Raw genomic sequence first — 50,713 nt, forward strand, 5'->3', positions numbered from 1 at the left:
GGATACCTTTGAGCATTTTTTGACGCCTACAGATACCCCCTCCAAAGTATTCCAGACTCAATCTTTTATGGAGGGGTTCTGGGATACTTTGGATAAGATAGGTCTTACTTACGATCCCTTCAATGCTTAGTTGAGTAGATCGTGTAGAGGAACCCGTAAATGGCTTCAATGCTTGATCTCTTCTGCTGTTAGTCTATTCAGTGCTTTGTAGAATAGCTAAGATTCATTCAGCATCGCGTTTATCGCTTGACTGTTATCGAGATCTTGAATTGAAGCTGGAATTTGTGTTTGTGAAATCAGTCTCTATAAGAACACAATAGCTTAACCTCGTATACCCATTTGGGGTAGCCAGGTTATTCTTAAGAATATTTTAAGTGATATTCTCCAGAAACTTCCCGTCGAATGTAGGAAAACAGTTTAGACTCATGTACCCATTGGAGTATTCAGGAAATAGTTTAACCTCATATACCCATTGGGAGGTAGCCACGTTATTCTTAAGAATATTTTGAGTGATATTCTCCAGAAACTTTCTGTTGATGGTAGGGAAACAGTTTAGACTCGTGTACCTATTGGAGTATTCGGGAAATAGTTTAACCTCATATACCCGTTGGGAGGTAATCAGGTTATTCTTAAGAATATTCTGAGTAATATTCTCCAGAAACTTCCTGTTGATGGTAGGGAAACAGTTTAGACTCGTGTACCTATTGGAGTATTATGGTCTCTTTTTTGTTGGTAGAGATGAACCCGATGATGGAGAGGAAGAATTTTATATTCTATCTCCTGGTCTCTTTTTTGTTGGTAGAGATGAACCCAGAATCGGAGAGGAAGAATTTTATATTCTATCTCCTGGTCTCTTGTTTGTTGGTAGAGATGAACCCAGAATCGGAGAGGAAGAATTTTATATTCTATCTCCTGGTCTCTTTTTTTGTTGGTAGAGATGAACCCGAAATCGGAGAGGAAGAATTTTATATTCTATCTCCTGGTCTCTTTTTTGTTGGTAGAGATGAACCCGAAATCGGAGAGGAAGAATTTTATATTCTATCTCCTGATGCAAAGGAAACTCAAAGTAGGATCTCCACTTAGAGAATCTGGACATGTTTGAATAATCCTAACTGTCATAAGGTTTGATTATTCAACTGAAAGTAGACCTCTCGTTCGTGAAATGAATCGAGAAGAGATTTTGGTTGTGGTCCTAACTGTAGTAAGGTTTGACCAAGTGGGAGTTTGAGACGATCCTCACTATTTAAAGGTTTGATCGCTCAATTTGTGGGCCTCTCGTTCATGGAACGAATCGAGAGAGGATTTTGGCTTTGGTCCTAACTGTTTAAAGGTTTGACCAAGATGGGAATTTAAGACGATCCTAACTGTTTAAAGGTTTGATCGTTCGATTTGTGGACCTCTCGTTCATGGAACGAATCGAGAGAGGATTTTGGCTTTGGTCCTAACTGTTTAAAGGTTTGACCAAGATGGGAATTTAAGACGATCCTAACTGTTTAAAGGTTTGATCGTTCGATTTGTGGACCTCTCGTTCATGGAACGAATCGAGAGAGGATTTTGGCTTTGGTCCTAACTGTTTAAAGGTTTGACCAAAATGGAAATTTTATGAGGGAAGATTGATCTAAAGAGGTGATCGAATCTCATCTCAGCAAAAGAGTATTCGGAAGTCATAGTAGGAGTTTAGTGTTTATCACTTTGTTCATAATGATCGGGGTTATCCCTAAGAATATTACATTTAACATTCTTCCGAGAACTTCCCGTTACATGAATTATCCACTGTTAGCTTTCTTTGCAAAACTGGGTGTAACGAGGAGTACGTTATCCTCAGTCGCATATTCGGGTTATCCTTGAGAATATAAGATTCTCCAGGAACTTCCCGTTATATAAATCATCCACCCCCAGCTTCCTTTGCGAAACCGAATTTAACATTGTACTTAGTTGGATAACCGAGAAGCAGTTTATACTCGTATACTCTTTGGAGTGAGGGGATACAGTTTATACTCGTGCACCCACTGGAGTTGTATGGTCGTCTTTACTCGACCTCTTTCGCCGTTATGACGCCGGAGTCAAATAATGCTTGGATCTTATTTTTGAGTCCAAAGCAAATATTGGTGGGATGAAGAACCCTTATGTGGTATGCACAGTAGTTTGGATCTGTAATCATCTTAGCACCCTCCTGATCTTTAATAAGCGGTAGCTCGATTTTGTCATTGGCGAGGAGGTATTCCAATATGGCTGGAGCTTCATCATCTTCGAAAGAATACTCTTTTTGGAACCTCGGATCGAAAGTCACGTTCTCAGTGATTGTAGATGTCGTCGGTCGGTTTCTCTCAGCTTTCTTTCTTTTAAGAAAGTGTTCGGCCTGTTCACCACGAAATTTTAACTCCTTCCAAGTTGTGGACGGCACGACCCCCAGGGCTTCCAGGACATCGATGGAAAGATTATTATGGCATGTTTGCAAGATGAACTCCTCTGTAATAGGATCTCTGCAATTCATTGCTTTGTTACGGAAACGTTTGACAAAATTGTCAACTGACTCTCCGTCTTTTTGCTTCTCATCCAAAAGGGTACCGATTGACACTTTGATGTCATCATCGAAGAAATTGCTGACGAACAAACTTTCCATGTCATCCCAGCAATTGATGCTCCCTGGCTTGAGCCGTCGATACCAATCGAAGGCGGGCCCACGAAGGGTGCCAACGAATGACCGGACCATTAAAGCCTCATTTCCAGAGATCATACCCAAATGAGACTTGAAATAAATCAAGTGCTGAGTAGGCGCGCTCTTCCCGTCAAACGGTGTGAAGTTAATCAGACTGAATTTTGATGGATACGGTATTGAATCCCATTCTCTTGGATAGGGAGCTCTTGCATCTTCTTGTCCTCGTCTATGTCTTCATTCGAAGGACGTTGAGGAGAATGAGTTAGACCACCCCCTGTGAGAGGTGCTATTGAACCACCCCCAATATCGTTATTGGGAGGATCCGTTAAACCACCCCCAGCGTTATTGCTATTGGGAGGTGTATTAGCCATAATAACTTTATCCACTTCTGGATCACTGTCATCCACAACTTTCTGAGTGTGACGGCTGGATTCAGTTCTTTGACTGGACTCAGGGGGTTGAGGCCGTTGAGCTAGCAATTCTCTCATTTGTTGGATAGCTAACTCCATTTCTGTCTTCACTTCAGCTCTAATTTCTTCACGTTGTTTGGCTAGAGCTTCTTGAAGTATTTGAGCGAACTGATCAGAGGTGATTGTGAGTACTTCTCTGGTCTGTCCCGTGCTAGACATTGTATCATCAGAAGCGATTGCAGAATAAGTGTCCGAGAATTCATCCTCCGAGGACATTCCTTCTTGCATTCTCTTGTAGTCTCTGCGTCTGATAGCTCCTAATTGGAGTCGAGACATCCTTTGAGCAATTCTTGGATTGACTTTTCCTTTCGGGGAAAAGTCGGGATTTGAGTCACTTGAATGCTGTTTAGACTTTCTTCTATCAGCCACGTTGATGGTGACTTCAGGGAATTCATCATTTTGGACAGCTGCTCTTCTTTTGCGGAAATGCATTCTGATAATGCTGCTTTAACGAGTCGCGCACAGGAACAACGAGAGTTTATCTCTCGAATAACTCTCTTTCAAAAATTATTCACAACCCCAACTTGATAATATGATTCATCGGTATGATTGCCAAAAAATCGTATCGTCTGTTGGCATGATCTCCCAGGTATGACGATATCATTTGGTGAATGCGTCTTCTTCTGGGGGTATAAAACCGTGTTGGCATTCTCAGGACAATTTATTTTTGTCTTTGAGCTATCCAAGGTTATATCGGGAGTCGCACGTCTAAAACCACCCCTTTGCGGGTATGGGGTCTTAACGGGTTCTGAATGCTGATTTTGCATAAGTCCAGACTTTGGAATCCAAACTTGGCGGAGTTTCGGTGGTTCTTTGGTCACCATTTCCTTCCTCCTTTCTCGTCTTTGTTGTGAGAGAGCACGGACATGAGCAGCGTTTGCACGATGTTTTTGTATGCGTTCTTTGAGGGTCGAACGAGTCCTTTTGACAATAGTCCATTCCTCCGTCGTGAGTTTAGCAGAGACATGAATGATTGGTTGTTCGAGCGCGGCGTTGGCATTGTCTCTGACGAGCTCTTTTCGTCAATGCCGGCGGGCTTTGATTCGATGACTCTTTAACTAGATAAGAGCCACTGTGAGCAGAGGTGTTGCGAGTGAAATTCTCAGCAACAATCAAGCGAGAATCTTCATTTTGTGCCTTCTTTGGCATGTAAGTCTTCCTCAATTGTGAGATCCTCTTGTACTTGCGAGATACTGAAGATCTTGAAGAGGATGATGAGAAATATTCCTCAAACTTGGTTTGGTCGAATTCGTATTCGACCATGGATTCAACTGGAATCATCTTGAAGAGGATGATGAGAGATATTCCTCAAACTTGGTTTGGTCGAATTCATATTCAACCATGGATTCAACTGGAATCTTGATCGGCTGCGACACGACGGTCTCGGCAGCGAGACCGTTGGCTCCCACTGTGGTCGCCAGCTTGTTTTCGCCAAAAGTTGGTTTTGTCATGGAATTCATTATATCTTCGGTCGATTACAATAAATTCAAAAGAAATAGCCTTTTTATAAGACACTTTTACACAACAAAAAGAAAATTACAACTCTTGAGAAAATAAACGCAGGATCGTTGTTTGGATCACTGCTTTCGTGGGATCTTTGCCTGTGCCGGGAGCGCTTTGACTCGTGGACCACCAAATCACAGATTCTGATTGAACCGTGAGGGGTTTATGATTCTGACTTCGTTTATCGAAGTGAGAAATTGAAACGATATCTTATCGATGTAAGATAGTCGTTCTTCTTGAAATCAAGTCAAAGCCTGATTATCAAGGATTGGCCGTAAGATCAGCACCTCTGCTCTCTCTCTGCTCTGGATTGCTCTGGATTGCTCTGAAGTACTCACAATGATCAGCCCCCTGGAAAAATGGCCTTAGGAGGGTATTTATAACCTCCAAGAACAGTTGGCAGAAAACAGGTTCGCGAGACAGCTTTTGCTGTCTCGACGGGCGAGACAGTGTTTGCTGTCTCGGCCCGCGAGACAGTAAACACTGTCTCGGCCCGCGAGACCTTTAATCCTTATGGATATTACATTTAAATTTTATTCTAATATATTGAAATAATTTAAAGGTAAAAATTTTAACCAAATTTTGATATTAAAAGAGATCAAATAGAGGAACTAATTTTCTATCCAATTAAAAGATGACATATGTCTAGCTAATCCTATCTTTCTAAGAATTCTCATTATTTTAAAACTATTCATATCCATTACGAAAAAATCCTATTCATAAAAAAAGTAGAAAATTTTAATAATCAATTTTTTGTTAATTCTAAACAAGCTCCAACTATCCACAATTATAAAAATCTAAAAATTTATCATTGTTCCTCCTTAATTATTTTAAAAAATAAATTTCAATGAACCTCTGAGAACTTTAAATTAAGCATTAAACTCCCAAAATATCAGCAGTTCTCATTAAATCATTAGTAAGTTAGATAATTTTGAAAAGCACCCATAATATTTTGAATTTCTGCTCTTAAGTTCAAAAATGGCTTTACCCTAAAATTTTACATTGACTAAAATTAACCCTCAATGATAGTATATGCCCCTAAAATCGATCTTATTTGCAAGTTAACCATAAATTGATAAACAGCCCAAAAAAAGGAAAAATTACAAATAGCTACTAAAAATTCTAAAATTACAAATAATACTTAGAAAATTTACAGAAAAACATATAGGCCCCTAAAAATTATAATTGTAGAAAACCTTGAAAATTTTAAAATTGAAAAAAAAACTCTTAAAGTTCTAAAATTATGAATGACACACAAAAATTCATAAATTACACAGAACTTATTAAAAATCCAAACAATGCAAACCAACCGCTTTAAAATTTTAAAATTATAAACTACCCTAAAAATCCAAAAAATCAAATAAACATATAAAAATATGAAAATTAGAAAAATTATCATAAAAGGTAAAATATTACAAATGACATCCTAAAAATTTTAAATTGCAAACAACCTCTTAAAAATAATAAATTGGCTCTTTAAGTTAGAAAACTACAAAGAAACCCTGAAAAGATTACAAAAAACTAAAAAATTATAAAAAAGGTATAAACAACCCTTATAAAAATCATACATCAGACACAAACCTCTCTAAATCTAAAAATTACAACCAACCTCTTGAAAATTCCAATAAGTACAAACAAATTAACCTTTGAAAAGATCTGAAAATCATAAACGATTATTATTTTGGGTTTTTTGCTAAAATTTGTTTGGCCTTAAGTGAAAAAACGTAGAACTTGTTAGGTTATTGGGGTGTACTTTGGTCATTTGACAACACATGAATTAATGATTTTAATTTTGAGGATTTTTATAATTGAGGGGGGTTTATCAATAATAGACTTAAACTTGAGGGGGTTTCCTCATATTAAAATAGTTGAGGAGGTTTATCTAAAATTAATCCAATATTTTTTAGATATAACATTATAAAATCTCATTAAGTATTGGTTATGAGAAACCCTTTTTAACTTTTAGATCTTATCAGAAAAGTCCCTCAATTTTGAGATTTTACCAGAAAATTATCCTAAGATTATCGCTTTTAGAGTGTTTCCCTGATAAAATCTCAAATCTAAAGGGTTTTTTGATAACCCCTAAAATTTAGTGGATTTTATGATATTCCTAAAGTTATGCGGGATTATTTGATTATCATCTAAAGTTAATGGGGTCATTTTGTTGATATTTAGCCTTTAAAATATTTTACTTTATTTGCATATATAGTTATCTGCACTAAACATGAGATATATCGTTTGCTCAATAATTGACTATATCAAATAGGAAAAATACAATATTTTACTATATGCAACCAACTTAGTGGAAAAGGGTTTTTTTTAATTTTTTATGACTAAAAAAGTAGTTTAAAAAGTAAAAACTTGGATATTTATACTTTTAAAATGTTCAATATGTATGATAAGTAAAATGAATTATGTATATAAAATTACTCAAAATAAGGGCTCCTAATTTGAAACTAAATTCTAATTTAATACGTTTCATTTTAAATATTTTACATCTACAATATTATACTTTATAGACACACACGAAAAGTGGTATAAATTAGTTTTAGACATATTTAAGTTCTTCTAATGTTTTGATCATTAGATGTTCAATATATATCATTTTAAAGTACTTAGGGTCTTCACCAACTGCGAGCCCTTGAGATTTTCAATAGGTATGTTGGTTAAAAATAATTATGTGATTAAAACTACTCAAATATGTGTTGCTTAAGTTTTTTAATATTTTATTATGAGATATTTAGTATATATCATTTCAAAAGATTTAAGGGCTTCACCACTTGTAATTATTTTGACAGACTTGAATAGAATAACTACATATTATCAGAGTAACACTAGCCATTAGATACTATAAAATAGAGATGAGTTATGATAGAATGTGTAACGGAGGCAATTGAGCTAAAAAGTTCAAAATTGTAAGAGTAATTGAATGAAATGGAGAAGGATCTTCAAATAAATAGGAATCTCATGCTCATTAAAATAATTAACATAATTTAAAGACATGAGCAAATCTTCTGTTATATGAAATAGTCAAAGTTAGCTATAAAGCAATTTTATGTCTCAAAAAATAACAAGTTACTCTACCAAGAAAAACATATATACTAGCATAAAAATATAATAAATAACTATTCCATAGCTTGCTTTGACAATCCAGAACATAAACATATAGAGTATGATAGTATTACCTTGAAAAAATTCTTATAGTTAAGATCCATGGTAATTAATATATGATATTTCCTTAGGAAATTATTAACCTCATGGGATATAACATTAAAGTGAAAATTAATTATTAAAATTATAAGGGTATAAAATACTGTGAATTCATGCATATTATAAGATGAAAACATAGGATTGCGATGAGAATGAAATTATTTGCATAAAAATAGTTTTTTATAAAAGGATATTGACATTCATGTATTATTTATTGTAAAATTTACTTAATGTGAATTGACCGTGTAATTTTGACTTTGGTTATGGTAATTTTAATACTTTTGATTAACAATACAGTATATAGACAATAAATTATTTTACGTTTTCACATGAAGTTAAAAGAAATATTTCACAACCGAGTTAAGTAAGAAAATAGAACAAAAAAAGATAATGATATTTAACCACGTGCAATGCACGCGCATCCAATCTATAGTGTGTGTGCGCGCGCGCGTGTGTGTCACAGACTACTCAGTTGAATTAATCAATAAATCACAAACAACTTAGTTGAATTTTGATCTGCATCATTTGAAACAGGAGAAAATGAAGTATGTTGATATGTTTTTTTGATATCGTCAATGATATCAATCTATTAGGTACTAATAAGTATTCTTTTACTTTTCGTTTAATTTTGATGCTTTTATTAATTATGTAATAGATCGCTTTTAGACTCTATGTTCTAACAATTGAAAATGGAGGAAAATTGCTCATTTTACGAAAAATGCAAGCAAGATTTGATCGATGAACTGTTCTTAATGAAATATTACTTCGTTGCTCTATAAAGATGATTCTTTTGTCAAATTATTGGTGGTGGCTAATTAACTAGAAAAATAGATTCGGATTATCTCTAATTAGATGGTATTTGAAGAGGATCCAATTACCCAAGCATGACCATTTATTCATGTTTTATGGGACATGATGATACCGCATACAATGTTCAAAATCACAAATGTAGTTTTCATAGCTTAACGAAATAGTGATTTTCAAGTCAATAAAGAAAGTTGTTCATTGATGCATCATATCCTTAGAAATATGAAACATCAATGGTTCAATTTAGTGTAATTGGACCCTCTCCAATTATCACTTAATAGGAGAGGATCTTTATCCGAAAAAATATAAGAAAGAACTGCCTATTTGTATTCTTTTTTTCATACTCTTATTGGAAAAGTCTAGCAATCTTTTTAACGCGATATTGTTTTTATATAATAGATAGATGCATCTCAGCTTTTAGTGCGTAAAAAAAATGTCTCCAAAATGAGAAACAAAATTTTAGATAGATAAATACGAGGCATATGTAGTGCGCAGAGATCTACAGGTAAACCTCTTCATCTGTACATTCAACGATATTTATCACCCTTAATTGTTTTAATGATAATTATCACCCATGAAGTCACATTACGAAAAGGATGATCCATGTATAACCCTCCTATATTTGTATGAATTGACGGGCGTTGATCAATCTTGAGAATGAGTAATTGTTATATTAGATATATATGGGGAATAGGGATCTTCTCCGTTACAAGCAAGTAATGGAGAGACCACTATTTTTTATCCCAATTATTAATTATCCACCAAGTGACATGATTCATTATGAATCAAGTGCTCACCACCCTTATGAATCAAACTCATTTCTAATTTGTACCCAAGAAAAATCATAACTATTCATTAATGAATCAATTATTGTGATATATAGTGATCCCTCTACTTTTTTGGACAATGAAGAAAAACTGGATGATAAGAGATTATATTTGCTTAACCTATTTTCTATGAGAGTGTTTGGGGCATCTTATTTTTTGGTCAAACTAACTTTTAAGCTAGCCTTTTTAATTATATCTGCTTGGTAAAATATAAAATAAGTTAGCTTATAAATCATATTTCAAAAAGCTGGTATATCTTAGTTTTTAAAAATCTAACTTATAAGCTCACCTAAATAAGCTAGGTTTAATCAAACAAATTACTATGCTATCCAAATAATTTTTTAATATCTTTATCATAAAAGTTACAAAGCCATTAAAAGCTCGCATAACTTGTAACTTTAAAAAATAAGTCTTCCTGAACACCCTCTACGTCCCAAGGGATGAGTAAAACATGATTTATGGGCATGACTTAAAAAACAGACAATTGCGAAGTTGTATCACTGACCTGGCCCTTTAAAGGCCCAGTGACTCAGATGTAATAGGCGGCGAATTGAGCCCAGTCTAGTCTAACACTTTTTTTAAGGTTATTTTGCTTTTTTTAAGATGCAATCAGTAATAGTATTTAGCGTTTTTTTCGGTGCGTATTTATTGAAAATTGATTCTATTTTTAAAAGGGTGCTTTTTAAAGCAATTTCCACTTTTTTTAGTTTATATATCGTATATGAAAATATTTTTTTAACAATGATCTTTAAGCACGGTTTTGTCCAATACCTTAACTGCTTTTAAAAGCAACTTTTGATATTTGACTTTTAAACTATTATTTTCAGTAGCTTATATATGTTGCTTCTATGAGCAACTTATTATAAGTTTTAGCAAAACCAATCGGACGCTTATAATATTCAACGTATTGTGAATCACAAATCACTGAACAATATTGCATTTTTACATCATGACTAGTTACAATAATATATGAATATCATGTTCCTTTGCATTCACAATTGTATTAAAAATATAAATAAAGAAAGAAAAAGGGTAAATTGCAAAAAAAAAAAAACAAATGCCCTATATTTTCACCAATCTTGAAAATAAGTGACCCCTATTTTCAAAAAGAGCAAATAAACGCCACGATGTTTTTATATCCTATAGATAACTACACTGAAGTTGTTAAACCCTACAATTAACTACCCTAAAAAAATTAAGATATTGCAAATTGATGCTCTTCTTTAATTAGCAGTTGAAATATTCTTATAACTAGTTCTTATGCACGTGCAATGCATGTGGTTAAATATCACAATATTTTTTTTATTTTCTTACTACAAAATAAGTCACACTCATTTTGAGTTAAAATCTATAAACATGGATTATTACATTTGTCATAAAATTTATTTAAACATTTTTTAAAATTTTATAAAATAGATGATTAATTTTAAAAAACTCTTGGGGTCATAAATAAACAAACAACAAGTTTGTAGTTGAAGCTAGGGGAACGTAGTACATTCTTAAGAATTATTAATATTTACTTAGTTTGTTTATAATGATATGATCTCATTATTAACTAACTACAAGGCCTACTATATTTTTTTGTTGGACCCATGTGAGTCCTCATTGCAATAAATGTTATATAATTTAAGTACAAAGAAAAAAGACAGGTTGATCAATGGTGTAGTTGCTGAGGGAAAACTCTAGCAGCTTAATTTGGTGTGTGGATATATTATAGATGGAGATGAAGAATGATGGTTTTAAAAATAGTGGGTGTGTGTGGGTAATTAAAGTGGTTTTGTTTGTGCGGTTTTCTTCATTCATTTTCAAGATATATATGGTCATGTGGATATATATACCTATAGCGTTGCTACTCTTTTTTGATTTTGTGGAAGAGTTTGGGTGTTAAAAAAATTAAATTATCTAATCCAGTTAAAGTAGGATCATATAAGTAAGCTCATACATAAAATTTATTTTAACCAACACCCATGTGTAAATATTATAATTGGCATTGAAATACGTGTGCGATTCTCTTTGATTTTTATACAAACAATAACTATTTAAATACTAATAGTATAATTAAAATTTATGATCTAAAAAAATATCAAATATACAATATACGTAATTGCTTTAAAATAATTTAATTTAATCTAATAAGAAGAAAATAGATGAAAATAATGTGAAAATTATTACAATTTCTATAATTTATAATTTTTAAACAATCTAATCTAATCTAATAAGTAGAAAACAATAAATACACATATCTGTTGAAAGAGATGAAAGTACCATGAAAATTATTACAATTTTAATCTAAAAAAAGATCAAACATACAATATAATTAATTACTTTAAAATAATTTAATCTAATCTAATAAGAAGAAAATAGATGAAAATGCTGTGAAAATTGTTAATATTTCTTGATATGAAAAAAATTAAATATACAATATAATTAATTACTTTAAAATAATCTAATATAATCTAATAAGAATAAAATAACAAAGACATATATCTGTAGAAGGAGAGAAAGTGCTATGGAAATTATTGTAATTTCTTGGCTTATATACATTAGTATGTGATATTGCATGTGAGAGGATAAAAATTGTAAATAGAGTTCTATTTAAATAATAAGAGTATACTTAAACTTTAAAAATAATTATGCAGTACCGTGAACTACTTGAATTCTAGTTGGTGAGAGATCGCTACGATGTGTCCTCATATCGTAGTCGTTTATTTTAATTTTCCTTTTTTATAATTTTGAGAACGATTTTATCTCTTTAATTTGTTTGGTGGATTTTGCAAATACTCCATCCACATTATGTATATTTGTAGGTCTGTGTTGTCCCTATGTTCGACCTCTGGGACGGACATTATTTGTCTCACTAATTTGTTTGGTTTTTTGCTTATACGCCATTCATCTTGTATATATTTGTATACTTGACATTAAATAATTTTATTCAGGTTTATATTTTAATTTAAACTATATCATTATCTTCATTCTATGTATATCCAATAAGAATTCATCAATTTATCAACTCACTCTTACTTAATGGATTGATATTTAAATTTTAATGGTATTTTTGTCTACCAAAAGATTTTTCCGAACTCATGCTTTTAAAGTGAAAATATGGTATACCCATGTGAATTATCGCATGATATTTTACTATAGTTTTATACCCTAAAAGTTCATTTAAATTACAATAAAACCACATGTCTCCTAGATAAGTATTTTCCTCTTTTAGATGGGGGAGGGGCATTTTGGTCTTTACAAAAAATCCTAATAGCAACAATGTTTTTTAACGGAGAAAATATTAGGATATTTATTTACTCGGTCTATTTTTAAAATAGAGATCACTTATTTATAAGGTTGATGAAGTTATAGGACATTTTTGTGCAATTTAGCAAAAAAGTACAAAAGAAAAACAATTCACTTGTCTACTTCGTTCTTGGTTTCAAGTAGCCACCAGGCCGGCCTCTACCATCAGCTGGTTGAAGGCCTCCCAAGCAAAATGGGCCATTTGGCCATTTAAATAATTTAGCCCACTAGATACTGCTCTCCATCAAAACGGCTAGCAAGAACGGATGAGAAAAATACGGGCTAACCAGAACAGCTTAAAAAAAAAAAAACAACAAATGACTAAAATACCGACTACAAAAAAGTTAGGGCAAAAAAAAAAAAAATACGGGCTAACAAGAACAGATGAGAAAAAGCACGAAACAACAACAGCATAAATTATACAGCTATATATGAATAAATGATCAGTTATGTGCTTGTTGGATTTACCTTCCCTGGATTCCATTCAGATTTTTTTTTGTTGAGTTATGTGTGTTTTATCAAATTATTAATGGATTCCGATCATCTTTACTATCAAAGAGTTGGGAAGCGACTGTTACTGTGTGACAACATTTATTTATTTAGTGGATAATTGTGATTTGAAGTATAAGATAGAAAATTAATACAATTTATACGATACGGTGAATATTACATTCAAAATATAAATCATAATCACCATTTATGTAAATCAATTATTATAATTAATGTAGCAATCTCTCAATTATCTTTGATCTATGTATACACTCATAGCCTCAAGTAATAATTTTGAATTATTAATTTTCAGATATCAGTTGAATGCGCTTATTAATTGTCCTACTAAGACGTGTATATTACATTTTCCGAATACATTAGTGTATTTTTTTTAAAAGCGATGGTCTGAGGTATCAATGTATCATCGCTTGCATCCAACGAGCTGTTGCCAATTGCAATTATGCTGAAATATAAAAATAAATTGAAATTATTTCATGTGTAAAAGAAATTTTTAAGCTGTATGCACGAATAATTTAATTAATACCCTTTGCTTATAAACAGGTTATAATTATAATCATGAATGTCTACTAAAAACGTAACAATCTAAAATAAGTTAAGATGCATTGAAGCTTACACCATATATCGTAGCGGTACAGTATATATTTTAATTTCCAAGTCTCAATTGATCAGATTTATAATTGCTGCGATTATTTTTCGACTCTATAGTGGATATTTGGAAGTATCATGTCACACAACATATACGTTGGCCAGCTGAAACTGTTTTTCAAGTATAAGGGGCTGTTTGTTTGTATGTTTTTATCATGTAAAAGAATGGAAAGTGAAAAAAAGTGGGTCCTAACGTCAGCTTTCATCACTTTACATTGTTTGTTTAAATTCTTTTTTACATGAAAGCTTACACCTTTTGATGAGGTGTCACCGAAAGCAAAATCACTAAAATTAGGAGTGATTTTGTTGGAAAGCTGACACAATGTAGTAAATGTGTCTAAAATAGTAATAAAAAAGTCAAAACCTTGTAGAAAGTGGTGAGGTGGATAATCACTTTCCATTTTGAGTCATAAATACTCTAGTTTACACTATACTATCCAAACAATGTAATACTATTATTTTAGGATTCACAAAGATTCCTAACCAAACAATGTAAACACTCGAATAGAAAGTGGTGAGGTAGATAACCACTTTCTATTTTGTGTCATAAATACTCTAGTTTCCTAAAGGCATCCAAACAGCCCCTAAAACATAGTGACTTTCATTGTAGAGGGGGGAAACAAAGTAAGATATAAAATTTTTGACTACAGTTGTAATCGGGATAAGTAATAATCTTCAATAGTACACGGTGAAAAATATTATTCTGAACGTCAGAAAAAAGGATACATCACAGCTACGAGTATTTAAATATACAAAAATACTGAAAATTCTAGACATAAGATTATTATAAATGATAAGGAGACCAAAGTTAATTTTGTTACCTGGCATTTTGTTGATAGGAGTTTTGAACTTTTGATCGTTGGCATAAAAAACAATAATGGGGTATAACTATAAGTTATATTTAACTTTTAGGAAGAGTATGAAATACTAGGATCTACAAAGACCACAACTAATTAAGAAGAGGAACCATTGAAGAGGACGTGACCTGTTTTCTTCATGGACAACTAGGCAGGCTCCTTTCCTTTACCTCCAAACTCATAAGATGGTGGGGTCCTCTTCGTCAATACAAATGTCCGCCGCCTGAGCCACATAAGTGACAGGTGGGGGCTACAGAGTTTATGAATTTTAATGCAATGCACCTCCATTAAAAAAAAGAGTAAATTGCACATAAATACCATACATTTCCCGCTCATTGCACTTAAATACTACAAATTATATTTTAGCGCAAAAAATACCAAATTTTTTTTTTTTAAAACTTTGTATGTTACAATCATCGATCACGCAAACACAGAAATTTTTATGAAAATATTTCTCTAGAATACTTAAATGCTAATTTTCAAGCTTCTTAACTAATACAATTAGTTAAATTTGCTATCATCTCAACCAATTTTTTTCAAACTTATCTTAATTCAACTTTAAGAGCGGGGATATTTCTAATAAAAAAATTAAAAACATTAATGGTTAGAAAGCTCTAAAATTTTTATGTAAGTATCATATAGAAACATTCAGGTAAAAAATTTCATGTTTGCATGATCGGTGATAGTAACGTGGAAATTTTAGAAACATTATGGGTTTTTTTTTGCACCAAAATACAACTTGTTGTGTTTATGCACAATAAGTGAGAAACTATATGGTATTTAAGTACAATCTGCCCTTAAAAAAAACTAATTCAATAGACTAATACAAATTATTACTCTTGATATTGTTGGTATACTCATGTTTATTGGGAGAGTCTTCCGTTGTTGGGTATCGAGTTGGGGTTGGAATCCACGAGACAGATAAAATAAGCAAAGAGTTTTCTTGTTATTGGGTATCTTTTTTAAATTACTACATAATTAAATATGAACATAATTACGTTTGAGAGGGTTTTAAATATAAGTTTTTCGTACGTATTTTTTACTTCCAAAGAAAGCAATTCGATTAGCTCTTGGCAAAATCTTCAATCGTATAGGCAATTGAAAGTGTATTGAACTATCGTTACACTTGTGATACATTTATGTCGATAATAATTCATACGAACCTTTTACTTTATATTTTGATCACAGGACCTACCTATAGGGCCATTAGATCATATACTTTTTTATTTTTTTGCTTATTTAGAGTATATTTATGTAATTGGCTATGTAAAGCTTGTTTGCCTCTCCAGAGAAAATTGGACCCTTATATAGTTTTATTGTATAATTTTCGTTACTATAATGATTTCACTTCTATCACAAATTAATTTTGGACATGGACCAGTTAACAATTTGATTAAAATAATATCAACCGAACGAGTCTAATAAAAGAAGAGATCACCAAGTGATCATCTGTTTGCCAAAAAAAGGAAATAACAAAAATAAAAAATAAATAAGCTCCATCTAAATAGCGGGTCGGGTTCCGCTACGGGTCAAATTTTACCACCTTCAAATTTAAACTTGGTGGCAAGAAAGTACATATTCAAAATGGGGAGTGATAATGGCATAGCTTCTCATCGATGAATAGAGAAAACTAGTGGATGGCCTTTTTCCAATTCCAACCCCTTCCTGCTGTTTTCCCCCCAAAAAATTTAACTCCAGCTTATATATTTATGCATATTTTTTTATTTCACTGATTAGTTACGTATAAGTTGGGGAGCTCGGTGGTATTAAGCCTAATTGCCTAAACAAGTTAAGTTTCAATAAAAATTTAGAATACTATTTAAAGATTTGATTAGTTGAATTTTTCCAAGTGTCTAGTGTACACGGTTTTGAGATTCTCGTTGCTAACGTCGGTGGAGAAGCGAGAAAACAAATAGTTTAAGAGCTTTTTGCTTCGGTGCTCCCAAATTAGCATTTTTAAATTGAAAAAAAATTAAAACTATATAAAAAACCGGAAGGGCATTTTTGTCCAACCTATTTACTTACTTTCCTAACATCTTCCAAAACTGTTCTCAGTTTACTCCATCTTCGTTTTCTCTCTTGCTGCATCAATTCTTCGCTGTCAGGGACACCACCACAACTCAACCCAACCCCTCTCCTCCATCTGCCTTCTTCCCCACCTTCCACTCTCTCTTCCGCTCTGGAGATCTGTCTGCCATATCCTTCCTCATCGAACTAGACCGATCCTCACCTCTCCTCTGTCGTCGCCTCCTACACCTTTTCCGACATGCTTGACTGAGGCCCACCAGAAGCAAGGATGCAGGAATAGATGTTGTAAATAAACCAGTGCACCGCAAAGGTTTTTAGCTGTGTCTCAACGAAGATCCAGAAAATGTATTTTAAGCCTGACAATTTGATTTCTAATTTTTTTCATTAGTTCGTCTTTTTGTATCCCTTGAGGTTAGTATGTATGTAAACAACCCCAGCTAGGGCTCAAGTTTCCCAAAAAATTTTCAATGGGCAATATACATGTGAACAAGTGAACAACCCTAGCTTCCCAAAACGTTTCCAGTGGGCAACTGTTGGAAAAATCGAATTTATTTTTGTTCTTTATCTCCTCATCTCTTATGGAAATTTTCTTAAGATGTTTGATCATCTTTTATAAGTCTTAACCTCATCTCAGCGCGAGCGCATGTCTCAAACCTTACAAAATAGTTGTATATAGAATATTGATTAGTTGGTAAATGAAGAAGGAAGAATGGTAGAAAAGGAAATGGAGACGCATGAATTAGTTGTATAGTTGTAACTAATCACAAATTCTATTTCTCTTCTTATTTATACTTTCTAAAATAACCTTTTTATCTAAGTGAAATTACTCTTTTGGGTGTGGAACTCGTCTCAACTATCATATCCCTCAAATTTAGGATGTGAGAGAGACTTTCAAGAAAACAAATTACATTTCCTATCATCGGAACTCCCAACTTATTTTTGGGAGCACCGAAGCGGTCAGCATAGTTTAATACTAATTTACATTTGGAACCTTGAAGAGTTGCCTTATAGTCTAAATAAATAAATAAATAAATAAATAATGTAGCATTGTTATATTATCGCAACAAATAGATAAAACTGACTGTTAAGAAAACAAAACATGCTAAGGGTCTGTTTGGTTGGGTGAAAAATATCAAGAAAGCAACGTTATAGAAAACCTATTTCTACAAACTTTTCTTTTTTTGTTAGTTTGTTCCACATTTTAAAACCAAGTGAAACCAAGAGAGAGACCCTTCTATTGGTTGATTTTTTACACCAATTTGAGAAAACTCAATTTCCGAATTAGTTGTATAGTTGTAACTAATCACAAATTCTATTTCTCTTCTTATTTATACTTTCTAAAATAACCTTTTTATCTAAGTGAAATTACTCTTTTGGGTGTGGAACTCGTCTCAACTATCATATCCCTCAAATTTAGGATGTGAGAGAGACTTTCAAGAAAACAAATTACATTTCCTATCATCGGAACTCCCAACTTATTTTTGGGAGCACCGAAGCGGTCAGCATAGTTTAATACTAATTTACATTTGGAACCTTGAAGAGTTGCCTTATAGTCTAAATAAATAAATAAATAAATAAATAATGTAGCATTGTTATATTATCGCAACAAATAGATAAAACTGACTGTTAAGAAAACAAAACATGCTAAGGGTCTGTTTGGTTGGGTGAAAAATATCAAGAAAGCAACGTTATAGAAAACCTATTTCTACAAACTTTTCTTTTTTTGTTAGTTTGTTCCACATTTTAAAACCAAGTGAAACCAAGAGAGAGACCCTTCTATTGGTTGATTTTTTACACCAATTTGAGAAAACTCAATTTCCAAAATTTTTTAAAGGAAATTGCTTAAGATCTTAATAGGCTGTTACTGGTTTCTTTTTTTTTTTTTTTGGAAATAAACCAAACATCCCCTAAAATGATGGATGCTCGGGTTCCGCATCGGATATTTAAAATTATGAACATTCTGCCTCTGATTCACCCATCACCAAATATAATGTAAAAAAAGATAGATAATAAAGTGATAAAGCTTATTAAACAAAGGGGGAAAATCCTATGCCATAAAAATGTCAAGCGTAGTAGATAGATTTGTAGAGAATTGATAAATAAATAGTATATTTTAAGTCAGCTTAGTAAGAAGAATATTCTCTATCTAGAGAAGGCAAAGGGAAACTATTGTTGCGATTCCAAAGTGTAGTATATTCAAAGGAAAGCTATGAATCAATTTTTTAAAGCTCTAAATTCAAATTAATAGAACTTTATATGAATGAACATAGCCATTGCATTTTCTATAGCTCTTCGTAATGTTTGAAGAATTTTAAGTTCAAAGGTAATGGTGAAATTGCAACTCGTGAAATAGAGATTTTTTTATTTCCATCATTTAATATGTTTAGCATATAAATAGACTAATAGTTAGTTTATTGTACTATTTCCATCTTAACAAAACTTACTAGTCCTCTTAAAGCCTAGCCTTAGCTATATGCTTGAATTATTTACATCATAATGTATTTAGCATTAAGCTCCTATTTGAATTATTTTTATCGTAAACACTTCTGAAATGAAATAAGGTTAGCATCTTTTACTATTGCTTATTCTTCAGATGTATAATCTTTCTCTTTTCTTGTTTGAAGCAGATGGTCTTATCAGTTTATTTTCAAATTTCAAAATGTGAATTTATAGAAACATTACAATGCAAGTTAAAGACAAGCCTTTTCGTTTTTAAAAACTTTTAAATCATAATAGCTTAATCTTAAACGTGGAACCTTTCAATTCACATCCTATACTTTTGAGTGAGGCATTTATCAATTTGCAAGGTGCATGCATAAACCGCTTAGCTCCAAAGTGCCAAATCATAGTTTCTAAGGTTGTAAGTGAAAATATCCGCTCCTTACCACGGAGGTCCGCGAACAAAACAGAGAGATCAACGTAATGTCCAACTCCATAATGCTTTTTCACCCAACCCACGATCATATTAAGTTGCCCCACATAAAGCTACTGCCGTTACCTTTGTTTTTTTTTTTTTTGGTTTTTATATTATTTTCGTCCAAAATAAAATTTAGAAAAATATTTAAACTTATCAGATATCTACAAGACTACAATTGAATGTTAAATTGCATTACAAATTGGACTTATAGTTGAATAACCATTGCTAAGTAAGTCATGTTAAAAATAAAAATAGTTTTATTGACTTTTATAATCCATTACTAAATGATGTCATTTTATATAAATGAAAATTTTCAAATCAATTGACAATCAAATACAACACTGCTGTAATTTACGTTATCTAAACGAGTAGTAATAACTAGACTATACTTGTCAAACTGGTCCTACACTATTACTCCAAACAATACTACTCCAAACAATGCGAGGTGTATGATAACTCAAGCCAATTTTAATAGCAATTCAAGTGGAAGGATCTTAAAATTTTGTGTCTAGTAGTGTAAGAGCAGTTTAGAGAGTGTAATTCAATAATAATCATCTCATCTAAATTGTGAATTATAGATCACGTACTATGTTAGACATTCAAATATTAAAAAAAAGGATCTATGAATATCAGTAAATTATTATTTGTTTGTAATAAAAATATATAAAATCTTTTATTAGCAAGAACACTACTTGTTTTCTAGACGTTTTTCTTCAAGTTATGATAGATACAATGTTTGATATTACCCATGCCTCATCTATACTCAATTCCTACAAGCTCAGATGTCATACCCGCCACACAAGTAGAAACACAATATTTGGTTGTTTCATACATTGTTGTAGATATGAGTATAGAGAGCTTTACTCGCATCACGTTAGAAAAAAAAATCAATACCTAATCTACCAATTATTTTGTTTCCTATTTTAGTGATTTAAAATTAAATCAAATAGAAGTAAGAAATATAATTCCCAATACTGGTTTGATAGATAATTCTTAATATTTTTTGAATATAGGCTTTTCTTGGGAGAGATGGGATATGAATACAGTATGGCATATATTTATCTATAACTCATGTTTTCTTACTGAAATACACTCAAAACTAATTGATATGCAAATAAAGAAGCAAAGCCATATAAAAAATAGATTCAAAGAACACGGCTCTCGTTATTTGGCATTGCGAAGGGACAGACGAAGGTTTTATTTGAAGAGTTCTCATTTTCTCCGCTGTCTTCTGTTCCTTACCAAACACGAAAACTACGCCGGGTGCCCCCAAACCCAAACCCGTTCCCATTCCCTTCTCAAAGTTTACATAAATACCCACAATTCAAATTATTTACAGAATCACCCACCTCTCCCTACTATTAACGTTTCTCTCTCTCTCTCTCTCCCCTTCCCTTCACGCACCGCCCTCTTCTCTCTCTCTCTCACCCTCACCCTCGGCTCTCCTTCCTCAATAAATCTCCGTCCCAGTTAGGGTTTCCAAATTGCCCCGACCTCTCTCTTCCCTCTCCTCAGTCAATTGCAATCTAGGGTTAGGGTTAGGGCTTCGGATTTCCCCCAATCCAATCGATGAGGAAATCCAAGCTCGAACCGCCTTCCCTCAGCAAGAACCGATCTTTCCAGATCCTTCTAACCCTAGCTTTCATCTACCTCTTCTTCCTCCTGTCCCAGTTCCCTTCCCTCCTCTCCCGCCCCTCCTCCTCCTCCTCCGCCGCCTCCACCTCCACCGCCGGCGATCCCCTCCGCAGCGAGCAGGAGACCGACTTCAAGTTCGCGCCAAAACGCCCCTCTCATCTCGTCCACACCTCAACGCAGTCTTCTTCTTCTTCTCCGTCCCCGAAATCATCCTCTTTTCCTACTCATCGTCGAGCTCCCTTCGTCTCCGGCCTGAGATTCGGAGATTACGGAGCTGACGCAATCAAGCACAACTTCTCCGAGATTCATCGAGTTGCGAAAGAGGCGTGGGACCTCGGGCGCAAGAACTTTAGGGAACTGAACAGTCTGCCTCCGTCAGCTGCCGATAAAGTGAAAGCCAAGGAGGAAGAGTCTTGCCCGTCTCATGTAACCCTGACGGGAGCTGAGTTTGCCGCCAAGGGGAAAGTTATGGTGATCCCCTGCGGGCTGACACTTGGGTCCCACATCACTCTGGTGGCGACGCCCTACCCTGCGCACCCGGAGTACGACCCGAAGATTGCGTTGAAGGAAGGGGATCAGGCGGTGATGGTGTCACAGTTTATGATGGAGTTGCAGGGGCTTAAGACTGTGGATGGGGAGGAGCCGCCGAAGATTTTGCATTTTAATCCGAGGCTGAAGGGGGATTGGAGTGGCCGGCCGGTGATTGAGCAGAACACTTGTTATCGGATGCAGTGGCACACGGCGCTCAGGTGTGAAGGGTGGAGGTCCAGAGCTGATGAGGAGACTGGTAAGATTCTGTCAAATTTATCTAAATGTTTGTTTTCTCTGTTTAATAGGGTGGTGCCTTCATATGAACTGCGACATTGATGAAAAATAGTTTTTTTTTACCCATGGGGACTTTGGGATTTTGATAATTAATTTCATTGTCTTCTGAAAAGGGTAATTTTGGTATAAATGCGTGGAGTTTTAGCTCAGTGGATTTTTGTAGTGTAGTCAATGTTTTTACTATGAAATAATGAGCTCAAAATCTGAATTTGTTATTGGTCTTAATAGTAGTATCCCTTTCTGTATTAAAAATGTATAATTTTCCTGAGAACTTTGGGTAGTGAGAGATTAATTTCATTTTTCTTTTGAGAAAGGGTATTCTTTGATATAAGTGCATGGAGTTTTGGTGATTTAGAATGTTTTGGTAAGGATCGGGAATGTTTTAAATAATGAGTTCAAAATCTGAATTTGTTAGTGGATCTTAATAGAAATTTCCGCTTTTAAGATGACCTAATTCTCCTATCAGACATTTCAATTCTGGTTGGCAGGTAGGAAGTCTTAATTTTAATGCTTGAGACGTTTTTACATATGATGTGCTTGTGAAAAAGACCGGTTTAACTAAATCCTCAATTTTGTAATGGTCTTATTTCATTTTATTGGAAATTACAATTTTCATGTATGATTTTGTGTTCTAATTCTGTGCTCCGTATGCTCTGATTTTTTTCCCGGGTGAATGAAGGATATAACCATCTGATTCTAGTGTAATTTAGGTCTATCCTTAATGTCTGTGCATCTGTTAAATAACATCAAAATTGATCTTTTTTTTTGTGTGGTTCAAATTGACTTTACAGTGGATGGGGAAGTAAAATGTGAAAAGTGGATCCGGGATGATGATAACCATTCAGAGGAATCTAAAACAACATGGTGGTTGAACAGATTAATTGGGCGAACAAAGAAGGTCTCTTTCGATTGGCCATATCCATTTGTTGAGGGTAAACTGTTTGTTCTCACATTGTATGCTGGTCTTGAAGGCTACCATGTCCATGTAGATGGGAGGCATGTGACATCTTTCCCTTACCGTACTGTAAGTGTCTTGATAGCATCTAATGCTACTTGTGGCTATTAGTTAAGCTATATAATTTCTAGCTCTCGTTACTTATGGAGCATGGCTTATACATGTTTTTATAGGGATTTGTTCTTGAGGATGCTACTGGTTTGTCATTGCATGGGGACTTAGAAGTCCACTCGATATTTGCTGTTTCATTACCCACGTCACATCCTACTTATGCCCCGCAAAAAAGTCTTGAAATGTTGACTGAGTGGCAAACCCCAGCACTTCCAGATGGACCTATTGAGCTTTTCATTGGCATCCTTTCAGCTGGTAACCATTTCGCAGAGAGAATGGCTGTGAGGAAATCATGGATGTCTACAATTAGGAAATCATCGAATATGGTGGCTCGCTTTTTTGTTGCTCTGGTAATTTTCTGATCTCTCATGCAGTATAATTGGGTATTATGTAAGTTGGTGTGGGGATTTCGACTAATAGTGATCTTTCACGACAGCATGGGAGAAAAGAAGTGAATGTGGAGTTAAAGAAAGAGGCAGAGTTTTTTGGTGACATTGTGATCGTGCCTTATATGGATAGCTATGACCTTGTTGTCTTGAAGACCCTCGCGATATTGGAATATGGCGTAAGTGAGATATTGATGAATGATCGCTTATATTTTCTTGTTTATTTATATCTTTGAGGAAGAGTTAAAATTTGAAAATAGTCAATCTATTTGCTTAGACTGGGTTGGAGTTTCAAAATAGTTGATTGAGTTCTGATTTCTGTTGTTTTTCTTTTCAACTTGTATTGATAATGCAGGTCCGTACTGTCTCAGCAAAGTATATAATGAAGTGTGATGATGACACATTTGTTAGGATTGATTCAGTGATGAAAGAAGTCAATAAAATTCCAAAGGGTGCAAGCTTATACGTGGGGAATATAAACTTTTACCACAAGCCTTTGCGCTCTGGGAAATGGGCTGTGACATATGAGGTATCTTTTGTTTTTATCAAATAGCTTGTTTATCTTTAGACTTGTATATCGGATCTATTGTTCCCTGTAGAATTTTTTTGACATCTGAAGAATTACATAGATATGCATGAATTGCAAATTGGCAAGCACTGGGATCTCATTTTAGTGCTGGTTCCATTTTTTTAGAATCTTCTAGGGCGTGTTATGATGTTAATGGACACAATGATATGAGCATGAAAATAAAAGAGAATTTTTTTAGTATGTCTACTGTGATCAACTTCTTAGGTGGTAAAAGATTCTCTTGAGGCAATCTTCTGCAATATTTTCTTTTACTGCTATCTCTTTTAAACAGCATAAGTTCTAACTGTTACCAACGGGATCCCCATAAGCGGAACATTTTTGCAGTTGCTTGGCTGTTGCAAGCATCTAATTTTCTATCGAAAGACAACTTTTGTGTAACAATGTTTGCATCTGCTTCGCTTTCTAGCATATCATCCCAGGGCAAGCAAGCTGCAATATCATAGGTCCTAACCCACTTGTTTTGAATAGCATGATCGCTTCCTGCAGAGGTTCTTGTAATGTTGTATAGGTGGCTGCGTCATTGTACCCACTGCCATTCAATTTTTCTAGTCCTTTATTCCTTGGTAGTTGGCAGAGACTTGGTAATGACAAAGGTTTTCGCTGGAAAAGATGTCTGTGATGCGGTCACTATATTTTCAATCATGCATATCAAGCCTCAGGATGCATTTAGGTGCTAACTATGTAATTGGGAGATGAACGTGTTCTACAATGAGTAAGTTAAAGAATTAAGAGCTTGGACCAAGCTGCAGGAGGCAAAGCTGTCAGCTACTGACCAACTGAAGACTCTTTTTAGTATTGTTTATCTAGGTTGAGGGCACAACTGGTGAACCATCAGAACTTAGGAACATGCAAAAATCAGTGCTTTATACGAACCATTCCTTTAGATAAATTATTGTCTTCTCTCTATCATTTAGATATACATACTGTATTTACTTCCAATTACTGACTGAATATCTGTTTTAACTTTTCATTTCAGGAATGGCCGGAAGAGGACTATCCACATTATGCAAATGGACCTGGATATGTTGTGTCAGCTGACATTGCCCATTTTATTGTGGCAGAATTCGAGAATCACACATTAAGAGTAAGTTTATTGAACTTGTATACCTTGCATTAACTATTCACACTCTGTCTTGCCTGAGAATTGCTGAAAAATTATGATTCATTTGTCATCCCTGGATAATCTCTGACGTCTACTCGTCCTCGACTTATAGCTTCCCATTAGGGATGCCCTTTACCTATTGTATATCTGCTTTTGCTAGTGGAACAGGCTTTACAATATCTTTATGATGCCTTTATGTCCACCACTTTCTTTGTGTACTCTGACATTTGTGATAGGAAAAAAAGAAAAGTAACTTACAAGTGTGCAAACATGATGCAGCTATTCAAGATGGAGGATGTGAGCATGGGCATGTGGGTCGAGCAATTCAACAACACAAGACCTGTTGAATACGTCCATAGCTTGAGATTTTGCCAGCACGGGTGCATAGAAGACTACCTTACTGCTCATTATCAGTCTCCAAGGCAAATGATATGCATGTGGGAGAAGTTACAGGAGGGAAAGCCTCAGTGCTGCAACGATAGATGACACCACACGGGCAATCAATCGAGAGTTTTATCAGAGAAGAATTTTGCTGTTCGCCTGACATTTGATGAGAGGAAAATGAGGCTGGCTCACCCAGATTCATTCATTGTTTATTTTCTTTTTTTCTTTTGTCTTTTGGTGAGAGGCTGGTGGGTTGAAGGGTACAGCTCTTATGAGGCTGTTTTTGTACATTTTAACAGGCGAAAAAAGAGAGAAGTAGTTTATGTTATGTATTGTAGGGTCTGTGAAGAGGACCATCAGATGATAGTATAGTTTTTTACCCCCCCTTGTTTTTTCCCTTGACTCCTGGTGACGAACATTTTAATTTACAACTTTGTAAATTTTCTGCTTAAATGGCATTCCATACTTGAGATCTTGCGGCTCTTTATTTGTCTTTCACCATACTCTTCATATTGACTCTTAAATGTTGATAAGAGAAATATGACATTGTGGAGTGTAAGAGCGAAATTCTTATTTTCTTTGTCTTGGTCACGAAACTTTAGGTGTTCTTATATAATTGCGTAACATATGAATCCTTGATTTTCTAAATGGAATGTTGAAGAAGTCCGCATCCCTTGTTCTGTCTTTGGATCCTAGTTGGTGGACCCGGGAATTCTTTGAAACCTTCAAATTCCTTCTGGTGGGCATCGGTCTCTTTCAAAGTGAAAGGATGATGGCTGGAAGTGGAAGCTCTCCCCCATATGCGAGGACCACAATTTTGAACTTCTCATGGGAACACCATGGGCCACAAATCAACTTTTTAACTTGGACAATTTTAGCCAGCATATTTTATGAAAATAATTTTTTCCCCCTTCTAATATTCAGTGTTTGGTTAAAAGAGTTCTCTCTAGGTAATTGAGACTCATAATACCTTAACAGAGCTTTCTTTTAAGAGAGAAAGTATCAAGTGGATTCAAATCCATGACATTAAGTGTGCACTAAAGAGATGTTAATTCATGAATCATTAGACTTTCGTACTTAGAGAAAATACCAAATGATCTCGAATACATGACATTAATTGTGCACCACACGGATGTCAATTTTTGGATTATCAGACTTCGAGATTCATGTACGGATCTAATGTCTAACATCTTTTTCGCGTACATTTAATGCATTGGACTAGATCCATTGTATACTTTCTTCTCGTGTCAGGTTCAATGATTGTCATCATTTTGATGCACATTTAATGTCATGATCCATAATCATTGAATAAATCATCTCATGAACGCAATCAAAATACATTTACTCTCATGACAATCAAAATAGATTTCCTCTCATGACCATCATGGAATATTTTGTACAGTTACTATGTATATTTCACTAGAGACTTTCTTATTGTAGAAATCTTATTATCTTTGTTGCATGCATCATTTATTATGACAAATTAGGATTAATTGTAATCCTAATTTGATACGACATTTTATAGCAGCAAAGATTACACAGTTGAGATGAACGGGTTTAGAATAGATCCTCTTCACTACTAAAAAAATGTAGTGGAGCGATCCTTAATCATAATTATTAATTATCTAGCGGATGATTATGAATTTTTCATTAAGTGCAAATTAAAAATGAGTACAATACACATGGATATAGTGAGTGTTAGATTTAAAATGTGTCACAATCACCTACTAAATAATCAACCGCTAGAAATAAAAATAGCAGTCTCTCCATTATTTTCTTGCGGTAGAGTGAAACCAAATTGCAGATGAATTGGATTATAGAGAGTATCATCCTCTCCGGATAACATGAACCATAACCAAACGGAATAATTATCAGCATAAAAATCTAAATATTTGTTTTTATCTTCCAGCATGTGCAGGGATTCTGTAAATGAGGAGATTCTGTTCCTTGTCCCCTTTTGGTTTGACATCCAAATTTTGCTCTGAGCCCACATGCTTTTTATTGGCCCTCAACCTACTTTTTGATTCCCTTTTAAGGAATTTTCCTTACAAAATATTTACTTTTTTTAGAAAGCTTACAAAATATTAATATTGTAATTTTACAAGTTATCCCGTGAGGACCCACTTGAAGCGTGCATCTGATTTCAAAACTATTCATCACTTTTCATATGATGTGTATGCAGTGTGCTCTATTTTATTGGATGTGATTGCCAAAGGACTCGCCATTTTGTAGCATGTGCCTGCAACAATTTTGTTTTTGCACTCTGTGCGAGTTCTCTAATTCCTCGAGAGAAATCCTCGATACCAACTATACATATCCATCAGTTCAGTTGTATCTATATTTCTAGTTGAGTAGGGAATATGTAATAAATTACATCTTTCTTTTCTGAATATAAAATATGTTTCTTCTGCCCTCTATGTGTACGGATTAAATTCCTCCTCTTTTGCAAATTGTATCATTCTTAAACTTCATCAAAATTCTCATGAGCTTATTGACTTGTTTCTATTTTCTGTAGATCACATGACATAGCCTAAATAGTAAAGAAGAGTCCCCAAGACCACCTTTAAAATAGGATTATTCTTTAGAGTTTATTTTTTTGTTAATTTATACGTAAACTATCTTTAAACGGTTTTTGTTGCAATCAACTACCCGGACTCACTTTTAAATGTTGTTGATTTTCTAAGAAATATATTTTGGAGTTATGCATAAAAATATTTTCTTTAATCAATCTAATTAGAATTAGTTCATACTTGAATATATTTTTATTCATAACTCTAAAATAAATTTCATAGAAATCTTTTCATTATAGTTATACAAAATTAAGTCAAACTTAGAAATTTATCTGAAATTCTGAAAGGAACATATTAACTGTTTATTTCAAACAATTATCAAGCCTCTTGATCAATATATTTTCGAAGAATATGTATGTCTATTTCAAACAATTATCAAGCCTCTTGATCAATATATTTTCAAACAATTATCAGACTTCGAGACTTTTGAGTATTGTGAGAGTGAGATATTGTGAGCAAGTTGAGAGCTTTGGTTGAGGGTTAGTTTGTGAGTTTTGTGAGATTGTAACCCTTTGTACTCTCTTTGATTTAGTGGAACCTCCTTATCCTTTCCCCGTGGACGTAGGCAATTTGCCGAACCATGTAAAATTGATTGTCTCGTTATTTGTGTGATTTGTAATAGCTTTTAGGTTCCCTCGACAGGTCAGTCCTAGAACTGATGAGAGGAAGAGCTGATATCTCACTTGGTTGAGATATTTTGCTTAAGGTTCTTGTTTCCTTTGTGAAACAGGATTTCCTATTGCGACCTGACTCTCTTGTTGTGCTGTCAAAGTGCTGCCAAAATTTCCGCTGCACGCAACAGTTTTATTTTTGGCAAAAACACCATGAAAACAAGTAAAACCCCATGGTATCAAAACAAAGCCTAACTAAATGTTAGAAATACACGTATAGCCACAAAGTTGATCATTTAGCTAAACATTAGAAATATTAAGGGTATGTGTATGAAGATTGAACACAAATTTTTATTTTCTACGAACACATCCTGCAACTCTTTCGGCAAAAACCTGGGAAGGTTTTGGAGCCTACCATATAAAGAGGATTTTTTTGGCATTCACCTGCAGCTGCCCATTGAGGGCATAACAAATTCTCATCAGCACATTCTCCATTGCCAACGCGGGTTGGACGTGTATAGGATCCAACGTGGATCCACTTTGTTGCGGACCATTTTTCGCCAACTATCACTGGGCAGCTTCCGTGCAAACTTAATGGATCTGTTGTCGCATTAATATGAAGACTAAAGAATAGTAACGCGTCGCCCTTGTCAGGTTTCACTAGAAAAACATTGATGGTAACAAGATCAGCTTCAGCAAACAAGACAGATATTCTAATCACAGCTCAGAAATACTAAGATCACGAGGAGTTTTAGGAAAGGCATCACATATATTTTCTTGATATTGTGTTATCTTTTATTTCTAAAATGGTAAAAGGGGGGCAATATGAGGTATCTACTTCGTTAAAAAAGAAGAAGAGAACGTAAAGGATCAAGAAAAAGAAGGCACTGCAGGCCCCAAGATGCTTGAGTCAATAATAGCTAAGGTTTGAGATTAAAAAAAAAACATGATATTGATCTTCCATGAAATTGGTGTTGTGTTTAATGGATGAGATAACACCAAGCCGACTGTGGTACATTGCTGGAGTTAGGATAGATTGCACCTGTAGTGTTATTATGAAGAAAGGATAATTGGAAAGGCAAAACGCAATCACTTTACCATAAATTATCAAGTTAAAAATCTTATGAAGGACATCAAGAACTACCCTAAGACAAAATCAAAGTAATGAGGACCTAATGTTGTAAAAGTAAAAAAAATGGATGTAGCAGTTATAATTCAAAATTCAGTTCCATCTGGTTTTGGGGCATCATTTTAAATGGAGATAAAACTTGGTATCTAATTTTCTACTGATTTTACCTGCATATCCCTTTTTTGCGCAGTCTGACCAAGATTCATTTTTCTGTTGCGTAAGTGCCCCCTGGACAATGAAGCTTATAAGCTAAATATAATCATAAATGCGTAGGCATCTGAAAAGGAAAATAGTGGAACATGGATAATGTTATATGAATTATACCTCTGCAATTGGAAAAACAGTCTCCCCACCCTTCTCAACATTTGATAGGTACATAAGTACTGTAGCGAATCGATGACCTCCACGTGCAATATTAACTTTGTCAACAAAATAATCGAAATGGGGCTCATACTTTTGACCAATCTCGTATCGTAGGACTTGGATGGCTTCACCATTTTCTAATTAATAAAAGAAATTTCAGAAAAAATTCCTTTGTTTTCCTTAGAGTGGGTAAATTTGAGACCTTGTGAAACACTAAAAGAAGGTTTCTAGTATCTACAAAAGAATTGACGGAGTTACCTTCTGGAAGAAAGGTCCAAGATGCAATTCTTTGCTCAATTCTTGTGACAATTTCATCCTTCAGGCAAGAAATATGCATTTTGTCAAATTTTTGGCGTTCACGTTTGACACTACACTATACTGGATATTGTAAGAAAACAACCGCTAATACTATAAAGGGACTGCATTAAGAGGGGACATGAACAATATCTTGAAAGATTTTACCTACACGTAAGACATAATATATCTACTGTAAAAACATCAATAGGTTGTAAAAATTGTTTCTTTTGCCTTTCTAGGACGTCAATTAAACCTTAAGATAAATAGGAAAAATAGTTATACCATGCTAAAAGAGACTCTTCACTAACTCAGATCTTTCCTGGGGTTTCTAAATGTCAAATTATTAAATTCATATAGGTTGTGAAAACTATTGATTATAGTTACTACTACTTATAAGAAAAATAGAACATAAGCCTGATAATCCAACTTTTACATGGCTTCAACAAGTGTTCTCTCCATTCACCGGATGGAATCTACTTCTAAACTAGCACATCATAAAATAGCTTTAGCTATGGCGCAGAGGCAGGGACCTTTAAGATGACGCCCAAATAATCCATGTTCAAATCCTACTAGCCTCAGACTACAGAGCTGATTTTAAAAATAAATAAATAAATACCGCGCTATGTGAGTCCATATATCGGGCTATGAAAAGGGTGCTCACCATAGGGAGACATACTAGCGTATAAAACAATAATCCTCAGTCTTCACCTAGCGGTATAAAATAAATTCCAGTATGTGAGTCCATGGTTAGGGCCATGAAAATGGGGGTCAGCCTGCAGCTGCAGGTGCATGTTAGAATATAAAACAATAATCCTCAGTCCTTCGGAGTTTTTGTGTACTCGCAGGACCGTTAAGAAGCTTCATACAGAATCTTGTCAATATCAATTATTAACCATGGTTCAATCGAGCAACAACAACAGCAACACACCAAAACCACCCCATAAACTAATTTCCAGATCGTATTACGAAACCAAAAAAAATCTCTTCCAGAGGATTTCTTATGTTCAAGTTTAGCGCCATAAGCAAATAAAAGTTCGAGAAAAATCCAGACTTAAGCATTCAATTCATCACCGTCAGTATCAGCAAAAGCCCATAAACAAACGATAACCAACACAGAGCGCTCGTCAATTACCTGATGTGTGCTAAGAAACATTCCAGAGCTCGTCCTGACCTCACCATCACACTCTTTCCAGATCACAGTCGATTTCTCTAGCTTATCTCTGGCCTAAATTCACCAATACAATCAAATGAGTCCTCAAAATAACAAATTTCATAAGAAACTTGATCCTAATTACCAGTGAAATGAGATGGTCACACTCTTCATGAGAGAGAAAGCCCTTGTACAGAAAAGCCCTGCAGCAGAAAATCAAAACCCATGAACCAAAAAAAGAAGGGAAATCAAGAGAGTGAGAAATGGCAGTAACCTTGGTCTCCATGAGAGTTGGGTGACTCGAGTTGGGTCGAAGGAGCGGACATGGGTGGTGAAGATGAAGCAGAAGAGGAAGGAGAGGGAGAGGGGAGAGATCAAACCCATTTTGATATCGATTTCGATTTCTTGAAGGAGAGAGAGGATTAAGCATTGCGGTTTTCCTTGTGAATCTTTGTAATAAATGCATAATAACAATGCGTGCTAGAGATCTTTCCTTGTTTTCTCTTCCAGAGGCGCCCACGGGAATCTGCTATTGGATTCTGAAGGAAATATACTGAAGATTTTGACTCTTTTGTTTCCTTTTCGAGCGTCGCGGCTTTGGAAATTTTTGTTTCTTTGTTTGTTCTGTGAGCTTGGGCCTATATTTGGGCTACAAGCCTGAAATGGTAATTTATATTGGATTTGTATTTGTTTGACAAAGTTGCGAACAGGCCCAAAGTATATTGAGGGATATTCATGACTCGCCGTCAGGTGTCCGTTGGAAAAAATAGTCAATTAAATGAATCCATTGAGAAGACCATACTAATTGTTTTTTAATCATTGTTTCGTACGGAATGGTCTAGAAATGAAGAGAAAAATGTTAGTTTGATATGGAATATTCTAAAGAAAAAAGAAAGAGAAAAAAAAAGAAAGCGAAAAATATTTTGTTAAATTACTATTTGCCCTCCAAAATATAGTAGAAATGAGAACACATTCTCCAATCATACATTTTTTTACTGCATCCACTAATATTTTTATATAGTACTATAGACTTTGCGTGCAAGTTGACAAGTGAAATATGGAAAAAAAAAGATCCCTCCGATTCTTAAACTTGTTCCATGCATACACAAAATTTGATAAAAAAATCCCTTGAACATCTTTTTCAATTGGGGCATGTTTTGTTCACTTGTACTAAAACGCGTGAAATGTACTGTAGCGTGGAAATGTTTCATCCAGCTAAGCCTGACAGCTATAGTAAAATTAGTCCAAAACACTTCATTTTGGTGAGAAATGGTCACATACTGCCACCTAGGTTTTTTCACTTCCATGTTAGCCTCTAAACTGCACAACCTAACAGAATAAGCACGTGACGGCTACACTGCATTTCGCGCAAAAACATCACAACCAAACAGACCCTTGGTATACCAAACAAATCCATCTGGTGAATCTTGATAACATAGGCTTATTTTAATCACAATTGATCAGCGAAATCCTCTGCATCGTCGTAGTTTAGTACTATTGTCAATTGCTCAAACAGGCAGGCTTATGGTTCTACAATCAGATTGTAGATTTTAGGTAATTCCGGTACTGACATTTCGTTAATTATTTATAATATCGTTATTGTTGTTGTTGTCTTATGAAAAAGGTCGGGGAATTAGATTTTTTATCACGGTATTTTTTACACAACTGAACGTTCATATCTATGTTTTAATTGCTTAGATGACCGATCATCTAATTAAATGCTAATGGATCTGCTAATCACTTCTAATTTTGTTCCATCGATTGATATAATTTATTTCGCTTATGTGATATAAAAAGTTATTGATCATTTGATATAATGGATTCTGTCTATGGGTAACATCCTGATCACTTCTGAAAAGTGCAAATTTGTGACATATTAGTCAACTTGTATTTGATAATTATATTGCAATTGACATAATGCTTAAAAATAAACGGAAATTTACAACTTAAAGAATTAGGTAGTCCAATTGGTATTTAACTTCACGACCGGTCATCCAATCCATTAATATATATGTATGAATTTTTCAATTATGAGATAAATACAGTGACTAATGATCCAATTAACCACGAAAAGGTCCTATTAGACTCACCGGCCATGATGGCATGGGCACTATTGTGGGTAGTGATGAATAAGTTGAGATTATTATTATGTTTAGAGAAACCAGAAAATAGCGTGTGCCCACTTGCCCGATGGAAAATGCGACACCAATCTCGAAAACCCTCAATTTGATGTCTGTCTCAATTTTGATTTTAGAATAACACCAACAATATTTGTTGGGATTGTGTCTTTGATTCTTTATATAACTTCATGAGAATTAGATAGGGTTAGAGATCTATCATGATTAGAAGATTGAGTCTTATCATAATTAGGAGTTTGAATTTTATTCTAATTAAAAAGTTAGGCTAGATATATGGTTTTGGTTTCCCTATATATATTCTTATATTGTTAGAGGAAAAAACCAAGCAGATGAGAGAGAGCCAATATTCTTGTAATCTAGGGTTAACAGATGACGTAACCTGATTCAAGAATATTGTGCGAGGGGAGAGGGTTTCGTAGTCTTTGTCCGTGCAAAATATTACATCATTGAGTGAGAGTTACACAGTTTTTGTCCGTTCAAAAGATTGTAAGGAGAGGGCTTTGGAAAGAATATGAGAGTTGATTATGTATGTGAGATTGAGAGATTCAGAGACAAGAGTTGAGTGGTTCATCTTTTAGTTCTCCCTAATACATATTTGATTTCTCGTATTGTTGCCTTGTGGACGTAGGTCGAAGTTGATCGACCGAACCACGCAAATATTGGTGTTATTTTTTCTTGATTGTGGTTATTATCTATCTTGTTGATTGTAGGTTTGCTTCCGAGTTGCACATATTATAGTAGACGGAAATAGTAAAATTCCCCAACAATTATAATTAAACGTTTGCAGTACAATGTCCTGAACCTGTTTGCGTTAATGCCGGAGTGAGCGACGTAGCAGTGGACCTGCAGGTGACTCCATGAAAATCTTTGTAAATTGATTTAGCAAAACAAATTCATGTAATTCTGTATGAAATGGCTCATATTTTTCGCAGTTATTGTAGCTTGATCTTTGAGAACTTTGCGTCACGATGGAGTTGATCGTCATTCGTCAATCTCTCAGACAGTCTGATTGTCCTAGTTGATTTGACTTTCAGACTGTAGATTTCAGGTAATTCTACCACCTGCATCTCTTTATTATTGTTTGGCAAACGTCAAAATTTGGACTGAAATCTACAATTTTCTTATATTTAATCTCAATCCTTTATAATTTGTACACGGACTCGTGAGCTAGATTGGCATAGTCACTGTGGTTTGCATTGATGAATAAATTGAGATGATCATATTTCTTATAGAATATGCAGAAACAAATTTCTCTTAACTAGGAAAAAGAAGGCATGTTTTCTCTTGACTTAACTCACTATTGCTTTTTGGCATACATAAAAGTAGTATGTTTCTTTTGGGGTCATTGCACGTTAGTCCCTTCTGTCATCCTTAATTGCCAAATTGTCCATCAAAATCTCAGGATTTGCCTATTAGCCCTCAAATCTTCAGTTTTCTTGAAAATTCATCCCTTTGTTAGGAATTCTATTATTTTCTCTAACTCTAGTTGGGTTAAGCCTTAACCCAATATCTAAAATTACCCAAACAACCCCTGCATTTTCCACTTGAGGTTTTCTCGAACTCTGGTTGAGAATATTACTATTGGAAAAAGCTTTGGACTGGATTTGGGGGAACTCCTGACTGTTGGGGAAGAAAGACTCGATGGTTTTGAGTTTTAGTTCAAGCAGGTTTAAACCTGTTATGAAATGGGTTGGTAAGATTTTAAATGATGAGATTAATTATGGGTGGACCATATAACGAGAAAATAATCTAATTCCGTTAAAGCTAACAGAAGTTTACTCTTATAAAAAAAACATCACTAACAAGAGGAGTGAATTTGCAAGGAAATTGAAGATTTGAGGGACTTAGAAGCAAATACTGAGGATTGAGGGACTATTTGGCAATTAAGAATGATATAAGGGACTAATATGCAATTACCCCCTTTTTCTTTACAAAATGTTTATGTTTTTCAATGAATTTGATTTTAATATGACCTGATTTTGAATGACCCTTATTCTGCAAAGGAAAGCACTTGGTAGAAAAATTAGGTGAAGATTGACCCGGTAGCAAGATACCATGATTCATTCTTTTTCCTATATATGCTGGTAGTTATCGAGCGTCTTTAGTCCCAGATTACATTCTGGAATTTTGGTTGCTTGTAGATGATTGCATTGAGCTGTCCCCCTTCCCTTGTAGATGATACACCAACTTTCTTTCTTGATGTGATTTTTTATTTTTCTTGAGAAAAACAATGAGACATAAGCCCTACAATATTTCATTGAAAAGAAAAAGTGAAACACATTCTCCATAATTTGAAAATATACATGAAACTTCACGTATAACGTGGCCCTTCAAAAGAAATAAAAAAGACAAATAAGGACGCGTTATTTTTTGTCCATACTAGCAACAGAACATATCCTATGTTGCAGGTGCACCATGTTTAATATATAATATACCATAGTTTACATTTCTTGATATGGTAACTGAAGGGAATGAGATTCTGAGTTTTGCATCCTCAAATGACCTCGAGGCAATCAAATTCATAACCTCTTTTGTTTTTCTCTTCGTACACTTATAAATAATAATAACAATGAAATGTTACTTAAGGCTCACAAGTAGAAATCTGAAGCTCTAATGAAGAGGTGAAAACAGGCCATATTTGAAGTTCAGGTTTATAGCAAGCATTGGCGAAAAACGGCCATTTGAGTAATTTTTATGCTGTGAATGCTGTTAAGCGTTAGAACTTCGTACCATCGAATCTTTTGAACAATATGTTTATCTCCTTATTGCGCATTTACTTCAAAGAACCGAATCATCCTAACTTCAGCAAACCACGGTCAAAGCTAAAAGTTCACAGCTGCCAAATATGTTAAACTAGATGAAATCATTTGATTACTCCAAACACATTTAAATTACTTAGTTTCAAACTTTTCAGTCATAGGGAACATTTTTTTAGTTTGAAAGACCATTAGTTTTTAATGCCCTCTGCATGAAAGTGACAAGTGAAGACATAAAATGAACAAAGTTGATGATCATTTGCTGAAAATGTTGAGGAAAGGTTCAACATTTGAAACAAGTAGTACACTGTAATGAAAGAAACTGAGTATAACTTACAAAAATTAAAGCGCAAACTTTGAAAGGGGTAAAATTCCATTACCAAAAGGATAAGTGATACCCTCCTTGATTTAGATAAAGTAACCTACTGATCAAACACAAAAAACAAATGGTTGCATGAGAAAATTCCCAAAGGCCAAAGCAAAGGAATTTAGGCTGCTGGCTAGTGGGTCCATCCTGTTCCTAAAGCATGGAGGCCTCAAATGACCACTCACGTTCAGGGCTCTCTTTCTTTTGTTCTCCTACAAAAGTGCAACAAGAATCCCTTCCAACTCTAAAAAAGTAAAAGGAAGCAAAACAACCAACTCAAAAAACCAAAGTTTTAAAAAACAATATATATATATATATATAGAGCATATAACACACAAAAACACATTCCCCATTACTTCATTCCCTCATTTATTCTTTCTTGCTCTCTTTCTTCACCTCTCATTCCCTCTACCTAGCTACATTCTACAATGACCCTCTCACCTCCACATTCTTCTCACTTAACAAGCCATTACTAGCATTGTCAAGGAGAGGGGAAGAGAGTAAGAGAGGGTAGAGGAAAAAACAGAAGAAGAGGAAGAAGAAATAGGGAGGAAGAAAAAGACATGGGAAGTTCAAGTAGGTCCACTAGGAGAATTTTTGGTGCAATTGCTTGCTTCCTCTGTATTGGCCTTTTGGTGTCTGTGGCTTTAGAAGGCAGTAAGGGAACAAACGCAACACTTCCTCTGAGTTCTAGGGGAATGTCAGCGACGACGGTGAGGTCCAATTCTCAGATGAAAATGGATCCTCTCAGTGCTACCAAGAGGAGAGTGCCAAATGGGCCTGATCCTATCCACAACAGGTACTTGATTGCTCTGTCATCAGATTTTGCTCTTCACCTCTTCATTAGTAAGTAGCTATTAGTATTTTGCCAAGTGTTCTTCATCGCGCAATATGAATTTTGATTTAGTTGTCATGGCTTACAAATTTTTCATGTAGCCTCATACTATCTTCTTGCATTTTTCTTCTTTTGTCCACCTGTTAGTTGTAGCTGGGTTGTTTTAATCCTCACTCTTCTCTGTTTAAAAAACTCTTTTGTTATAAGTGGAAACAGATTATAGTTGCTAACTAAAATTTAATTTCCCCATGAAAGATATACTAGTATATTAGATAGTAGATAAAGTGACATGGAAACCATGAATAGTTGTTTTTTCACATTCCCATGCGTTTTTGGATAGACATGTGCAAGATTTGCTTGATTAATTGCCAGAGGGGCTTACTTTGGAGGCTTCATGGGCCCAAATCACAAATCTCACAGTACACTTATAGCTTTGATGTTACCCCCTGTTCAAAAATTAAAAGAAGGGAAAAGAAAAGAAAAGAAAAGAGGGTCTCTCTTCACTTTAGTCACTCCCTCCCACACCACATAATCATGCTTATCTTCCCAAGAAACTTACACTCATCATAACTTACTCAAATTTGATTAAAGAATCAAACAAAACGTTAACATAGTAACGTGTATCAAGATTTAGTGTGGGACCCCACATCTACTTATAGCTTAATCAAAGTTACTAATGCATGGTTTAGTGAATGACATTCACCTGAATTTGAGCATTGCATGATGAAATGTTGCGAGAATTGCTTCACAATCTGACCAGAATTGGATGAAATTTTGTATTGCAGAAGAGCAGGCAAGGCTGGGCGGCCGCCGGGGAGGGCGTAGAGGGAGGGAGGGAGGGCGGGCGACGGTGAAGTTTCTTGATGAATTAGGGGGTGGGGGTGGGGGGACGTCTCATCTTGGATGTAGCAAATGAGTTGGGAAAATCTTTAAACACTCCTAAATTTAGCCAAAAATATCATTGCTTTGCCAAAGTGCATACGCACTGCTTTATGTGTTGTTGGTTGTGTTTGGGGGTGTGTAAAGAAGACAATTAGCTTCCCTTACACAAAAAAAAAATACACATTCAAGATTCTTGACAAAGATGGTCATAAGCTTTTGCGGTCACTTTAGTGATCTCCTTCCTTTATTTTTGAGTGTGCATGAGATACACAGAGAGAGAGAGAGAGAGGGAGAGAGAGAGAAAGAGAGAGAGAGAAATGAGATGATGATGATGATGATGATGATGAGTTGATGAAGAGTAATGATATGTTTGTTAGCATGTAAAGAGAAAGATATCCAAAGAATCATTTTGATATGTACTATAGAAGAGGTAGAAGTGCGTGGAACAAAGACCAAGAAATGTTCTAGTAGGCATAAAATCATGCATGTAAGGTTTGCTTTGATTCTTTCAGTCCATCTCTCTCACTCTTGGTTTTGGCTTCTTTTGTGTGGTTTGGCTCCTAGAGATCCTTGTAAGTAAAGCAATTCCACTGATTAAAGAGCCCTTAGATTTAATTGTATTTTAATCTCACTACCTTTATCTTTTCTCCTTTCTTGTCTCCCTCTATATCTCTTACTCACTTTGAGAGTACTGTTTTGGATTTATATTGTAGAATGGGACTGACCAGTGTCAGTGCTATTCAAACTTACTCATATTTGCATGGAGATTCTTCTAATCTCATAAACTACTGCAGGGAATAAGGCAAGGAAAAAAAGAAAAGAGTAAAAAAGCCAAAGTGGCATAGGCCTTGGCTTCTTCCAATTGCTTTATCTTTTTTTTCCCCCTTTACCTCTCTTTTTGATTCTTTTCTTGCTATATATTTTGATGGGATCGAGGAGCAAAGACTTGGTCTTAAAGCATCTGAGACTCTAACTAGGTTGTTTCCAGCAATCAGTTTCAGTCCTTTTTTGTGTATGTCACTATCTTTAACCTTGGAGCGTGTAAGAGAAAATGCCCACACTAATGTTTTCTCAATGTATCTGCTACACTTCAATTTACAGGTGACCTCATAACCTGACCTGGTACAATATTGTGTGGATCTTCAAGGTGGAAGTTTTCAGGGAAAACTATGTTTTAGATCCAACTTTCCTCCAACGTCCAGTAATATAACAATTATCTATGTTAGATTAGAGTAAATGAGGGATGATGTGTCGCTCTATGCTCTTGACCAATGTATTGTCAATAACATACAACCGGAAAATCAATTATGATCTACATATGTTAAAAGAACTAGACTCTGGCGCTCTACGCGCGTGTCAAGTCTGGGACACTAGTTAAGATCATACGTGGATACATCAATTCTCGTTTACTTAGCACATTATGAATCACTAAATAAATTTGTTAGCACATTATGCATCACTAGATAAATTTGATCAATAGAAGTTGTACATGCTCTTGCATGTTCCATTAATAAAACTAGATTATCAGATGGTTTATCCGTATCAATGTTAGTTTCTTGAAAAAGTCAGACATATTAAATACAGAAACATAACTAATGTAGATTTTATAAGGGAGCATGATAAAATTCCATATCCTAAATTTAGGATCCCTGACTCTATAGTTGTGACTTGTAATTTCAAAATAAACATGCACCGACTGCACATTGTTAGTTTGTTACAAATAATGCATTCGGATTCACTTGCACTGAATATCAATTTCTACTTAGTACAACCTGTTCATTTAGTAAATTACGCTATTTTCACACTTCCCGGGAGAGATCTGAGGACTAGTGTTCACTTGCCTCCTTCTTTACTCAGAACTGCAATAGAATTTTTTGACTGCTTCATTTTTTTTTTTTTTTTGTTGAAATGCACCATCATAGCTCCTTCGACTGCTAAGTGAACAAGAAAAGCGAAGAGTTAGATTTGTTTAAGATGTTCACCTTCAAGCGGAGGATAACATTTTTTGGGGGAAAAAGGGTCATCAGCATATGCATTTCTACATTATGTGGAATTAACTAACTATCATGCGTGTTCTATTTTATTAGCCTATATAATCATGACTAGTTAATTAACACCGTCAAAACTATGTTAGTTAGACTTATTAGAGCTACCACGTGCAAGACATGTGATAGGATCTTCCTTCTTCACCGTCAGGGGATCTACTTTCAGTACTTAAAAAACATAGCCAGATCTACGTGAAATGAATTCTCAAAATTTTTGAGGGAAAAAATGCTCTTTTTTTGTTATTTCTATTAGCAAAATCAAGTATTTTTCAACCATCTTCTGAGAACAAAGAATTAATAGGTCATATGCACGTTCAGTAGGGGTGTTAAGAACTATCTGCACCCGTAAATATATCTATATCCGTATACGGATATAGTTAGTAAATATCAATATCTAATAAGATATGGTTGCATATAATAATACGTAGCAAACATCAGAATATATGTTGGTCATATAGTTGTAATTGTTTTATAGATTAATGAATTTGATGTGAATTTTGATTATAAAGAGACATAATCCTAACTTTTTAGATGCAATGAACATATTAATGAACTCTACTGAATCATGTGAACTGAACTCTATTGAATCATATGAACTTAGTTTTTCAAATATTATTTGGTTTTCTCATATTCGTATTGTATCCGGATGTATGTCCACATGTATCTTCACAATCGTATTCGATCTTAGTGTATACGAATATGATTTTTTTTTCTTACCTGTACGTATCCGTATATGCAAAGGTATCCGTACTAGTAATTAGTTAGTGAATACAAACGTGGTAAATATCAGATATCCGAGTGGTATCTGATTTGTTTGCACCCGCAGTGCTCAGTATCATAACTTCCGCATCGGATTAGGCCCAACCCTCCTAAGCCTGTCTAAGAAGGCTGGACTCTATTCCATCTCTCTTAAAATAAGGTCAGATTTTAAGCCCAATTTGATATTTTAGGTGGGCCGGTCTCTAATACTAGGTCTACCATGGATTTAGCACAGGTGTCCTCTTCATTTTCTAAATAATATAACGTCCGAAAACAATCTTCATCTTCCTAAAATCTCTTCGCATACTTGAAATTCAATAAAAACTTCAGAATGTTACTATTCATGTGATGCAAAAATTAGTATCGTTAGAGTTCATTAAGAATTAATCACGAAAAACTTTTTTAAATGATTATGATTAAAAAATAATAAAAAACCATCTTCGTAAATTATCAATTATAGCTAGAATTGATACGCTTAGGCTTCGTTTGGCAACCTGATACGAACCATGCCAGCCTTTGTTTATTTTTTAACCATGCTAAGGTTGATCTCTGGTAGGGGTAGGAAAATTCCCGGCTTGGTTATAAGGGTTTAAAAAAAAAGCAAAGGAATATTGGACCTATTTTGATTTAACTTTTCTCAAACACCAAATTTCCTTAAAATTGGGTCAGTTTTGAGCATGATCAGTTTTAGTGGGTTACCAAATACGCCTTTAGGTGAGTTTAGCAAAGGGTTAATAGAGGGGTTAAAGGAATTTAACCCTTCACTAATCCGCCAAACACTAATTTATAAATAAAAGATTTGTTAACACCTGATAATTAAGAGGTTAAGGGCACCTAACCCTTCCTTTTGAAGAGTTTACAATTCCTCCATGGGAGGCAGTTTAACAATAAACCGTCCTCCGTTGTAAGGATACTGTAGCTAATTTTATGTTTCCATATTTTAATACGTACATATTAGCTAGCTTGGTGGTTGCTTATTATTTTACTGCTTTACTTCTCCGACGTTGCTGTACTAAGGTCATGTGAGATAATAGTGTAATATTTGACGTTCAATATTCACTAAGTTAGTGACAACCAATATTTTATTAGTGTTTAGTGAGTTAATGCTAGTTCCTTTGAAATTTTAATTTAATATAAGTTTAATAATTTAATAATATTTCCAGAACGTAGTTGTGAAATACAAGAACCGGTTATTGTTAAGTTTGTGGATATCTCAATATTTTAATATATCAATTTTGACCTGGTGGTTATTGCAGCTATTCAGCCTATTCTTATGTTTTGATTATTGGTAATTGGCACGTATTAATTTATTGTTTCATTTTAACTTGAAGATGTATATAGCTTCTACGATTAATATTGTAAGTTCACATCATTCTTATTGAAAAATTCAAAGATGACACTAAGATTTTACCTAAAGTCAAAGAGTTCGAAAAGCTTGTTATGAAGCTGAAGGATGAAAAGATTAATCTTTGTCAAACCTTCATTTCTGGAGTAATTGTCAACAAGCTTTATCCATCTTGGATGTAATTTTTCACGAACATTCGAAAAAGGAAAAGACAGGTGACTCTGTCTGATTTGAAGAGGTTCATTCGGATCGCGGACGAGATTCAGACTCGTACGAAGAATGAGCTCCTAGCTAAGCAGAAAACGTCTGCTAATATGGTGGCTGCTAACTCTGAGAATAATACTAATTCTTCTTTCAAGAAGAAGAAGAAACCATTTAACAAAAAGAAGAACCATAATCCGAAGAACTTGAATGTTCAGAAGAAAGATTTCAAGAAGAGACGCAAATGATTCAACTATGGGAAGCAATGACATTTTGTCAAGGATTGCAAAGCACCAAAGAAGGAAACAACACACAATGTTAATCAACTTGACAATTGTGTAGCTATGATTTTTCAAGTGACAACTCCCAACAACTAGTTGGTGGTTAGATACAGGTGCTACCTACTATGTTTGCTCCAACAGAGATCTGTTCTCTTCCTATATTGCTGCCAAAGAGAACGTATCAATGGTTGATCATTCTGTGGTTCATGTTCTTGGAATTAGGACTGTGATGCTGACTCTCTCTCTTCAGAGAAGACTCTCACATTAAAAGATGTGAAATATGTTCCCTCAATTGCCAAAAACTTAGTTTTTGAAAGCCTGCTGTGTGATGCAGGTATGAGGCTGGATTTCCAATGAGGAAAGATTGTGTTATCATTTAAGAAAATATATTTTGGTAATGCATATCGTACTAATGGTATGTATAAGATCAGTACTATTGTACCCAACTCAATTGTAAATGAAGTATCATCTTCTGCTTACTCCTCTGTATTATGGCACAATAGGGTAGGGCATGTAAATTATAGAAAGTTGTCTAGCATGGAGAAGTTAGGATTACTTCTGAAATATGGGGGTAACAAACCTAAGAAGTGTGAAGTCTGCGCACAAGCGAAGTTGACAAGGAAGCCCTTTCCAAGTGTTACAAGGAGCATCAACCTATTGGATCTGATCACTCAGATACTTGTGATTTTAAGAGCTTCGTCACTCGAGGCGGCATGAAGTACTTCATCACCTTCATTGATGATTATTCGCACTTCTGTCATGTCTACCTGCTAAAATCTAAAGATGAAGCCTTCAGCAAGTTTATCGAGTTTCGGACTCATATGGAGAAGCAACTTGGACTTCAGGTGAAAAGACTCAGGAGCGACAGAGGAGGAGAGTACTGATCTAAGTAGTCGGAAACATACTTTAATGAGCATGGTATCATTGCTGAAACTACGACATCGTATTCTCCGCAATCTAATAGGATCATAGAAAGGAAGAATCGCACATTGGCTGAGATGGTGAATTCTATGTTAATTACATCTGGTCTACCTACCTACTATCAGGGAGAGGCTTTGCTGATGGCAAACTGGATTCTAAACAGAGTATCATATTCAAAACTAATAATACTCCTCATCAGTTATGGTTGGGATATCCAGATCCTTTAGATAATCTTAAAGTGTGGGGGTGTCTTGCATATGTTTGAGTTCTATATATCAGAAGCCCTAAACTCGGACCAAAGGCAAACAGATGTGTGTTTCTTGGCTTTGCTAAAGATAGTGATGCTTACAGGTTCCTGGACCTTAGAACCAACTTCATCATTGAAGCTTGGGATGCAGAATTCTTTAAGGATAAGTTTATCAAAGATAAATGCTTATTGCTCAAAGATATAGCAGAAAATGCTAGTACGTCGGATGCACCTGAGGAGCCAGTTTTATGAGAGACTGAAAATATTAATGATGAAGGAGTTACCAAACCACCTTCTAAGTATGTCAGAAGACAGAAATATTTTGGAGATGACTTCATCACCTATAATGTAGAAGGAGACCCACAGACTTTCTAAGAAGCAATGCAGTCAACAGATGCTCTCCTGTGGAAAGAACCTATAAATGATGAGATGGATTTATTGATCCAAAATCACACGTGGGAGCTGGTGAATATACCTGAAGGTGCTAGGCCTATCAGTTATAAGTGGATCTTTAAGAAGAAGCTTCCTCCTAATGGTACTATTGAGAAGTACAAAGTTAGTGGCGAAAGGATTCTCTCAGAGAGAATAAATAGATTTTTTTGATATCTATGCACTAGTTTGCAAGATCACTATCATCAGAGAGTTTATCGCATGAGCGGTGATAAAAATGTTCGTCATACATCAGATGGATGTGAAGACTGCCTTTCTCAATAGAGATCTCATAGAAAAGATCTACATAGAGAAACCAAAAGGACATGATGCTCCAGCTGGTAAAGTGTGTAAACTTATTAAGTCTCTATATGGACTTATGTAGGCACCGAAACTCTGGCATGAGAAGCTCTATGGGGTTGTTCATAATAATGGGTATCAAGTTAGTGAGTCTGATAAGTGCCTATACATCAAGGTCGTTGAAGGAAATGTGGTTATTATTTGCCTCTATGTGGATGATATGCTCATCATCGGGAGTAATTTGAAGATAGTAACATCTACTAAGAAATTTCTATCAGGACAATTTAGCATGAAGGACCTTGGAACTACAGACGTGATTCTTGGAATCAAAATCATATACTCTGAAGAGGGTATTAGATTGTCTCAATCTCATTATATCAAGAGCATGCTAAGAAAGTATGGCTACTACGACCTGCCAGTACTGTCAGTGCCATATGATTATAACAAGAAACTTCGACCAAATACTGGAAGATCAGTAGAGCAGCTAAGGTACTCAAAGATCATTGGGAGTCTTATGCACACAATGAGCTGCACAAGACCATATATAGCATTTGCTATAGGAATGCTTAGTAGGTTCACAAGTAATCCTGAAAAGCTTCATTGGGATGATGTCCAGAAATTGATAAGATACTTAAAAGGAACTATAATTTTAGGTCTATTCTACACTGGATATCCGACTATAATCGAAGGCTATTCAGATACGAGCTGGTGCTCAAAACCAAGTGAGTGCAAATCTACTGAAGGTTTTATCTTCACCATAGGTGGAGCTGCCATCTCGTGGAAGTCTAAGAAGCAGACAATGATTGCACAATCATCGATGGAATCTGAGTTCTTCGTACTCTGTACTGCAGAAGATGAAGCTGAGTGGCTCAGTTGTATTCTTTGAGACCTTCCATTGACAGAATTGCAAGGCATAATTACTATCTATTATGATAATCAAGCGACGAGTGTTGTGGCAATGAACTCGTTGTTCAATGGAAAAAAGTGGACTATTTGTTTGAAGCATGGCTATTTAAGAGAACTCATCTGCCAAGGAGTCATCTTTGTGATTGATGTCCGGTCTTCAAAGAATATGGCTGATCATTTAACTAAAGGTCTGAAAAAGGACATAGTCGAAAGGAAATCTGCTGCAATGGGTATCATAGTTTTGTGAGTCTTACAAATACTTATCATGTTCATCAAATTATTAGTTCAAAGCCTACGCTACTAATAATAAGATAACTGGTTCAAAAGTCAAGTAAGATTTGTAAAGTTTGGTGAGTCTTACAAACACTTACCATTTACATCAAGTTATTAGTTCAAAGCTTACGCTACTAACGATTAGATAATTAGTTCAAAAGTCAAGTAAGATTTACAACTGAAATCCTATCAAGGTAAAGAGGATGGCTGTTAAGCCTTAATGAGTCCAAAGCATTTTGGATGCGGGCTGTTGGATAGGTAACATGTCTAAAGGACTCACCGATGATCCTATCATGTGAATGGGTTGGCTGTTAAGCCTTAATGAGTCCAAAGCATTTCGGATGTAGGTTGTTGGATAGGAAACACACCTAAAGGACTCACCTAGAATCCTATTATGAGAGAGGATGGTTTTTAAGTTTTAAGCCTTAATGAGTTCAAACAATCTCGGATGCGGGATGTTTGATAGGAAACATGCTTAAAGAACTCACCTATACATGGGTGGAGATTTGACTGTCTCCTATGGTGTCTTGTGAAAATATACCTAAAGCCCTAGCAAAAACCAGGACATGTACAAGACCATAAATGTGCAAAGCAAAGGCAAAGGCTAGTGTGGTTCAAAGTGAAAACTACCACAGAAGAGTTTGATCTTGTGTGTGTTAGACCCTAGAGGGGGGGGGGGGGGTATAAACACAAGTATAAATAAGCGCCAAAGCACACTCAAACACAAGATATGATCACGGAGTTCGGACCTTCCGTCCTACGTCTCCGCTCCCCACTCCCGGGGAGAAATCCACTATCAACCGGGTTTTCTACGTTCACCCGAATAACGTTTACACCTCACACTCGGTTTTCTAGCTAACCGAAAACTTTACAATCAACACACTATTGTAATCCCACTCTACACCCACTAAGTGTTGGACCTAGCCGTGTCTCCCTCAAGTGCTCGGTTACAACCTCTCCCTAGGCACGTCAACCGACGCCACTCCTCTTGGGACGATCCCCGACTCTCACCACACACTCCTCACTCGGTGTACAAGTGTATTACAAAGTGAATCTCACAATAAGCACAATATAACAAATGATTGTTCTCAACTATGGATGAGAACTCAATTAAGCACAACTCAATGTTACAATCTCTCACCACCCAACTATACTATGTATGTAAATACTAAAAGCTCAATGTGGGTGTGTGTAACAATGAGTGTAATCAAAATCAAAACTAAACTCAATTAAAATCTAGCATATAGAAATTATAGACAAAATAATAAATAGGTAGAAATGAGTTTAGAGATTCTTCTCTGAATAACAAGATGGAGAGATGGAGATTGAAGCCCAAACAAGAAGATGATCTCCTCCACTTGTGAAAACTTCTTCACAAACAAAACAAACCCTTAAACACACTTTTAAACCCTTGTTTAAAACTTGTTTTAAAAACTTCTTTTCATTAGTCAAAAAAGAGATCAGCAATGGGGAATTTATACCCACTCAAGATCTCAACAAAAAACCCCAAACCAAATGACAAAACAGTCCCCAGAAGACAGCTCAGAAAAATAGCCGTTAGTGTCTAACGGATCTATTGTCGGTCGATCGGAAATTTTGTCGGTCGCCCGATGAGAGCAAAAACACGAAGAAAATAAACTGGACCATCGTCGGTCGACCGGTGCGGTCGACCGATGGAGCTTTCGGTCGACCGGACCGGTCGACCCGACAGACTCTCTGTCGCCCAGTGAACATATGAACTCAGGTTCGGTCGACCGGTGCGGTCGACCGAAATCTGACACATAAAAAAAACCTGTTTTGCTGATTTTAAAACACTGTTTAAAAATATCAAATAAATTCCAAAAAATGTAAAACTTTGGGGAATGATTATAGACATGATAACTTTTGACCTCAGGTTCGGTCGACCGGTGCGGTCGACCGAAATCTGACATATTCAAAAATTGTTTTGCTGATTTTAAAACGCTGTTTAAAAATATCAAATAAATTCCAAAAAATGTAAAACTTTGGGGAATGATTGTAGACATGATAATAAACATGCTACAATGACTGGTTTCGAAAAAGGACTTCCCAAATGAAAAATATCATCATTTTACAAAATAGTCCAAAACATGAAAACCTGAAAATTGATATTTTGATATTTTGACTTAAACAACATTTTGAAACCTTATGAAATGATTGTATAGACTTGATAAAAGATATAACATGTTGTTATGAAGTCTATAATCTAGAAATACAATATTTTCATAAATTTGCATATTCTATGCAATATATTCAAAACACTAAATATGATTTCATTAAATATAAGCTTGTTAAAGGTGAAATCATATATAGGCATATAAACATGAAACAAAATAGTATTTTCCAATTCTATTCATTTGTTTCATAGTAAAACTTGAAAACTATCAAACCAAAACATATATGTATATATATAACTATATATATACAAAATCCAAAACGTGTGTGTGTGTATATGATTGAGCTTAAAGTACTAACACACATAATATAAATTCCTAAACTAAATTACCCAAGCAATGATCTTGATCTTCAATAAGCTTGACTTGGTAATCTCGCGGATGAAGCTTGAACTTGGATCTTGAACTTTGAATAGCAAGGCTTCACCGACATTCCGCCAACCTCCTTTGGATATGATCGTTGAAGCTCTATTCCATCCATTCCTCCAACAACGTTGTTTGTCTACAAAACATAGGAATGCACAAACACTAGACAAACAACATTAGTAATAAATTGTTTGTTAAACATCATCAAAACAAGAAGGCCAATAGTGTGATTGCTAGATTTTTAGATATATGATGGTTCAAGTCTCTGCGATACCATGCACCTATTTTTATTCAGTTGGTCTAAGGAGAATTCCAGCCCTTACGACATCTACCTTATGCACAACGATTGAAACAACGACACTGTAGATGGTAAAAAATACCTCCATAAGCTTGTGGGAAATTCGCCTGCAAGGAGAAGTCACCCAAGCCATGGAAATTCACCTTTTATCACAACTCGCCTGACCGAGTCTGTAGTCAAATTCGCCAGCAGACCTCAAGGCCGCCAGTATAGCTAGGTATCTGCTACCCCACGTGCTGAGACGGGCTTTCCCACCCCTCTCGACCTGAAGGGAGAGGGCACGGTACTTCAGGACCGTCGAGTGGCCGCTCACAGTACGAGTGAGAGGGCAGGTGTCGAGTCGACCTGAACATTCATAAATGCAGCTCACATCGGCTGTCCGAGTCAAGAGCTGGATCCGCCGGCATTCGGCGAGCTGTCCAAACCCACTCGAGTACCGGGAACCCGCTTTCCCACCTCTCTCGACCTGAAGAGAGAAGACACGGTACTCCAGGCCCGCCGAATGGCCGCTCACAGTACAAGTGATCGGACAAACGCCAAATCAATCTACACCCTCATAAATGTAACTTACCTCACTTGTCCAAGCGAGGGGCGAGAGCCGCCGGCGCTCGGTGAGTTGGTCAGATTCACTCGAGTATCTGACAGCCGTTGTCACACATACGAGGAGGGGCTTTTCCACTCCTACGTGACGTGATGCAAAACATGGCTCCTCGAATGACCGCTCATGGTATAGGTGAACAGCAGGATGTCTCTGAATAATGTATGGTCACATCTCATAATTCAAGGAACAGCCAAACTGCCTCTCTTTCATTTAAGAGCATCTTCCAGTAACCTTTAAAAGAGGTCGAAAAAACTTTGGGAAAGGCATCGAGACCAAGCTCTCTGCATAATTTTTGCATTACAGCACCACTTCTTAGTTCTGAGCCCTGATCGCCGGTGAACTAGAAGATCCGAACTCTATCGACCCGAGCTTCTACTACGTACTGAAGCTCCCCAGCAACCTCGGTCAAACGGTCCAAGGGAAGCAGACTCGACACGAGCATCGAGCGAAGCATCCTGTAGCTACCAAAAGTCCCCACACTAAACAAGGAGGGCATTCTCTCTGCTTATGTTGTAATTTTAATTTATTAGTTTGTAATAAGCCTTCTTATCAATACAAATGAAGTTCCCTATTTTCGGAAGATCAAAATTTACACCCTACAGACACCATAACACGACAATAGTTTAAAATTTTGTGGGGGATTGTTGGATTTTTTGGTCAAAACCGCTTTCCAAAATGAGTTTTCAAACTATATATATATATATATATATATATATATATATATATATATATATATATAT

The 50,713-nt window shown here is 35.2% G+C and overlaps 2 protein-coding genes and 1 long non-coding RNA gene across 3 annotated transcripts; 1 reads left to right on the top strand and 2 right to left on the bottom strand.

Moving 5' to 3' along the window:
* LOC109833447 (hydroxyproline O-galactosyltransferase GALT6-like) lies at nt 21,071-26,193 on the top strand. Its single transcript, XM_020401118.1, has 7 exons — nt 21,071-22,146; nt 22,976-23,208; nt 23,313-23,600; nt 23,687-23,815; nt 23,992-24,165; nt 25,202-25,309; nt 25,607-26,193. Exons 1-7 carry the CDS (start codon nt 21,294-21,296, stop codon nt 25,811-25,813), a joined length of 1,992 nt encoding a protein of 663 aa, XP_020256707.1. The 5' UTR covers nt 21,071-21,293; the 3' UTR covers nt 25,814-26,193.
* On the bottom strand, nt 29,180-32,348 carry LOC109832159 (probable prolyl 4-hydroxylase 7). The gene is made up of 7 exons (XM_020399597.1): nt 32,106-32,348; nt 31,977-32,034; nt 31,814-31,906; nt 30,643-30,700; nt 30,346-30,521; nt 30,189-30,249; nt 29,180-29,552 (listed from the first exon to the last, which is right to left on the bottom strand). The coding sequence occupies exons 1-7, from the start codon at nt 32,213-32,215 to the stop codon at nt 29,251-29,253; spliced, it is 858 nt and encodes a 285-aa protein (XP_020255186.1). The 5' UTR covers nt 32,216-32,348; the 3' UTR covers nt 29,180-29,250.
* On the bottom strand, nt 37,774-39,516 carry LOC109833448. Its single transcript, XR_002245212.1, has 2 exons — nt 38,631-39,516; nt 37,774-38,107 (listed from the first exon to the last, which is right to left on the bottom strand). It is a non-coding gene; the product is annotated as an uncharacterized LOC109833448 (long non-coding RNA).

The sequence above is a fragment of the Asparagus officinalis genome, chromosome 3 (assembly GCF_001876935.1).
Source record: "Asparagus officinalis chromosome 3, Aspof.V1, whole genome shotgun sequence".
Taxonomy (NCBI): domain Eukaryota; kingdom Viridiplantae; phylum Streptophyta; class Magnoliopsida; order Asparagales; family Asparagaceae; genus Asparagus; species Asparagus officinalis.

Excerpts from the sequence above, each read along its gene's own strand:
- LOC109832159 (XM_020399597.1), bottom strand. The coding sequence starts at position 32,215 with ATGGGTTTGATCTCTCCCCTCTCCCTCTCCTTCCTCTTCTGCTTCATC. Across the intron at positions 30,701-31,813 it reads TGTTTCTTAGCACACATCAG|GATGAAATTGTCACAAGAAT; the intron begins GTAATTGACGAG and ends TCTTGCCTGAAG. Across the intron at positions 30,250-30,345 it reads CTGTTTTTCCAATTGCAGAG|GGGGCACTTACGCAACAGAA; the intron begins GTATAATTCATA and ends TTCATTGTCCAG.
- LOC109833447 (XM_020401118.1), top strand. The coding sequence starts at position 21,294 with ATGAGGAAATCCAAGCTCGAACCGCCTTCCCTCAGCAAGAACCGATCT. Across the intron at positions 22,147-22,975 it reads CAGAGCTGATGAGGAGACTG|TGGATGGGGAAGTAAAATGT; the intron begins GTAAGATTCTGT and ends TTGACTTTACAG. Across the intron at positions 23,601-23,686 it reads CTCGCTTTTTTGTTGCTCTG|CATGGGAGAAAAGAAGTGAA; the intron begins GTAATTTTCTGA and ends CTTTCACGACAG.